General features: G+C 38.0%; 2 protein-coding genes across 11 annotated transcripts; one reads left to right on the top strand and one right to left on the bottom strand.

Moving 5' to 3' along the window:
• The first annotated feature begins 7319 nt into the window (after positions 1 to 7319).
• On the top strand, positions 7320 to 32763 carry OCIAD2 (OCIA domain containing 2). Of its 4 annotated transcripts, none has more exons than XM_008581767.1 (8): positions 7320 to 7411; positions 9076 to 9203; positions 13193 to 13289; positions 15315 to 15368; positions 17156 to 17203; positions 18591 to 18708; positions 19649 to 19695; positions 32591 to 32763. In XM_008581767.1, exons 2-8 carry the CDS (start codon positions 9138 to 9140, stop codon positions 32632 to 32634), a joined length of 474 nt encoding a protein of 157 aa, XP_008579989.1. In that variant the 5' UTR covers positions 7320 to 7411; positions 9076 to 9137; the 3' UTR covers positions 32635 to 32763. The 4 variants fall into 4 exon arrangements, with proteins under 4 accessions (XP_008579989.1, XP_008579993.1, XP_008579992.1 ...); XM_008581771.1 differs by lacking the exon at positions 32591 to 32763 and adding an exon at positions 22002 to 23107 and having other exon boundaries at positions 7321 to 7411; XM_008581770.1 differs by lacking the exon at positions 32591 to 32763 and adding an exon at positions 21613 to 21995 and having other exon boundaries at positions 7321 to 7411.
• Positions 24531 to 48603, bottom strand: OCIAD1 (OCIA domain containing 1). 7 transcript variants are annotated; one of them, XM_008581772.1, is made up of 9 exons: positions 48422 to 48603; positions 46990 to 47052; positions 46490 to 46570; positions 39679 to 39732; positions 35442 to 35489; positions 33962 to 34097; positions 32816 to 32991; positions 27627 to 27779; positions 24531 to 25046 (listed from the first exon to the last, which is right to left on the bottom strand). In XM_008581772.1, the coding sequence occupies exons 2-9, from the start codon at positions 47045 to 47047 to the stop codon at positions 25009 to 25011; spliced, it is 744 nt and encodes a 247-aa protein (XP_008579994.1). In that variant the 5' UTR covers positions 47048 to 47052; positions 48422 to 48603; the 3' UTR covers positions 24531 to 25008. The 7 variants fall into 7 exon arrangements, with proteins under 7 accessions (XP_008579994.1, XP_008579996.1, XP_008579995.1 ...); XM_008581774.1 differs by lacking the exon at positions 48422 to 48603 and adding an exon at positions 48340 to 48400; XM_008581773.1 differs by lacking the exon at positions 48422 to 48603 and adding an exon at positions 48296 to 48376.
• Between the last annotated feature and the right edge of the window lie 7399 nt (positions 48604 to 56002).

The raw sequence follows: 56002 nt of genomic DNA, 5'->3' as shown, positions 1-56002 counted from the left end.
GTTTATGATTGTTATGTCTTCTTGATGCATCAGTTTATGATTGTTATGTCTTCTTGATGCATCAGTCCTTTTATCATTATGTAGTGACCCTCATTGCCTCTTTTTTTGGATTTTAGTTTAAAGTCTATTTTGTCTGATATGAGTATAGCTACTCCAGCTCGTTTTTCTTTTCTGTTTGCCTGGAAGATCTTTTTCTATCCTTTCACTCTTAATCTATGTGAGTCTTTATGGGTGAGGTGGGTCTCTTGTAGGCAGCATATAGTTGGGTCCATCTTTCTTATCCAGTCAGCCAATCTGTGTCTTTTGATTGGTGAATTTAAACCCTTGACATTAAGGGTTGTTATTGAGAGGTGTTGCTTTATTCCTAGCATTTAATTATTTTTTTGATTTTCTTGAGTGATGTTTGTTCCTTGCTTTCTGTTTTGCTATTTGTTTTCTGTGTTTGTTGGTTCCTGAGGTTGCCTCTAGTGATTTTGTTCGTTTGTTTTCTTTTCATGGTTGTCATTTTTATTATAGTAGTGGGTTTTTATTTTACTTGGATTGTTATGGGAGTGGTGATTATCTTCCGGGATCCAATCCCAGTACTCCCTTGAGAATTGCTTGTAAGGGTGGTCGTGTGGTGATGGACTCCTGCAGTTTTTGTTTGTCTGAGAAATATACTATTTGCCCTTCATTTTGGAAGGACAGCCTTGCAGGGTAGAGTATTCTTGGTTGGCAATCTTTGTCTTTTAGTATTTTGAATATATCATCCCATTCCCTTCTAGCCTTTAGGGTTTGTGTTGAGAGGTCTGATGTTAACCTGATTGGAGCTCCTTTATAGGTGATTTGACGTTTCTCTCTTGCAGCTTTCAAGATTCTCTCTTTGTCCTTGAGTTTTGTCATTTTGACTATAATATGCCTTGGTGAAGCCCTTTTTGGGTTGAATACGTTTGGGGATCGTTGAGCTTCTTGGATCTGTAGATCTGTGGTTTTTCTTATGTCTGGGAAGTTTTCTGCCACTATTTTGTTGAATATGTTTTCAATACATTCGCCTTTTTCCTGACATGGAGGAACTTTAAATACTAAGTGAAAAAAGCTAATCTGAAAAGGCTACATATTGTATGATCCCAACTATATGACATTCTGGAAAAGACAAAACCATGACGACAGTAAAAATGTTAGTAGTTGCCAGCGGGGAGCAGGGAGAGAGATAAATAGGTGGAACACAGAGGAATTTTAGGGCAGTGGAAGTACTCTGCAATACTATAATGATGGACACATGCCAATACACATTTGTCCAAATCCATAGAATGTACAATTCCAAGAGTGAACACTAATGTGAACTATGGACTCTGGGTGATAATGAGGTGTCCATATAAGGTTATCAATTGTAATAAATGTACCACTCTGGTGGGAGATGTTGATAACAGGGGAGGCTATGCATGTGTGGGGGCAGGGCTATATGGGATATCTATGTACCGTCCACTCGGTTTTTCTGTGAACCTAAAACACTTCTAAAAAATGGTCCATTAAAAGTAAAAAATAAAAACAAAAAATTAAAAAATGACGTAGATAAAAGAGTATTGAAAAAAGTCAAGAGTGAATGCTTGGGATTCTGCGGGGGAAGAAGATGAATCTTCAGGCTGGTACAGCAGCCTAGAAACAAGTCTCTGAAGACTTGGGAGGGGAATGAGCAGAAACTAATGACTAAAGGAACATTTTTCAATTATCTCTAGATTTTATTCATTTGAGTAATCCTTGTATGAATAACCACAACTAATTGAGACTAGAAAAAAATAACAGCCTAAATTTAAAATTCTTAAAAAATAACAGCCTAAATCTCATTCAGACCAAGGACTAGGTATTGTAGGTACAAAGCAGCTTTGTGAAATGGGCACCAATATGCAAAGGAAGACTGTGGCTTTTTGTCTTCTACGCTTTATCATATTAGGTGGGGCTTTGAGATACAAGTTCTGACTGGAGACTCCGATCTACCATAGTCAAAGTATAAAGCAGCAAGGCTTAGCTGCTTCTATAACCAACAACGGAGGGCTGGTGAGTTATAAATTCAACTTGTTGCTAATGAAAGCCTTTTTAATCTTTGCTCAAAGACGACTCATGTTAATGTGCTTTAAATGCTCAGGAACAGCCCTGGAAATCCTTTATTCAAGGTAGGTCAATAAAAAATGTTTCTATGGTGTTATTAAAATAGACTGGGTAAATTTCAAGGTACTTCCAAAATTCATCTGCTCACTGAATATTCTATGTACCTACCTTTGCCAGGACCATGGACATGTTGAATGTGAATTTTAGTTCACTCGACTAGGGTTTAAGAAAGGCCATGGTCTTTTGTGACTCTAAATAAAGTTACATTTGTTCACAGCCCCCATTTGCTCGGGAAACTCAATCTCAAGAATTTGGTGGGGGCAAGAAGAGGGTGGTAACTCTTCTCCCTAGGGTCATGTGAGGAGATCTGGCACAGTCTAGAACATTCTAGAAGGCCCTCTATCCCTTCTGGTCACTGTTGAGGATGTTCAGGGTCAAAATCTCCTTGGTCTCTTGAAAGCAGTGGCCCCAACCCCAGATCTTTCCAAGGCTGGGAGACTAAAGGCTTAGTGAACCTCCTCCCACAGGGGACCATGCAGCTTTTCTGCCACGAGGTCCTGCCACAGACCAGCTGTGGGAGGGAGTGAAGGCTGGTCCTCACTAGTCCTGGACCTGCATACCTCTGCCCCCTTCCCAGTCTCTCAAAAAGCTTTCCAAACCTTCCCTTCAGAGTTGGCTCACTTCTTCCTCTCTGAGCTGGGGCTTTTTTTCTACAACAAAATTCTCCATAGGGGCGATATTCCCTGTGCCTGTTTCATGCTTTATTTCTGAACTCTCCCTTTTGCTCCTACAGTGCCAAACTCATTAACAATCCTGAAGGTAAGGACACCCTTTGCGACTGTCTTAGAATGGGGAAAGAAGAATACTTACCACTCAATCAGGCTTCCGAAACAGCAGAAAACTGAAATCAATATCTCGATGTGGTTTTCTGTCCACAGAGGCAAAGGTGAGAAAGACAATCCCTGCCTTCAGGTATCTCATATCCTAGAATAGAGGCAAACGAAGAGATCATTAAAATATAGCACACAGAAGGGACCCATGCCCCAGAGGCTAGGGAGGGAGGGTTTCCCGGGAGGAACTCCTACCTATGCGACCGGCACTGTTCCAAGCAGTTATTTACATATGCATGTAGGGTGGGCTATGATTGGTGCACAGGCAGTCTGGCTCCTGAGTCCACACCCTAAATACCTAGGGTCTGTGGGTACCTTCAATGAGACCTGAAGAGTAGGGAAGAGCAGAGTAGAGTGTGAAGGTGCCCTGGGAAGGGATGTGAAGAGGGAGGCTGGAGTTGAACGACCTGGATCAGTTACACCTGGGGCCCCAGCCACCTTTCCCGAGTGGATTGCCAGGAGACTAATACCTGTTTCCCTAATGCTTAGGAAGGTGAATCCGACACAGGGCTGACTAGGGCAACAGAGGGATTCTAGAAAATTCCTCTCTAAAAACAAATCTTCCAACCTTCTATCAATTAATAAGAGATTTTGATTTATAAGCATCTCTTCTGAAATGGAATTATGCCCCACAAGGAACTAAATCTGTGGTTTGCACTTTCACTCTGTTGTGAGTAATTTTCACCAGAAACTCAAATTGCTTTTCTCCTACCCTCACCCTAGCCAGGTGGGGAGGCTACTCTGGATGAAAGCTTGGGACAGATACTGGGACATGAAAATGACAACGCCCACTTGCGATGAGGTCAAAAAATCAACCACCAGATATTACTGGCCTCTGCTTGACCACATATTGTCTCTGCTACACCAGGAGCATTTTGTTTTTTGCATTCATAGGCTTTGCATATCGTAGGCTATGAAAAGCAGTGCTGGAATATTAAAGTAGTAAATTTACTTTCGGGGTGTCTATTATCAGCATTTGTGAGTGAAATAAAGACTAGGCATGTCTAAAGGAAGACTGGAGACACAAGCAAATCAACATACACTCATCTTCATATTTCAGACTTTCCCTATTTGGACAAAAATTATGATCTTCAGGGACTGCTTTGCCTCTTGCTGAGTCTGGCAGTCTGAACATCAAATCCAGATGAAACTAAAGCAGTCAGAACTCTGCACTGATGATCCAAAAACTGAAGCTGACAGCTGGCAACATGCCTTGCCTGAGAGCCATGCCAGTTCACAAGGGGAAGCAGAACCTGCACTCAGTCTTTGTGTGACACCTCATTTAAACCCGACTGCTCTGCTTTTGTAAGACTTGACATTATTTATTCCTCAGAGAGGGAATGAGTGACTCATGAGATCCTGTGATTCACAGAGCCTCTCACAAAGCTAGGCAGAGCTGGGACAAGAAAAAGGATGGCAGGAGGGTGAGGACTGCTCTTGCCACTCCGAGGACATCCAAGACTCCCCCCACCATATACACACAAAATCTCCCCTGACCGGGAAACCATCTAGAGCCCCTTTTACAGAGCAGGGAAGAGGTGGTTATGGGTGAGTCCCGAGCTCCCAGTGCATCTTGGTTTTAATCCATCCCCATCTTAGACTCCCACCTGCATCTTGGTTTTAATCCATCCCCATCCCTTCCACACTAGGGCCTGCTCTTCAGCCAGCCACACTGCATAGCCCTCTCTTCTACCTCTTCCCAGCTGCTCTTCTAGGTCCCTTCCCTCCCTTGCTGCCCAGGCAGCTGTACCTATCTCTTGTTATATATCAGCCTATGTATCTCCTCTGCCCATTGAGGCTACTGGAGGCATAACATACAGTAGAGGTTAAGAGCATGAGCTCTGGAGCCAGGCCACTATGGTCTGGATCCTGGTGCCACTTCCCAGGACTATGGACTTGGCCATGTTACTTAACTCTTCTGTGCCTCGTTTTTCTTACTGTAATGTTGGGATAATAGTACGTATTTCTAGGGTTGTTTAAAAGGCCCTGCAACTATTTTATTAGGAAAGGATGGGAGGGAAGAAGGAAGGAAGGAGAAAGATTGTGAGCCTCTTGAAATAAAGGACCATGTATTATTCGTTTTTTGTTCTGGGTCTCACTAAATTTGTTCATCATTATTATCATTTATGAGTTTATACAATGTACCAGTTACTGAAAAAGGTCAGTCCCTACCCTCAAGGAGCTCACAATCAAGAGGGAATGACAATTAATGACATCAGTGGTTGTAACACAGTGAGATAACAGCTGAGGGACAGCAGGGTGGCATCTCTCTAAAGCTTGTGAGTCTGGAGTTCAGGTTCAATTTCTAGTTCTGTCACTTCCTGGCTGTGTGACTGAGAAGTTACTAGTACCTCCCTCATGGGACTGCTATAGAGATGGAGTTAGAAGGTAACAAGAGACCAGAAGAATGTCCAGCACTAGTGTTTAATATGTGTCATTATGAATATTACATATGCATGCATAATAGATACATATATATATATCCACACACATATGCATAACAGGTATCCACTGCAGAGTGCAATGGGAGCACAGAAGGCGGGAAACTAAACTTGTGTCTGGCAGGGCTTCCAAGAGGAGGTGACCCCAGGGCCAGTCTTTAAGAATGAGTAAACTAAGGATGGAGAAGCAGAGGAAGACTGATTTAGGCTGAAGCTACAGCACATGCAAAAGCATGAGAAGAGAGAACATTAGTCACTCTACCGGACCCTCGGAGAGCCTAAGATACTTGCATTGGAAAGAGTGGTAAGAGCTGAATCATGCAGGGCTCTGCTAATAAATGTGGGCCTTGCCTGAGGACAATGCAGGGCAACAGAAGGTTCAGGCTGAAGTCTGCCATGAACAGCTTGACACTTTCTAAATCAGCCATATTTTCTAAAGCATTAGCCAGTGATAATTAGTTTTGTGGTCATGATGCTGAAGCCCTGTAGGATGCTGAAGCAAACAAAGCCTAAAGAAGGCTCTGCTCAGTGTAACAGACATCTAGGACCAACTCTATGTTATTTTATTCTAATTCTTTGGGAAGTGATAAATTCTTTGTGGGAAAGACCCATATCTTTTCTCTTTTATCCTTGGAAGTGCCTAGAACAATACACAGACACATCGGATTTACCCAACAAATACCAACTGATCATAATCCATGACATTACATATGGTAACTTCTAGCTACTTCAGGTAATTAACTAGAACATTCTCGTGGAAAGTAGACATAAGGGACTGTACTGTGGCAAGGTGTTGAAGGACAAACACGACTTAGGGTTGCTGCTAGAGGTGAGACTTCAGTGTAATGGAGGGCTGTTCATTTATATCACAAAACCAATGAGAAAACCATTCCTTTCAGACCACAGAATGGCGGAGGCTTATTTCTGACTTCTGGTAACACAATTTGAAGTGAGCAATAAAACTATATCACCTTGAATTCCGAAGAAAACATATGTGGGGGGTGGGGGGTGAAGAAACTGGTGGACCACATGGAGGAATGTAGCCTGAGGGTCTCCAGGGAAACATGAATCCTCCAAAACAACAGTATCTTGATAGTCTTTGAACCCAGGCTCACTTATTCATTCATTGGTTGGACAAATATTTACTGAGTCCCTCCTATGTCTGAGATGCTAAGTACACAGCGGTGAGCAACACAGACACCATCTTGTTCTGTACCTCCTGAAGGTGACACTGAAATAGGCTTTAAACAAATAGCATTCTAATAAGGGCATAATAACAGCTTGTGACAAGAGCTATGAAAGGAAACAATAGCATCCTGAGCCATGAAAAAGAAGGGAGGCCCACTTTAGGCTGGGGCGGGGATCCTGGGAGGTCCTCCTAAGGAATAGTCAAGAAACATGAGCAGGAAAGAGACACGATAGAGCTGAGGGGAGAGGAGGCCAGGCAGGGCGAGCGCCCCCAGTCAGGCCACAGCGGGGAAAGGGCCGAGGAGACATGAAGGGGGGAGGCCAGTGCGGATGGGGGAGGCGGAGGGAGGGTGAGCTGTGTGGAGGGGCCGCGGCCGGGGGGGTGAGACCCCTTAGGACGGTAGGAGACGTGAGGCACGATGACGGCCGTCAACTGCGCTCCACAGTCTCTCCACCCCAACACACTCCATGAGTCCCGGCAGTTCGGCCCAGGGAAGGTTCTCAGCCGACGTGGGGGTGGGTGATTTAGGCTCAAGGGCACAAGTCAGAGGCTGGGAGTGGCAGGAGGGGCGGATGGACGAAGCGCCACGGGAGGAGAAGGCCCGGGAGCCGGGCGCCGAGCTGAGCCGGCCTTGATCCGACTCCCCGCGTGGCCTTGCACGACTCAGCTGAGCGGCCTGCAAACCCAGGAGGAGAGAACTCGCTCTACAGACAGGGTCGTAGCACGGACCGCGGACAAGTGCCAGTAACTGGTTGTGGCTGCTGTCACTGTTGGGAAGAAGGCAGTCGTTGCAAGACATCCAGGAGGTGGGACCTACCAGGTGTCAGGACATTAAGGTCATCTCTTTAGATTAAGAAAACGTGTACATTTAAGAAATTTTATATCTTAAAGTTTGAAGGTTTCTTTATAAACTTAAGTGTTAACATAATGAACTAACATATTTATATGTTACTCTTTAGGTTATTTAGCAGCTAATCCAAGATTTGGATCATTGCCTAAAGTTGCACGTAAGTCATAGAATTTTTTAAAAAGCAGACTCATTTTGAAAAAAAGATGTGCATAGCAATCAGGGATAGGAATATCCAGCTTAGCCAATTGCCTGTCTTGATGCTCCAAAAACTCAGTCTCAATTTTCTCCTGCTTTGCATTTCTTAGTTTGTTCAACACTTTCTGACATAACAGCTTAGCAGTAGGATTTCTCTTTAAACAATCCTCTTTAAAGCATGGACAAGGAGGGGCAGGTAGGATGTAACACAAGATTATCGCGTAATAACTTCGTATAGCATACATTATACGAAGTTATACGAAGCCCGCGCTCGGGGGGCGGGGGGCGAGGCGCGGTGGCGTTTCTGCCGGGCGTCCGCGGGGACGGCGTCACGGCCAGGGCGGCCCTTTGGAGGCTGCGCGGCGCGGCACTGGCCTCCTCTGACCCGTCCCCTGCTGGCTCTGGCTCCCGCCGCGACGGACCCGCGTCCTCGGGCCGGGGTAGCGGCTTCTGGCTGGGGGTGGCGGAGGATCCCAGCAGGCTGATCCCCGGCTCCTCCCCCACCCATCAGAGAGTGCAGTGACCCCTCCTGCTGTCCGTCCTACCGTGTCCCCCACATCCCCCCACCCACGCGCCCCCCTCCTTGTCCATCCTACCAAGCACCCCCACCCCATCCTGCTGCTCACCTCTCAGCACCCCGTCCCCTCCCCCACCACTGAAGAAGCAGAGGGACCCCAGACCGGACCCGGGGCCTCCTGCACATCCTCTTGAAAGCTCAGGAGTCCTAATGCCTTTGGTGACCTGACTAGACGGAATAGACTTTCTTCCCCTCCTTCCTTAGCACCCTGTACATAACTCTGGGGGAAACCTTTTCATGTTGTGTAACTGTTGACTTGTCTGTCTTAAGACTGGGAGACTTAAGACTTAAGTCCGCAAGGGTTCTGTCTTATCCTTCTTTGTACCCCTTGGCCTGGCATGTGATAGACACTCAGTAAGCATTTGTGCAGTTAATGACCTTGTAATGAATTGAGACTTTCGTTAGGACACAGTTTACACGTAGTAAAACATTCCACTGTGCACAGCATGACATGTCACTCTGCTGTAAATCGTGTCACTATTATTGAGTTCGTGTGTGTGTGTTGATGAGGGACAAGCACTAGAAATTGAGTTTGCAAATTAAGACTAATAACAAAATGATGGGGCCGGCCTGTGGCTCACTCGGTAGAGTGCGGTGCTGGTAACACCAAGGCCACGGGTTCGGATCCCATATAGGGATGGCCGGTCCGCTCCCTGGTTGAGCGTGGTGCTGACAACACCAAGTCAAGGGTTGAGATCCCCTTACCGGTCATCTTTAAAAAAAAAAAAAAAGACTAATAACAAAATGAAAATAAGTTTTCCAGATAAGCGCAGTTGACAGTAAGGGTGTTTTTAAGCGTGATCTAAACTTTCAGTCATGGCATAGTGATTCTTTTCTACTTTCCTTAGACATTGGGTCAAGGAGTAAGCAGAGTACCCTCAACTAGAAGAGGAGCAAGGACAAAGTCGCCATGGCTTCAGTGTCTACTCATGGAAACCAAGATAAAGGTCCCCATTTGCCACCACTAAGCAAGCAGGTATATTTTTGCTTTGGGTGTCTGCCATCTGAAGAGCAATATAATGCAGGACTTTTGGACTTTTGGTTAAACTTTGTTTCAGTCTGGTGCTTTGTTGGATGTGTTCAAGGAAAATGGAATGTGGAAGGAAAGTATGTTTTTGGCTTCTTTGAAAAGAAGCCTTTTAAAAATTTATTTACAAAATCCTTTTTTTTACTCTTCCCTGTTTAGAGTCAAGCTTAACTGACTCTTAACTAGGATGTCAGTGACTGAAGAGGTTTCCTGCAGCAGAGCAAAACTCTTAATTGAATGTAGCAGAATGATACATTTTGCTTATTTTTACATTTTTGTTACTAAGGGTAATCGTATTAAGCATATGCTGCTGGCAGGTGTTCTGTTAAGGATAGCAGAGTCCTTAATTGCTAATTAAGGACTTTAATTTTTTAGCCATCAGATCAATAACCCAAGTGTTAACATGGACACAGCTTTTCAATCTATTGGGAATAAATTTTATGTTTCAGGAACACATACATGAAAAAAAGAGAAAGTATTTGATGGGTAGATGGAGTTCATGTTCTCTGGGAGTCAACTACAAATAGTTTATGGAGGAGATAATATTTAAGAAGCAAAGTTCAGGAGAGTCAAGCAGACAAATAATATCAAGTCACGGGGAGAAGAATGTGGATACCTGAGTTGCCTCTGTGAAATGGAGAGCCATCAAACATTTATGGCTATACAGAAAAGGATCATCAGAGCTCCTTTTGGCAGACTCTGCAGAAACTTGAATCTTGACGGCAGGACTCAGAGCAATTGTGATAGTCGGGGTGTATATATATGTGTGTGTATTTGGGAGAGGTGTTCCTTGTTTCTGCCACAGCCACAGCCAGGAGCAAGAACAGATATTTACACTGGGTATAAGGAGGAGTGCTTGCTGAGGAGTAGTGCTTGTGCTAAGGAACTAAGGTAAGTGGAGGGTGAGAACACCTGCATCTCCTTGTGGTTGTGACTCATCCTGATCACTGCTTCTTTGTACTGTGCTGAGGGGAGCTGTAGAGAATGAAGAGGGAGGTTGCCAGCTTGCCTTGCTTGTAGAGCTCTGAAGGCATAAGGTGCCAGAGTCCTTCCCACCTGTTAATATGACATCATGCATGTAAAGTGCTTGGCCAAGTTCCTGGCCCATGCAAAAGTGCTTAAGACTGGTGACCATCATCCACATTGATATCTAATACAAACAAAGAGTCTAAAAAGAACCATGACAGAAATCAGCAAGCTAAATTTCAAAAGCCCAGGAGCTGCACATCAACAAGGAAAACAAACCGCAGGAGATAAATGACCAAAAAATCTACATAAATAATTCACACAGAAGGAAATACAAGTATGACTTTTGTAGTAAGGAACAAATTAAATAACATTTATTTTTTTAAAAAATAAATGAACCACCCACAGAATTGGAGAAATTATTTACAAAGCATATATCTAATAAGGGTACCCAGGTATATAAAGACTCATAAGTCAACAACAAAAAGACAAACAACCTAATTTAAAAATGGGCAAAGGACTTGAATAGGTACTTCTCCAGTAAAGATACACAGATGGCCAACAAGCAAATGGAATATTCCATGTTATTAGTCATTAGTGAAATGTAAATCAAATCCATAATGAGATAACACTTCATACCCACTAGGAAGGTCATAATTAAAAACAAAAACAAAATAGAAAGTAGCAAGTGTTGGCAAGAATGTGGAGAAATTGGAAGGAACTCTCATGCATTGTTGGTGGAACTGTAAAATGATGCAACCACTGTGGAAATCAGTTTGGCAATTGTTCAATAAGTTAAACATAGAATTATCACATAGACCAGCAGAATAGAAAGCAGGTGTTCAAACAGAAATTTGTATAGGAATGTTCATTAATAGCAGCTCTATTCACAATATCCAAAAGGTAAAAACAACCTAAATATCTATCAGTGGATGAATGGATAAACAAAATGTGGTATATCCATGCAGTGGAACACTACTGAGCCATAGAAAGGAATGAAATATTAATACATGCTACAACATGGATGAACCTTGAAAACATTATGCAAAGGGAAAGAAGCCAGCCACAAAAATGTCAAACATTGTATGATTCCATTTATGTAAAATAGCCAGAATACACAAATCCATAGAAACAGAAAGCAGATTAGTGGTTGTCAGGGGCTAGAAGGAGGAGGGAATGAGGAGAGACTGCTTAATGAGTATGGCCTTTCCTTCTTGGGTAATGAAAATGTTCTGGAACTAGATAGTGGTGATGGTTGCACAACATTGTAGATGTACTTAATGCCTCTGAATTGTATACTTCAAAATGGTCAAAATGGTAAATATTATGTGTATTTTACCAAAAAAAAAGTTAATGAGCCAACATATAACAAAAGATTACAACCCAGGTCCAGTTGCAGGGATTCCTCTAACATTAGAGGAGAGGACAGTCTGGCTGTAGGGTATGCAGAGATCCTCAAACACAACAGTTACCAACAAAATGCAAATAGGACAATAGAATATTACTTCATACCTATTAGCTTGGAAAACAGGATAATGAGAAATGTTACAAAAATCCTTTATTTATTCTAACTTGCTTGGAGTCTTCTTTATTCGTAACTATCTCTTATGGAGGCTTCATAGCCCTGAAGGAACATGCAGGCGCTGCTGGTAGGAGTGAAGACTGGGAGAGCGGTCTAGCAAGGCTGCAACACAATGAGAATACACATGTGCTGTAGTTCACTTCTGGATATATATCTGAAAAGTGTTCTCACAAGGGTCTGTAGGGGGACATGTGGCGGTGGGGACTGGCATGCATTGTGGAGAATTATGTAGCAGTCGGAAGTAGATGAGATGTATGGTAGCAATATGGATGGATCTTAAAAGCATAGAGCTGAGTTGCAAATATTTTAAAAATAAAATAAATATAAAAAACAATGCTACTTACATTTTAAAAAAAGATGCATGCAACCCAAACAATGAACATTTTGCAAGAATGCATACAATTGAAAAGTCCACATTAAAGACTCAGAATGGTTGTGGTTGGCACAGGGGAATGAGAGTAGAGAATGGAAAATGAGTGAATAATACACACCTACAGAGGGTGATCATAAAAGATGGGAGTTGTGCAGATTATAGCATGTCAACATGATAAACAATAGTGTAGACTAGTAAAAATAATTATGTCGGGCCGGTCCATGGCTCACTCGGGAGAGTGTGGTGCTGATAACACCAAAGCCACAGGTTCGGATCCTATATAGGGATGGCCGGTTGGCTGAGCTTGGTGCTGACAACACCAAGCCAAGGGTTGAGATCCCCTTACCGGTCATCTTTAAAAAAAAAAATAATAGTTATGTCAACTACGTCAATAGCTGCACCAGAAATTATGTGCAGACACTCATAAGTGTGTAAAAACACTGTCAAGATTAAAAGTAAACTGTGTAGAAAGATAAAAAGCAGACTGTTGATAAGCTCACAGTCTAAAAATACACACCCAAATATAAATAGATAAATTGGAGGACAGACATATAAATAGATAACTTGTAATACAAGTGTGATTACAAGTGTGATCCCCAATGTCTGAATATTGCGCCATAGGGGAAATCTCTGTCTTCTCTCAGGAAGCAACATTGAGCTGGGTGTCAAGGGGTGAAGGGGGTGAGTAGCATGCTAGGGATTGTGAATCACATGGACAGAGGATGGAGGTAAGAAAGAACACGTGGCCTCGGCAGAAATTCAGCCTGGGCAGACATCTGCCAAATGCACTGTGGTCTCAGTCTGAATCACTCTGACTCTCCAGCTGGGATTCTTTCCTTACCAAAGTCCATCCAGCATTCCTAGCTGAAAAGCACTTGCAGAAACTGGTCACCGTTCTGTGCCAACTTCAAAGATGCGCCGTGTAACAAGTGAAGAGATCTCCCTGTCCTCCAGAGAAATCAAAGTGGAGACTTTTCTGATGACCTCAGTTAACTCACTGTATAACTTTCCTTACAGAGCTTATTGTTTTGTCCAAAATCAAAACTGCACATCCACAGAGGAGAGATTTCAAAGATCATTCGAGAATGTCAAGAAGAAAGTTTCTGGAAGAGAGGTAATTGCACCCCTCTATTCTTAGTTAACACTGTATTTGCTGCAATAAACTGCCTAAAGATCATATTAGGATTGTGGTCATGATTTATTTTTGAGCAGCAACTTTGCATAAATCCCTGAAGAATTTTGAGACTTGAGGATGTTCAGAGTTTAAATCCATGGTGAGGCGCTTTTTAGGGCAGAGGTACTATCTGATTAAGGAGCACTTTACCTCACTTAGCAAAAAGTAGTGCACACAGAACTCTTCCCTTCATGTGACCAAGAACATGGACCAAGAGTATTATTTAGAATTTCTTAACTCCCAAAGAGTAGATCTTCCTAAATTCCCACTAGACTCTAAGCTTCATAGAGTTCAGAAATAATGTCAGGTTCATCTGGGTCTTCATCCCAGAGCTTGGCACAATGCCTCACTAATAGAAAATACCTAATAAATATTTGTTGAATGAATAAAAAATGGCAGCAGCATTCCATTAACACTTACATTGTCTCTGAAACAACCTTTTCTGCTGAGTTGCTTTGTCTTTCTGGGCCTGCCTTGTGTAAGACAAGGGTGTGAATTCAGGCTATGCATTAAGGTCCTTTCCAGCTTGAAAAATGTGTGATTCCTCATTTGAAAATGACGTGATAGGACTTATAGATATATTCCTAATATTTTGCAACATTGCTGACATAGGAATAATTTATACTTGGAATACTCATTTTGATTTCTTAAATTGTTCAAATTCGGTATCACTTGTTTTGGAACTAACAACTTCTAGACGTTGATATTCATTACGCATTGCTATGATTACTGATCGGAATTCTATGCATTTGATTATTGCAATTCATTATGCATTACTATGATTACTTTTAGAAATTCATGTGTTTTCTGACAACCTATGAGTAAGTAATTTAATTGGGCCCTAGCAGATTAAAACTTCAGTGTGACCCATTTGCCTACCATCAGGTAGCTATGAGGGAAAAAAGTGGTTGCTATTTGATTTGTCTTTGTTCCCAGGAAAAACTAGATGTTTATTACTGCTCTCTGCTTTTGGAAAAAGTTATATGACACATTTTGATAGAACTAGAAACTGCCTTTGCCACACTAAATTGCCTGTTTTAAAAATCATAGCTAATCATTGCACATGCTTAAAATGAATGTAGTCATCTTGTAATTTTCAATTTGGGTCTTCAGGCAAATCTAAATTGTGGGACAAAATGTTATGAAGATAAAAAATAAGGCAGGGAATTGTCCTAGATTAAAGCAGATTAGAGAGAAAATGTACTACACAATCCTTGATTTTCTAGATTGGAAAAACCCACAGCTATGAAGGACATTATTGGACCAAGTGGGGAGATTTGAATACAGATAGTGTATTAGTTAATGTAATTTTTCTTAAGTATGAGTATTAAAGAAATATAAATTTCTTGAGTATGCTAATGGTATTGTGATTATGTGGGGGAGTGTTCTTGTTCTTAGAGGATACCCTCTGAAGTATTTAGTGATGAAGAGTTACGATGTTTGCAAATTTTAAAGTGGCTCAGAAAAAAAAAAGAGAAAAGAGGGAGAGAGAGAAAGCAAATTTGGCAATGTGTCCATAATGAATGAATCTAGGTAAAGGGTATGCAGGAGTTATTGTACTGTGTTTTAACATTTATGTAGGACTGAAATTTTCAAAATATACAGCTAAAGGCAGTTCTCAAATTCAACAGCCAAGTACATGTACTCAGTAAGATGGCTGGGCTGGGTGAAATGATTAGAATTTGGTGCTTGTTGACATTGAGTACAGGTGGATGTCAGAGATGGAGAAGCAAGGGGTGTAAATTTGGATTAATATTGTGCGTCAGCTTGAGTGACTGGGGCGAATCCCGAGAAAATTCTCCATGCAGCACTTAATAAATATTTGTTGAATAAGTAAAATAACAAATGAATAAAAACTCACTGCCAAGGAAGCTAAGAGAACATGCTCAGAGTAATTCTCCCTGATTTCTAGGTGAGGTGCCAAGATTTCAAATATCAATATTAAAGGGTGTTTTTGTTTTACAGCTCTGCCTTTTTCTCTTGTAAGCATGCTTGTTACCCAGGGACTAGTCTACCAAGGTAAGATTCAATATTTGCTAAATCATTTAACTTCAGAGAACCCATTTTCTGTGACCCTCCTGGCAGCTTTTTGATACTCAGCTTTTATTTTTTGGCAAAGAATTTATTTATGCAGGCTTTGCCTATTTTCAGACAAAGTCCCCACCTCCCTAGAAGAGGTCCTAATCCCCAGAATAAGTGAATATGTTAGATTACAAGGCAAAGGGAAATTAAAGTTGCAGATGGAATTAAGGTTGCTAATCAGCTGACTTTAAAATAGGGAGCTCTATGCATTTCTTAGCCCTCAGGTAACAAGAAGGCATCTGACCCTGTTTAAGCCCATTTTATTGAATATTGCTCATCACCAGGTTTTTAAAAGGAATATTTATATTTAGTAAACATGAGGAAAGGTGTGCTAGTTCTTTTCTGGATCTTAGAGATCACATTTGTCATATATCTAGGAGAAACCCACCTGAGTCAATATTATTCTTGTCCATAAGATCATGTATAAAATACAATTTCATCTTTATAACTTGAAGATAGTCTTTTGGTAGAAATATATTTATCAATCAGTAACAAGTCTTTGTGAGACCATTTTTACACAGAAAAAAATATTGAGATTATGTTTTATAAATATTAAACTACTCTGAATCTACTGCTATGGTTTGAATGTCCCCTCCTTCTTTCCCTCTCTGTCTTGCATACTCACTCACTTTATTAAGCCTTCCTCCGTGAGATAACCCTTTTGAGATATCAGCGCCATGCTCTTGGATTTCCCAACCATAAGCCAAATAAACTTCTGTTCTTTATAAATTACCCAGTCTGTGGTATTCTGTTCTAGCAGCAGAAAACAAACTAAGGCAATCTAACATCTCTTGAACCTGTGCAAATATATTTTGGACAGGTTCAAGAGAGGGCTGTGTATCAGTTTTCTACAGCTACTGTAACAAATTACCATAAACATACTGGCTTAAAGCAATACAAATTTATTATCTAACAATTTTGCAGGCCAGAAGTCCAAAATGAGTCTAAGTTAAAATCAGGGTGTCAACCCAGGTGCGTTCCTCTGGAGGCTCTCGGGCTTCTTTTCCTTTCCCAATTTTTAGAGGCCACCCACTTTCCTTGGCTGGTGGCCCCTTCCTGTGTTTTCACAGTCAGCAACATTGAGCCAACTCCTTCGCAAGCTGCCTATTCTCTAGTTCTGTTTCCAAGTCCTTCCTCCACATTCAAGGTTCATCGTGATTACATGGGGCACACCTGAGTCATCCAGAACAATCTCCCTATTTTAAAGTTATCTGATTAGCAACCTTAATTCCATTTTCTACCCTAACTCCCTTTTATGTAATGTAACACATTCACAGTTTCCAGGGATTAGGATGTGGATCTTCAGGAGGCTATTATTCTGCCTATCACAAATTCTAATGTTTTCATTTAAAAATTATGATATATGTACTATGAATCTCTAAACTGAAACTTTCTATGTTGAGTTTCTTAAGAAGAGAGGATGATGACTAATTTCTTTGAACTCAGTAGTTAGCTCCACCTTTGCTTGATATCTTGAAATCAGTCTTGAATTGTCTGTTTCATATTCTTTTTCTATATGTTAAAGCTCATCTTTGCTATTTACCTAAAATGGCTGTTTGGGAGTTAAATTCAATCAAGAATTGAATCATGACTCTTTTAAGGTCATCTCTTTAGATTAAGAAAACGTGTACATTTAAGAAATTTTATATCTTAAAGTTTGAAGGTTTCTTTATAAACTTAAGTGTTAACATAATGAACTAACATATTTATATGTTACTCTTTAGGTTATTTAGCAGCTAATCCAAGATTTGGATCATTGCCTAAAGTTGCACGTAAGTCATAGAATTTTTTAAAAAGCAGACTCATTTTGAAAAAAAGATGTGCATAGCAATCAGGGATAGGAATATCCAGCTTAGCCAATTGCCTGTCTTGATGCTCCAAAAACTCAGTCTCAATTTTCTCCTGCTTTGCATTTCTTAGTTTGTTCAACACTTTCTGACATAACAGCTTAGCAGTAGGATTTCTCTTTAAACAATCCTCTTTAAAGCATGGACAAGGAGGGGCAGGTAGGATGTAACACAAGATTATCGATAGCAGAGCCTCTGAATGATTGATCCATTAGAGATTTTTATTTTCTTCTTTTGGCCTGGTGAGTATTTCAAAATACTTTTTACAATGGACACAAAAAGTGAGTAATTTTTTTAAATCAGGGACTTTCTAATAATAAATTTACTACAAACTTGGGCTTTTGTCTTCTTCCACTTGGTATCCATAGACCTTTCATGTACAAAGAGGATGCATTCCAGTTTACATTCTGAAACCTCATTGCCAGCAGGAAGAACAGGTTTGAGATTTCTTCCACGGGAGGTTTCCTCTCCCTTGGGACCTGTCCTACAGGCAAGATGGACTTCAGCTCTCCACTACTCCAAGTCCATAAAGAAAATTAAGGCACTCTCCTACCGAGTGATTTGGAGGCTACCTAGAGCCACAACCCACAACCCACCTTCTCCTCCCCTGGTGGCCTTAGCCATTTGTTGACAGCTGGGTCACACTCTGGCTGCCTGTCTCTGAGACAGCACCCTTGCTTGCTCTTTCTTGGTGCTTCTACCACCAGTTCAAAGCTAAGGAGATCAGAAAGTCTCCAGTTCCCAATCTAGCTCTTTATTTATTTTTTTTTTTATTTTTTATTTTTTTAAAGATGACCGGTAAGGGGATCTTAACCCTTGGCTTGGTGTTGTCAGCACCACGCTCAGCCAGTGAGCGAACCGGCCATCCCTATATGGGATCCGAACCCGTGGCCTTGGTGTTATCAGCACCGCACTCTCCCGAGTGAGCCACAGGCCGGCCCCCAATCTAGCTCTTTATCTATTTTTTTTTTTATTTTTTATTTTTTTAAAGATGACCGGTAAGGGGATCTTAACCCTTGGCTTGGTGTTGTCAGCACCACGCTCAGCCAGTGAGCGAACCGGCCATCCCTATATGGGATCCGAACCCGTGGCCTTGGTGTTATCAGCACCGCACTCTCCCGAGTGAGCCACAGGCCGGCCCCCAATCTAGCTCTTTAATAGAGGCTTCATTCTCAGAGTTTGGGGTCTTTGATTTATCATGGTACTTTTAATATAAAAATTACTAGTGTTAATAAAGAAAGTTCTAGAAAATAATTAATGGAGAGGATTCTGAACTTTTAAATTATCTATCTTTCCTAACCTGCTTTTACAGTTGCTGGTATCCTGGGATTTGGCCTTGGAAAGGCATCATACATAGGAGCTTGCCAGAGTAAATTCCATTCCTTTGAAGATCAGCTCCGTGGGGCTGGTTTTGGTCCAGGGCATAACAGGTTTGCAGTCTGTTTGATTGAGGGATTGTAATGAAGATAATTATAAGAAATTAAATGAAAGATCACTCATTATTATGATATTAAACACATTTTCAAAATTCATCTTAAAAAAACTTTAACCCTCATGATTTGAGTTGTTGCTATCCAACTTCAATAATAATTATTTATTATTTAACTTAATCACTTGTTTGATTTGGTCAACAAATATTTAATGAGTACTTTTAATGCTGGGAAGGGCCTCAAGGCCATGGGCGTGGATATCATCCAGAACAAAGCTGTGCATTTTCCTTGGTATTATGTTAGATCTGAAGGAAACAGATACAAGTTAGGCAAACTACAAACCAAGAATTCTGGAAATGTCATTAAAAATTTATTTTAATTTTAAAAATTATGTGTGTACAAGTATATGTGTGCACGTGTGTCCAAACCTAAATCCATAAGGCATATAGTTAAATCCTGGGTAAATGCACTCTGTATTTTATGATTTATTTTATGCTATTGGTAGAAATTACTCAAATTCAAAAAGTCAAGATCAACTCCTATATGACCCTGACCACAAATATAACCAACTGTTTGAACACAAAGATCATTATTACTTTTTTCTGGATGAAATTCTGGAAGTCTTAAACCAAGAAACAATTTTTTTTTTTTTTGTCCTTTTTGAGACCGGCCACACCGCGCTCAGCCAGTGAGCACTGTGAGCGCACCCGTCATCCCTATATAGGATCCGAACCCACGGCGGGAGCGCTGTGGTGCTCCCAGTGCCGCACTCTCCCAAGTGCGCCACGGGCTCGACCCAAACCAAGAAACAATTTTGACTATTCCTGAAAAAATTTAGGCTGGTGAATGTTGGCATAGAAAACATTTCTAAATAATACTGTGTTAAGACTTGAGCTTCCAGTGTCAAGTACAATCCACTCTATTTTTGCTTCTCTTCTAGGCACTGCCTGCTTACCTGTGAGGAATGCAAAATAAAGCACGCGTTAGGTGAGAAGGAAGGTTCACAGCCTTCTGCTTCCTAAACTCTGTATCTGTGGCTTTTGACGTTTTTTAAACCTCTGAATTTGTATAAATTTAAAATTTCAAGTGTACTTTAAAATAATATACTTCTGGGCCGGCCCGTGGCTCACTCGGTAGAGTGCGGTGCTGATAACACCAAGGCCCCAGGTTCGGATCCCACATAGGGATGGCCGGTTTGCTCACTGGCTGAGCGTGGTGCTGACAACACCAAGTCAAGGGTTAAGATCCCCTTACCGGTCATCTTTTTTAAAAAATAAAATAATAAAATAAAATAAAATAATATACTTCTAATGGAACAAAAATATTGTGATTCATTCTATTAAAATGTTTTCTGTGGGGGCTGGCTGGTTAGAGCAGTGTTGGTAACACCAAGGTCAAGAGTGGAAGGCTCCCAATTGAATTGAGCATTGCATGTTTTTCTGCTCTTTAAGAACATTAGGAGCCCTCACGTACCAAAAAGAAATGATGCTGCATCCTGCACTGCTTACAGCTAGCTAAGAGAATCAAGAGTCTTCTCTGATTAGCCCCCATCCATTCTTGAGCTCTGCTTTTTTTTTTTTTCAGTGTTTTAAGTTCTCTGATAGCAATGAATGCTGAGGAAGTTGAGAAGTCATGACCCAAAGAAAATTAATGTGTATGGATAGAAATATGAGGGTACTTCAAAAAGTTCATAGAAAAATAGAATATTTTAACTAATTTTTCCACGTACTTTTTGAAGTGCCCTCCTACAGGGCAAGACCATGTCTTATAGGTAAAAGAAGTGCTTCCTAAAATGTAGGGGCGAAGGTTTTTAAGTTAATTAAAAATGTGTCATTTGAAAGGGTCACAATATGAATCAATTCTGTCCTTTTGGTGCTCTAAGTGACTGTGTGGCTCATCAGTATGGTGGAGTTTTGGAAATTCCCAATGTCTTTAGGTTACCTAGCTAACGGGTACAGGCTCATTGTCAGCACCCAAGAACAGGGTTCTTTTATATACTACTGGTGGTCGAACAGAGTAAACACAACTTGCCAAACTGTCTCTCCTCCCAAGGTACAGCTTATTTATGTGAGGAATCACCGGAAGAATTAATTCAGAGAATGATAAACTCTTAAAACTTTAGGGAGCTCTGAGGCAGCCAGTGCAACTCTGAGTCAGACTCCTAGGCTCCTGCCAAGTTTGTTGCATGAAAAAAAAAATCCTTCCATTTGGGAACCTTTTGTTTTCTGGCAGGCTGTCTGAGCCCTACACAAAAACTTCTCTTACATCTTTGTAACTTCTCAGGAAAATATATGTGTCACCATTTATATATAGGGTATGTATGTGTGTACATGTTTGTGTTTTACATAATACCTCTTGAAGCTTGTACCGTGGAGGTAAGAAGGGAAACAACTTCAAAAGTTAATACTTATAGGCTGGCCAGTTAGCTCAGCGTGGTACTGATAACACCATACTGGCCAGCAGCAAAAGAAACAACCTTTGGACTGGCTGATTAACTCAGTTGGTTAGAACCCAGTGTTACTTTAAAAAAAGGGGGGGGGGGGGTCAAGGGTTCAGATCCCCATAGTGGCCAGCGACCAAGAAAAAGTTAATACTTATAGGCTGGCCAGTTAGCTCAGCGTGGGACTGATAACACCATACTGGCCAGCAGCAAAAGAAACAACATTTGGACTGGCTGATTAACTCAGTTGGTTAGAACCCAGTGTTACTTTAAAAAAAGGGGGGGGGGGGTCAAGGGTTCAGATCCCCATAGTGGCCAGCGACCAATAAAAAGTTAATACTTGACATGAAATACTTTAAGCGTCAAAAATATTTGGAAGTTCTTACTTTTAGATGAACATTAAATGTATGAAATGGAGTTATTTTGGCTAAGTTCTTTTTATATTATGTATCCTGTTTTTTCAGTCAAAGTTCTATTTCTGTAAATCAATGAAGAGCCAATATCCTAGCTTCTTGGATGCAGTTTAACTCTTGGCTCTGACAACTATCAATTGGTGACTCTGTCATCTCGGCTATTGCAAAAATTCAGAATTGGGTACATTTATATCCTGCATCCTAGAAAATGTTTTCCCAGAGATCAGAACATTCCCACTTTGCTAAGCACAGCAAGTCAAAGTTAAAATGTCTCGGGGCACTGGAAGAAGATGCCTTTATTACTGTTGAAAAGAAACACTGCTTTTACTGCTGACATCTTCATAGTTCTCAATCAAATTGGGTTTATTGCTTGGGCTTTCCGCTTTTCCTAAGTAGATAAGTTATTCACTGAAGCAGTTTATCATGGTGATCTATCTTAGTGTGAAAGGAAATCAGTGAAGAAAAAACTGGAAGGTCGTCCAAGAAGTCCTGAATATTCTGCTGCATATCTATTGTGCATATTAGGAAGCACTCATGCAGGGGAGAATGTTTCTTGTGTTAAAGGAGCCACATCTGTCTTTTAGCGTTTAGCAATTACCAGCACTCATCACCAAGCTTGGCATAAGCTTATGAAAGCAATATCTTCATGATGAACAAAAAGAAAAAAAAAAAAACCATGGCAAAAAGCAGGATAAAATTATAGATACACTTGCATGAAAGAAAGAACAGGAGACTACATGGTAAAAGTCGGATGTCTAAACAACTTTAATGGGAAACTTTCCCTATTATAATACGAACTGATATTCTAAAGTGAAGAAAATGGAAAATGTCCCATTGTTTTAAATTTGATTTATGGGATTTAAAATGTAATATTAATAATCTACTTTATCCATGAATGTACTTATCAGAAGTGACAAACTTGGTATCTGAAATCAACAAACCTTGTCTAACACATTTGTAGATTATGTAGTCAACAAAGTTAGTTCACAGAGAATGATACTAATGAGAATAAGGAAGATCCTTATCCAACCTGAAAACATCAAAATGATCTTTAAACCCCATGCATCCTCACAGCACTCCAGTGATGCCTAGAAGTGTTTCTGTCTTGGCTTACATGAGTACATTATTAAAAAGGATCCTTTCAAGATACTTTTAATTTCTGAGGAATTGATCAAACTTTTCACCCACTGTTGGCTGAGGTGATCATTTCTTTCTTAATTTTGCCTGTTTGAGTGATCCTGGAGTTCAGGTTACTGCTGGAGTTAAACTATTCCACATGAAATGTATGTTTTACAATTTAAAAAACAGTGGAATAATCCTTTTGTGTTTCTTATCAAAATATACTAGAATTTCCAGGAAGATTTATATATTGTACATTACATATACATAATATAGCATATGATGTACTGTATATAATGCTTATATTTAAAATTCTCATTTAAACAAAGATTTTCTCTTGCTGTCAGAATAATTTCTCTTAACATTATGAAAGTAGTAAAATTTTATCTTGTATGACTTAATAAAATGTAATACAAATGTCATGTAATTTTGATATTCAAATAGTGTAATCTGTTAATCAACAGAAAATATTTTTGCTTTGGAACTCTGCCCCCAAATTTCAACTATAAATTTCAATTTTGTAGCCATTTAGAGTTGGCAGAGATTTCAGTGATTAACCCAGAGGCTGCAAAGTCCAGGGCCCAGACAGATAATGTAATTGAGTGAAGCTAGACTAATGGCATATGAAAAACACAGGCATATTCTTCACTTCCACACACACAAACATGTGGGCCCACTGTTTTTAAGTTTTCCAACTTTTCAATACAAACAATTGTAGGTTTTAATGTGAAATCTCCTTGTTTTAAAATGTTCATTCTTTCACATATTCAAATACTAATCACCCACTCTGTGCCAGACACTGTTCTAGGCCCTGAAAATACAGCAGTGAAAACAATAAAAAAAAAATCCGTCCTCCCAAAGCTTATGTTCATATTACCAATTCTTGGCTTGAGATCCAATCCAACATCCCACCACTCCCTGTGGAAGCCCCCTCTGCAGTGTACAAGCAGATGAGATTCCAGGACCTACATATGTATTTCCAGGGGAAAGACACCTGCTGCTGCCCCACCGTGCAACCCAGTACACTGACCAGGTGTTAAATTCTTTAGGGAAGTCTTATGGGGAGCCCAGGTTTGCCTCCCTCTAGACTGGAAACTCCTCCAGAACGAGAAGTGTATTTTTTTTTTTCTTATCTCTTAATTCCCAAGCAGAGTTCTTGCAGATATGGGAACTTTGTAAATGTTTGTCAGACTAAATCAGTAATTTCCCTGTGGCTACAAAATATAATTCTTACTCCTCTTTCATGTAATAGCCTTTACTTAAATACTGAAAAGCATGTTTATCTCTTAGAATTCTGGCTAAAGGGCCCCAGTGTTTTCAACTATTGGAGTAGGTTTTCAATCCTGTCACAACTTGGTCTTGGGACACCTTTTTGTTTGATCTGTGGTATCCTCAGACATGAAGACTCCAGAAATGAAGTGACCCATTCAGAAAAGAGCAGGATTATCATATTTTCTGTTTTAGGCACCAGAACTAACAGATAACAAGAGTGGTTCTGCAACAGGCCCTGTGCTATTTACTGTGTATTGATTTGTCTACATGAATCTCATTCATCATTTCATTATTAAATATTTAGAGATGACTTTATTTCCTATCCCTACAAAACACCACTTACTTATAACTGTACTTAAAAATTAAATTGTGGGCCAGCCCCGTGGCTCACTCGGGAGAGTACAGCGCTGGTAGTGCCAAGGCCGCGGGTTTGGATCCTATATAGGGATGGCCAGTGCACTCACTGGCTGAGCGTGGTGCAGACAACACCGTGCCGAGGGCTGTGATCCCCTTACCGGTCAAAAAAAAAAAAAAATTAACAAATTGCAAATAATAAAAACACAAATCAATGAACAAAAGCTGTTGCACATTCCTTTATATTTTATTTCCAATACAGATTAAGATAATACATCAAATGCCTGAGAAAGACTTTTTAATAATTTTTGATGTAAAGCTTAACACTAAAAATTATGCTCGCTCCCCCCACCCACCCCAATGCAACATGCAGTTATTTATTTTCATATATGATGATTCTAGAGCATTACAATCTCTTGATAGTTTTGAAATAGTATCTTTGCCCTATAACTTAAAACAATTTCATAAACTACATATGACCGTGGTATAATACCTTCATATAGTTCCCCAAGATGAGCACATTTACACATTAACACCAAATCTGTTTTTTTTTAAACATCATAAGTCAAACCACAAAAATCCAAAATCTAGTTATAAATGTTTATGAAGACTGCTGCTGAGCTCAAAGCATGCAGGTATTCATGACCACCTAGTCGAAGCTGGATATTGAAACTCCTTCAGTAGGTCCAATGATGTAATTTTTCACTCATCCCAAGTATCTCCATATTTGTTTACTTTGACTAGGAAAAAAGCACAAATAATTGATGATTCCAAATAGTAATAAGTTAAGGACACTATTTTAAGTTTGTTGTTGTTAGGATGAAAAGTTATGTTTCTCCCTCATTTGAATAAAAACGCGGGTCAAATTATAATTATAAAAAGGGACTGGCTAGACTTTTGTGAACTGGGGATAGGACATAACTATGAATGCTTGATCCTTATAACAATCTTATAAAGTAAACACAATCCCCGTTTTAAGGGTAGGAAAACAGATTAGTAACTTGCCCAAGGTACAAGCCTTAACAAGTAGAACTGAGATGTGAACAAAGGTCTGTTTAGGTTCACAGCCTGGGTGCCTTTACAATTTTACCATACCACCTAACAACTGTGGTATATAACATACACACAAAAAAATACTGGGAAATAAAAATAATAGAACAAACATTTAAATTTTGTTTTTCACAAAAAATATGGTAATGGAAATGGTCAAGTCTTCAGGTTATGGTTAACTCAATCTTCTCTCCCAGGAGCTGTAATACTAGTATGAGAAGGAAATGGTTTCCAATATTCCTGCATTTTACATGAAATTAAATTTTGAAACATGCTGTCTTTCCTACTCTTACTTTTTAGCTTCTCTTCTACACTGGCTCCATCTGTGTATTATAATTCTTCAGAAGACTCAACTAATCATAACAACTTAAAGAAGCAGTTATCTCTGTCAGCCCTTTCAGGGAATCCATGAAGACAAAACTATTTCATTATTATACTAAGACATTATATACCCTCTCCCCTCACATTTTTGCCTTTCCCTCTTGCTCTCATTGTCTCATGAGCATATAGTAAAGTTTTCTAGAAGCTACAAGAGGTGTGGTAACATTGCTCTGACAGCTAAAGAAATATGTGCTTGTGTTTTAAAATTTCAGTCTTAATATCTAATTAGATAAATATCAAGAAATATAATCTGCATAAACTAAAGGTGAACACTTTAAGTGACACTTTCTGACCCTGTGAATCTACATTGTACTAAAGTCAAATTTTCTGTCTAGATTGAAGAACATTCTAGAAAAATCACTGAAACTATTTCATAACAGGTCTTTTCTTCAAATTATAAAAAGCACAAAAAATCAGCTTTCTTTTACAAAGGAAAAAAGTTTATCCTTTCACATTACTGTCTCATATAACAGAAATTCAAGACTGTTCACAGTCTAAACCACAAATGTCAAAATCCAGCAAATGCTATAGGTCTACCATATCTCCTTTTCTAATCTCTATTACTATAGAAATCCCAACTAAAATAATTACATTTCTGGTATCAGTGCAAGGTACTATGCCATGCAGACATGTAACAGAAAAGATTACAAAAATGAGAAAAATACTACTTCCTGCCCTCTTGGAGCTTACAGTCTAAGTCCTGAAATAAATTAGCAGAACAAAGTACAAAGTACCAATAAGTTTTTACATGTTACAAAGTAATGGCCACTGGATGCATAAAGTTTATGCTAAATGTTTTTTAATGCAAGCATTAACAAATATTGTAGATTACAAATCTATTTCAAAGGTAGATCTTTTTACATCAAAAATATGACATAGATTTATCTATAATTGTTATAAAAACAGAATTCTAAATGAAGCAACAACTAATTACCAATAACACTGGCTCTAAAAAATTATCATAGTAACAAATACTAAGGATTTTTATGCATTTTTGCATTCTTTCTGGCATATGACTCAAGAAGGTACCAAGGACCTATTCCTTCCTTTGAATTTTATAGTAGACAAACCTTGAAACAATGACATATTTTCTGAAATTCCTTAACAGAGAAATCATAAAATTTTACAGCTAAAAAACCCTATTCAAAATGCCCTCTTCCTTTAGAGGTGAACTTCTATATCAGAAAATTCACTTTGGGTAATGTATGGGTGTTCCAAAAGGACTTAAAAGAAACCATGATTTAAACATTTACAACTAATTATAAAGAAAAATATTGTTTTAAAAAATGCTCTAAAGGTCTGGAAGGCATATAACTTTCAATTTCACAAAGGAACCAGAAAATCAATCTCATTACTCAATCATGATTCTGTGGTTCTGCCAAAGTGGCATTATAGCTCAATTATCAACCTCAGCTCACCAGACCCAGTTACGCAATAGAGCATCATTAGCAAAAGGATATCAATTCCCAACGTGACTCCCAACATGACTTTTTATTTTTTTGGTGGCTGGCTGGCAACAGGGATCAAACCCTGGACCTTGGTGTTATCAACACCATGCTCAAACCAACTGAACTAACCAGCTATCTGTCAGCCCCCCAAAGGAGACTTCTTTTAAGTAAAAAATACTCAAATACATGTATAATTTCTATATTGTATTACAGAACTATTAGTCTTACTATTTGGACTTAATTATTTTCTAACACAAAATGGCCCTTGGAACACCTTAAAAATGAAAGAACTGGTATCTGTGAAATAACTCTTCTTTTTAAAAAAATTATTTTGGTTAATTGCTTGAAGAATTAAATCACATATTAATATAATTAACATTTTAAACTAATGCTTCAGTTTCCAATCCTAAAAGTGAAGTGATTCAGACTAAACTATCGTACCTTCTTTTTTTGCCACTCTTTCCTGCATAGGCCTGACTGAGGGGTCAGTCTTTTGTGTTAAAGTTACTTCATATGCCTCTCTGTTCTTATTCCTTAATTCCTCATAAGTAACATTTTTTCTTTTAGGACTTTCTTCAAGGTTGGGATCAGGTCCTAAAACAACAAACAGTTAATAAATGGTAATAAAAAAGGATTTGGATAAATCTAAAGCACCTATATTTTACAAATGCTCCTTATCTACAATCAGAATAGGATAAAATGAAATAAAGAATCAAATTATTAACACCATTACAAAGATACTATACTTTCCACAAGGTAATTATAAAACTAAAATCTACTTCCTCTTATACTTTCAAGCTTTTATTTCTAACACTTAAAATCAACACCAAAAATCTGAAAACTAAACCATGGCCAGAAGAATGACCATGTACAATTTAAACATATTAAATATAACAGTACAATTTAGATTTTATTAAAATGTTAATTTTTTTTTCCTTTTTTTTTTGTCTTTTTTACTGACCGGTAACGGGATCGCAACCCTCGGTGTCACGCCCGTACCGGGGACCGGCAACGGGATCGCAACCCTCGGTGTTGCGCCCGCACCGCACTCAGCCAGTGAGCGGGAACCGGTCTCCACATGGGATCCGACCCCTCGGCGGGAGCGCCGCTGCGCTCCCAAGCGGCGCACTCTCCAGTGCGCCACAGGGCCAGCCCAAAATGTTAATATTTTAAACTGAAAAGTTATTCATATAACTTTGTATATGGAATTAAAGAGAAATATATTCTACTGTGACAACTGAACAAAACTTGACATAGTGCAGATTTAATAACATTTCCATAGTTAAAAGTTCCTATAACCACAGACTTACATGCAAACAACTGCAGCTATTTAAAAAATTATTTTACCATCTTTATGGTATTTAAACAAAAATATTTGAAAATAACTACTGAAAAGTATAAAACATAGCCTTTTATCAGAGTGTGCATCATTTTTACTCTGGATGCCATACTAAGGCAAAAGAAAGTGCCAACTATACTTTTGGCCTGGGAACCAACATTTATTCATCTTTCCCAAACAGAGTCAGGGTGTGAACAATATGTATTATCAAAGAGGTAAATACTGGGCCGGCCCGGTGGCGCACTCAGTAGAGTGTGGCGGCGCTCCTGCTGAGGGTTCGGATCCCATATAGAGACCGGTCCACTCACTGGTTGAGCGTGGTGCGGGCACAACACCGAGGGTTGCGATCCCGTTACCGGTCATGAAAAAAGACAAAAAGGAAAAAAAAAAAAAAAAGAGGTAAATACTGATGTAAAATTAATGAAGTGGTTTCTCTTAAATTGGTTGACAGGATCAAATACTGAACATTTTATAAAACGTATAAGTAGCAAAAAAGGCCATATGAACATTTTTAAAGAAAGTAACTGATGCTAACAAAACATTCAGTGAATAACTACTTATCTTACAAAGTCTACACATCACACCAAAAAATATTTTTCAAAGAGATTTTCAATGGAATATATAAATTGAGCATTTCATTTTGATAATACAGTCATGTAATTAAAATAACTTCTTAAAGACAATTTTTGAAAGTGGTACTTCTTTGGAATTCAATGGTAAGATCCCAGTGAACAAGCAATTTTCCAACCTATACATTAAAAAATATTTTCAACCTTAATGTTTTATTTTATTAAAGGTATACTGCACTGATACAAAGAGGATTTAAATGTCTCCTAATTAGTTCTATTATTATACCATGGCTGAAAACTAAATTTTTCTTGCTAAAAAAAGAAGTATGCAAAGAAAAATATTATAACCTTACATTGAATTTAAAACATTGCACTTCATTAGTAATAAGTAATTGAACTCATTTCCCTTCACCATAAATGATATCTTTAAAATTCTGAACGAGTTAACATGTAGTACTTCAGGAACCCTGGGTTCTTATCCCCACTCTGCCAACAACCAGTGAATGTCCTTGGGCAAATCACTAAGCTTTTGAATCTTGGTTTTTCTCAAGTGTGAAATATAGGGTCTTATTAGATGATCTTAAAGTTCCTTCCAGGTCTAATAGTTTTTCTTAACCAAAAGAAAAATATTTATTTTGAAATTCAGTGACAAATAATGAAAACATAAATCAGATAGAAGATTGGTAAGAATTTTTTCAACTTATAAAAGCCAAATGTAAATATCCTGCATTGTGAAGAGAATACAATTTACTACCTTGGGAAGGTTATAAAGAGCTGGAAGGAATGACAAATGTAAAACAGCACTGATTTAAATCTAATAACTATGTAATAAACTATCTATGATAAGTCTCGTAACAGCTATGAAGGAGTGCTTTCTACTTTGAAAGATTAAAAACTTTGAATTCCTGGTAAAAGAAAACAGAGCTGAAGAGGGCAAAAAGGACTTAAGCAAAAAAAGAGGGTGCGCTGGTAAGGGAGGACAGCATCTGGGGCAAAGCAAGGAAGGCCACTGCTGGCCCATGTGGAGGGCAGCAAAAAAGTGGCAAGTTTGATTAAGAGAAGGGGGTCAAAAAGGACACTAGATGGATGGGTGACTGCTGTCAAGGGCATAAACTAATACTAAAACATGGACCTTGCTGTAGCCTGTGGGTAGATACCAAGGGGCTTTTCGTTTGCTTTTATGTGCAAAACAAAATATGTAACATGGAATTTTCTAATGCAAATAGTAAGAGAGATGCAAGTCATTACAACAGAAAAGCTGGGGGCATGTCTACAATACAGTGGTCCCCCCTTATCCACAGTTTCACTTTCTGCGGTTTTAGTTACCTGTGGTTAACCGCAATCTGAAAACATTAAACAGAAAATTCCAGACATTAACAATTTATAAGGTTTAAGTTGCACACCATTCTACATAGCATGATGAAATCTCATTCCGTCCAGCCCAGGACATGAATCATCCCTTTATCCAATGTATCCATGCTATATATGCTACCCATCTGTCAGTCACTTAGTAACCATCTCAGATATCAGAAAAAAAATTATATATGTATGGTTCGGTACTATTCATAGTTTCAGGCATATCTCCTTCCGATAAGCGGGGACTACTGCACAAAAAGAATGGATTTGAACTTAAAACTGAGAAAATGAGACACATAAGCTTAGGTCAAGGACAGCTGCCTTTAGAGATGCGATAGTGCCTAACCACCTTCTCCTAATCTGCCCACCCTCTTCCCTTTCGGACTAATTTGATGTCTTTGCTTCCAACCATTCAGGAAAAAAAAAAAAGTTGAGGATTAAGAGACACTTAACTTTCACCTAAATTTGAGAGTCTCTTTAATCATCTAAACTTCTATTCTCTCCTGTCTCTTCTTTTCTGCAAAGTTAATACTCACCTCACACCCCTACTTCAGCTTTAAAATAGTACTGTCCAGTATATCTTTCTGCAATGATAAGAACGTATAATATTGGCACTGTCCAACATGATAGCCACTAGCACATGTGAACTGAGCAATCAAAATGCTACCAAAGCAACCAAGGAATTGGATTTTTAATTTCATTTACTTTTACTCAATCTATACAGCCATATATGGCTAGTGGCTACTTCATATTCTGACCTAACTAGAAGCCCTTCTGCATCCTCTAGAACCTTCCATGACTATAATCAATTTTCTCCCTTTCCACTGCATCCCCTCCCTCCCTTTAACCTCCACGTAGATTCAAATCTCTCTCATCTTAGAAAACAAACAAACAAAAAAACCCCACAAAAACCCAAACCTCCCTTTAACCTTGTTTATTCCCCACTTACTGGCTTATTAAATTTCCTTCAATGCAAGCATTTACAAAGAGTACTCTACGGAGGTCCACAATCCCTTACCCAAACCCTTGGGATCAAATGTTTCACAATTCAGAGTTTCTCAGATTTTAGAAAAATATTATAGTGTATATCCCTTATATTACTTGATATCCATCCATTCATAGGTTTGAGGCAGCAGTCAGTAAGCAAACACATTAATATTTCTATAAGGAAATAAAGGGGGAAATCACATTACGTAAGGTAAATAAAGGCTATATTTATATAATTTATGTCAGTTTAGGTCAGGGTTTGTTGCCAAATGAGTTCAGGTCAGATTTTATTACCAATTTAACTATTTTTAAAAAATAATATAAAACTTTTGGTTTTCAAAGCTTTTAGGATTTTATTTTTGTTGACTTTTGTTTTGGGTTTTTGTTTTTTTTTTTTTTTTGGCAGCTGGCAGGTACAGGGATTTAACCCTGGAACTTGGTGTTATCAGCACCACACTCTAACCAACAGAGCTAACCAGCCAGCCCAGATGTTAGGATTTTAGATAAGGAATTGTTGACTGGTACTTCCTGTTCTAATTCTTCACCATTCACTGCAGACAAGACTGAAGGAAACTAGCGTTTGTTGACAGTCCATACTTGCCAAGCGTTGCCTCATTATTTCATCTAATTCCAACAGTTATTAAAGAGAGGTATTATCATCCCTGTTCAAGAGATGAAGAAACTAAAGGGACTGTAAATTACAATTACTTGCCCAAGGTCACACTGCTAGCAAATGTCAATCTCGATTCAAATCCAGGCATTAATCCAAAGTTAATGTTGTTTCACTTACATGTACAATCTTCAAAGCTAGTATTTACACAAACTTCACAAAACATTTTCACATGGATTTTCTCGACAGTTTCTTGACAAGAGTTCTATAAGGCAGGTAAGTTTTATTTTTCTTACATTACAGACAAGGAAGCTGAAAGTCTTTAAGACTAGCCTATCAAACGTAACCTTTTAAAAGCCTTCTTGAAGACTCTACTCTCTGAGGCACAATTTATTACTTCTTCACTATTCCACTAAACTTGCATTAATATTTTCAATTACTAGGACATATTAGTAATTTATCCTTGTACTTCTGTATCTTCTAAAAGATAGTTTCTCAGGGACAAGAACAAAGTCTTATTCATCTTTACTTCCTCCATATCTAGCAAGAGTGCCTGACACCTATAGGTCCTCAAGAAATGTTGAATGAATGAAGAAAGAAACAAATGAACAAAATGAACAAACATGCTGAGTTTAGGCTGATGGATAAGTTTAGGTTGATGGCTGATGGTGAACATACAGGTGATATCCAGCAGAAAAGGTCATCAAATAAAGTTTATACATACGTTGGACCATAAAATGCTGAAATTCATTTCAAGAGAAGTTTCTACCTTGGGCAATATGATCAGTAATACCAGTGGGAGTAGATTCATTCATAGAAGCACTGAATGGAATTGGCTCATAATGAGGAAACACCTCTTTTTCTATGTTGTCTGCTGCTGGGGATGTCACAAAAGATGACTGACCACTCACATTTGAGTCATATTTTGACTTTTGAGAATAGTGCCTATAAAAGAAAATCATATTGCATAAGAAATATGAGTCATTGCCGATACCTTAAAGTTTTAAGACATGAAAACAAGTTATCTAATTTATAAAACAATCATAATTTGTAACATAGTTATTTTTAAGCAGTAAAATGAAGTCTGTTTCTTTCTGCTACAAAAACATTTTAAAAATGTCCTGACCCACCTGTACAATTTAAAAATTGTCACTCTTAAAATAGAGAAATAGAAAATATATCTGATTTTCAAAACATTAGGCTTTAAAAATAATTTTACTGTGTTTTAAAGTTCTTGGAAAGAAAAAGTACTTCAGATAAGGTCTAATTTCAATAAACATGTCCATTTCCCACATTAATTGGGAAGTTATACAGATTTAGAAGTCTATATAAGCACTAATTTACTAAAAAAGATACAAGTAAATACTTTCTCTCATGGGGTTTACATTGCTTGCCATTTATGATATCATTTACCTACCAATCTACTGAATTACCTTGCTTATCTACCTATCCAGACAGCTTCATTTACCTGTTCTTACACAGCACAAAAACCAAACCACAGTCTGAAGAAAACCAATTAACATGTTAAGCTTTGCTTTATGTACTAATTTAGAAGTTTGAAATTTTTAACACTGAAAAGTTTTTAAATACTCATTTTATTTTAATTACAAATTATGTGACATTACAGAAAGTTTGTAAAAAGGGGGGGGAGGGACCCATAAATCACAACCATTTCATTATCTACTTCCAATATTTAGAGATATGATTTCCCAATAGGATGCAACTCTATATTTAAAACAATGGTAGCCAAGTCTTACTCCACTTTTAAAAACAAATTACCTTTAGCCTACAGCAAATGGCAAATTTCCAATGGTCCTTCAGTCAGGCAATGTTTCATACCCTGAATTATGGCAATATGTAATTGCCTCTTTCCTTAAAACTTAAAACCTTAAGTAAAGATCAAAATCTGACCCACCCGTGTGGTGAAGATCGTCGTGCTTCTCCTGATCGTAAAGCTTCTCCAAGAGGGGAATTTTCAAGATTCTTGAACTTTTCTTGGCAAGTTTTCACATAAGAAAGCTTTCCAGCAAAATATCCCATGATACAAGCAACTTATTTGTGAAATCAAACAAAAAATGTGACTGAACATGACTTTTTAGACAGAATCTTTTCTAAAAGAACATTTTTTAAAAAAGTAATATGTCTTTGGTTTAGAAAGACTGAGATTTCCTGCAATAATGGTTAAAGTCCCACATTAAATCAGACTCGGAGTTCAAAGAAAGATTCTATGGATATAATGCATGTTTTTTGGCAGCTAGCCACTACAGGGATCTGAATCCTTGACCTTGGTGTTACAACACTGCACTCTAACCAACTGAGCTAACAGGCCAGCCTCAGGTTTAATTCACTTTCCCAAAATAAAATAAGCCAAAATAAAGTTGCTATAAGTCAACTGTATGATAATAATTACTTTATTAATATAGACAGGAAAGATGTGGTAAAGGTAATAATGGAAAGAGGAATGAAACAGGAATTAAAACATCAACGTTCTAATCTAGTAACAGAAATTTAGGCCATTTATTTTTCTGTAAAATGGGAATCATTTGCCCAGCCAATTTTACAAGATTATTTTAAAAATAAAATTAGGTGCAACAAATCCCTTAAGATAGTAAATCACATGGGCTGACGTATAGAGCATGGTGTTATAACACCAAGGTCAAGGGTTCAGATCTTCATACCAGCCAGCTGCCAAAAAAAAGAAAGGTTAAAATAAATTACAAAGGATAACCTAAATGTAGCAATTATTGCATCATTTCAATATAAAAGAAAGGCTAACCTGAAAAGATTCATGAAAAGCCTTTTAGGTACTTTTATAAAGAGTGATTTAGCTTTTTTTTAATTAACCATATTACAAAATGTAAATGAGTTATCCCTGTCTGCATTCTAAAATGTAAATTAAAGAGATTTCTTTTTTTAAATTACACTTAATTTTAAATATACTTTATTTTAGGCTGGCCAGTTAGCTCAGTTGGTTAGAGCATCGTGCTGATAACACCAGGGTCCAGGGTTCAATCCCTGTACTGACCAGTCGCCTAAATAAACAAACAAACAAACAAACTATATTTTGACTAATCAGACTATCTCCACAACTTTCTTTCCCCATGAACAGACCAAGAATTTATTTTCAAATATTATATCTTTACAGAATAATTTCAAATTAATAGTTCTACTACTTTATAAAAAGAGGAAAAATGCTTCACTACTCGTGATTTTTGATGCTAACAATGAAATACCCACCCAAGTAGTCCATTTTAATGAAATTCATAATCAAACTGATTTGTCAGAGCATATTAACCACATAACTAACATGAGTAAGACATGACAAAACATTTGATAACAATATTAGGTAAAAAAAAAAAAAAATCTAAGAAAACTATAGCGTTGTTCATACTTACATATAAGTTTAGGAATGGAACCATATTTGGGATGACTTGAAAGAATTCCTAAAGAAAAAAGAGTTAAGTATTTCTGAGTAAAATTATTAGAAAAGGAAAAAATCAGTAAGACTACCTTCAAATACTGCCTGTCAATATTAGCTCTTTCCATGACCATAGTGAACTCTAAGCTATCTAAAAGAGAGAACCAAGTGAATTAAATATCAACATAAATATGGAGAAAATCCAAAAAAGGTTCTACAAACTATTAGAATAGGTAAATTAAGAAAGACCACTTGATGCAAGGGCAACAGACAAAAAAAAATTAAAAACTGCTTACATATGACAATAACAAACAAAAAGCCAAACTTACAAAAAATTTTATCAATATACAGTGTAGCTGGTTTGTGTCCCTTTACCAATTCCTCCTTCCCCCCCTCCTTTTCCCCCTCCCTGAACCCAACATTTTTTAAAAGATACAATTTATCACAGCACCAAAATCATCCAAGACCCAAGAACAAATCTAATAAAAGATATGAAAGATCTTTACACTGAAAGCTGCAAAACTTACTGAGAGAACTGAAAGCTAAATAAATGAAGAAATACACTACACTCATTAATTGAAAGACTAAATATTGTAAAGATGGCAATTCTCCATAAATTCAATGCAATCCCAATTAAAATCAAAGCAAGGTTTTGCAAAAATTGAAAAGCTTATTCTAAAAATCATGTGGAAACACCAAGGGCCAAGGCAACACTGGAGAACAATAAAATTGAACAGTAACATTGAATTTGCTGAAGAACAACAAAACTGGAGAACTAACTACCACCAGATATCAAGACCTATGATAAAGCAACAGTAACTAAGAAAGTGTGGTTTAATAGCAAGAAGAGGTAAACTGACCAAAACTAGAAGACAGTCCAGACCCACACACATATGAAGGTCCTTCAAAAAGTTCATGGAAAGATTCATATTAACTTTTAATTCTATTTTTCCACGAACTTTTTGAAGTACCCTCATATAGTCACAATTTATGACAAAGCAAACACTGCAGTACAGTGAACAAAAATAGTCCTTTCAAAATATGATGCTGGGTCAATTACATATCCATAATGGGGGAAAATGTACCTTGATCCTATATCATACAATATTCAAAAAATTCCAGATGGCTTGAAAATTTTAATATGAATGATAAAAAAGAGATTATAGAAAAAAACATAAGAGACCATCTTTGTGTCCCTGGAGTAGACAAAGATATTAAAGAGACCACAAAAAGCACTCATCATAAAGGAGAAATCTAATAAATTGGATTCTATAAACATTAAGAATGATAGTTAAACAGCGTAGAGAACTCTCACAAAATCAGTAGGAAAAAGACAATCCATGTTCTCCAAATGTGGAGAACATACTTGAACACAGTCCCCCGAAAAGGATATATTCAAATGGGGTATAATCAAAAGAAAAGATCCTCAATCTCATGAGTCAGGGAGATGCAAATTAAAACCACAATACAATCAATATCACTGTTCACTTACCACAACAGCTAAAATACAAAAAACAAAAATAGCCAGTGTTGGTGAGAACGTAGGAGTGTAAATTAGTCAAAATTATTTGGCAGTATCTACTAAAGCTGAATAAATATATATATATAATCTATGACCCAGCAAAATTTTTTCCAGGAGACACTGTATTCACGGCAGAACTAAGTAACAGACAAAACTGGAACCTACCCAATTGCCAATGTACAATAAGATGGCTGGCTATACCATGATATATTCACACAGCAGAAAAATATATGGAAATAAGAATACATAATCCACAAGCACATACAACAATGTGGATGAATCCAGTGATATGCTGGTAAGCCAGCTCTTCATATAAAAAGCCCTAATTTTAATGTCTGTCAATTTCCATGGTGTAAAGCTACCAATGGTTTAAAAACTGGCTTGCCAAGTTCCTGAAAATTTAACAATTCATTCTCAGGAGCCAGTACAAGCTGATTCCAGCATACCACTGGATGAATCTCACAAACAGTGTTGAAAGAACCTACACAAAAGAATACTTAAGTGTATGATTTTTTTTTTTTTAATAAAAGTTTATTTAGGACAAATTTCAGGACTGCAACCCAGGAAAACACAAATTTCAAGTTGCCTTGAAAATGTGCTCCTTTAAAGCGTATGATTTTGTGTAATTAAAGTATAAAACAGAACTAATCTATACTGTTAGCCTCAAAAAAACATGAAAAGGTGGAGGAGTTGCCTGAGATAGGCCAAAAACCATAAGAGTGTTCCATCACAGAAGCCAAGAGAAAAGAATGTTTCAAGAAGAACTGGTTAAAGTTGTATGATGTTGGTCAAGAACAGAAACTGTCCACCAAATTAAGCAACAAGGAGGCTGTTGGTAACCTTTAAAAGTTTTGATAAACGGTAGAATATACAGATAATCAGTGAGATAATCTATGACACAGACTGCAATGGGTTAAAAAATTAAAAAGTGAAGTGCTCATTCATCAACTCTGGATTCAAATGCAAGGCAGATGGGAGCAATTGGAAAGGCATATGAGGGAGGATTTTGGTTTTTTTAATGTTCTCAAGTTAGAACAGACCTGAGCATATTTAAATGTTTCTGATAGATCAGGAACAGAGAGAGAGCAGCTAAAACCATGTTGAATGCATACGACACATACTGGATGTCATATATACCAAATGTCAGGCATTTTGATTAATGCAAAATGTCTTGGTGGATTCTGAATTCTTTTCCTAAAGCCTCTCCCAACTTTTACCACTTCTACCTTATCCTCAAGTTGTCCAAAGTCTCCAACTCCACCTAAGTCCCAAATTTCTGAAACTTTCCCTTCTTCATAATCAGTTCCAAATTATAATTTCTCTTGGTTCTACTAAGTTATTTAATGGAGTTTTCACTCCTCCCTGTATGATTCTGCCTCTAGCCATGTCAGGTCTCCTGACTGCCCCCCTCAACAGTCATGCTTATAAGGCATATTGTTCTGATCACCAGGTCCCTCCTTCTTGAGATATTCTTCTCTTTTAATCTAAATCCTGCCCATACTTCAAACTCCACTTTCAAGAAACTTTCTTTGATTATAGCAGCCTTACAAAGATCCTTCTCCTTTGAACACCTACAACCCTTGGAGTCTCTACTATGCAATTTAGTAGCTTATTAAGTATTTAATTAAATTTTCTATTTGCTTCAACATGTATTCACATTGCTGTTTCCCCAAATGAACTACTAGCAGCTCTTAAATTTCTTTTCTATAACCACCCCATGCCTAGCTCCAATCATTATTAAACGACACACTGAATTAAAATAAAACAGGCAGAACAATAATAGACACTATAATTTCTCTATTCATAACTCACTGTGCCAGTATTTTGTACAAAGTATTGTGATTTAAAGTGGTTTTTTTCATAATACAGAAACAATCTCAGTATATAAAACTTAGTCTTAAAGGACATATAAGTGCATACTATATATCTTGACTTGTTTCCAAGTTTAAGATTCCTGTCACAGTAGCAAATTGTAATTAGGTTCTCTGGAAGTTCTTTAAATAAACAAATTTTTATTCAAAAATCTTTCCAATTTCCCTCTAAAACTACACTTATCAACTAGTTGTGTCAAGACTACTGTCAAAGTACTTCATATTGCTAATATGAAATAGCTAAAACTTCCTACATAGTCACATTTTTGGAGGAGCCAGTTAACTAAAAGAAAAGGTTTTTAGGATATGTATAAGCCATCCTAAGGCCACCACCCTTTTCAGGGACACCTTCCCATTACCAGGCAGACAATTCACGAAGTAAATGTAATGAGCAACTCTACTGCTTATGCCACCAAATTTTAAGATGCAGAGACTGAAACATTTAATATACTTCATTTGCAGTTCTAATAAGCTCCTAAGTGATAGTGATGCTGCTGGCCCACGCCACAAGGTTTGCCTCTTTTACCTCCCGGTGAACCATTTTTAGTAACCATTTTTAGTTACTTTCTTGCTCTTACAAATTGTTAATAATGCTATAGTGCAAAAGGGTATCAAATTCTCAAATCATGTTATTTGAGTCAGTGGATCCATGGATACAAAACACTTTCAATATTTTAACAAATGATTTTGGTAGTAAAAATTCATCAGTGATGTTTAATATGATACATTATTGTCTTTTGCTTTACCTAAAAATTAGGGAAATAACATAAAACAAACATGATAACCAAAATGCTAAATAAATTCAAAGTTTAAATATTTACCTTTACTAATTAATCCTTGCGTAATCAACATACTTGTTGCAGCCAAAGGCACAGCTATAAAAGGAAAAAGAACTTATCAACATCAATAAAAGGAAAAGATTTGTCTTGAGTTCATCAGTAGATACATGAGTATCAGTAAAACAATCTAGGAAGTATATTGCACAAGATCTTTAAAAGAAATTGTTCCATTTTTAAAAGCTATACTGTATGCACAGTCAGTGGAAAAATTAATGTTTTATATTTAAGAAAACATTACACAATATTAAAGAAAATATTAAACAATATAATTCAAGATTTAGGTTCCAAAATAGCCAGCCATTCATTAATTTCATCAACTAAGACAACATACTAAAAGTGACCAGAAGGTACTTCTGAAGTTAGAGAAAGGGGAAAAAAATTAATGATGAGAGGAGAAGCAAATTACAAATAAGAGCCACTACAGTAACGACTAAATTCCATGTCCATGCTAAATGCTTTATGTGCGTTATCTCATTTACTTTTTATCACACCTCTTTAAAATAGCTAATGTTATTACCACCCTTTTAAAGATAAGGAGACTGAAGCTTAGAGATGTTAAACAATTTTTCAAGGCCATACAGCTACTTCAATGGCAGATCCCAGATTCTAATGAAATCTATTTGATATCAGATCTCAAGCTTTTAAGCCTCTGTTTTACACTGCCTGAACCAGAATACAAAATTTATTTGACCATAATCATACGGTGGCTGGGGCAAGAACAAATGAAAACATCTATTTTATACACTAATGTTTTCTTACAAACCAGTGAACTTCTTAAAACTATATAAAAATATTACATCTATATATATGCCTATTAACCCAGACTGAAAAATCCAAAGCTCTCATCATAATCTCAAAACGGCTTATAACTTAAAGACAACTATGAATCACTGTTTACCACACCAGCACTAAGAGAATTTTCTGTGATGATGGGAGTTGGCCCTTGGTTGACCAACCTTGCAAGCAACTTGGTCTGGGAAACTGACTGGTAAATAGTCGTCTACACTGATATAAAACTTTACTTAAATGAGTAAGTAGTTCACTGTGACTAAACTGTGCAAATACAGTTCATGCTAAATACCTGCTTTCCTTCTCCAAGTCTGGAATTTTGGTATCTGCTATTTTGGTAGCTGAGGGTGGCTACGTAACCGCCCCTAATATAAACCAATGGCTCTGAGTCTCTAATGAGCTTCCCTGGTAGATAACACTTCACACATGTTGTTACAACTAGCTGTTGGAGAAATTAAAAACATGCCCTTTGTGTGTGACTCCACTGGGAGAGGAGCCTGGTTTCCCCTGGACCTCACCCCATGCTCCTCATACTTTTGCTGATTTTGTTTTGTATCCTTTTGCTATAAATTACTTTAAATTTAAATAGCTACATGTGGCTGCTGGCAGCCACACTAGACAGTGCTGTTCCAGGCCAAGGACTGGCAAACATGTTCTATACAGAAGCCAGATGGTAAATATTTTGGCTCTTGTGGTAGGTACACTCAGTCTTTGTTCCAACTAGTCAACTGCAGTTTTAAAGCAAAAGCAGGGCTGGCCCATGGCTCACTTGGGAGAGTGTGGTGCTGATACCACCAAGGCCAAGGGTTCAGATCCCTATATAGGGATGGCCGGTTGGCTCACTTGGGACAGCCTGGTGCTGACAACCCCAAGTTAAGGCTTAAGATCCCCTTACTGGTCATCTTTAAAAAAAGAAAAAAACAAATTAAAGCAAAAGCACCCAGAGACAATACATAATAATGAACATAACTGTGTTCCAATAAAACTTTATGGACACAAAAATATGAATTTCATGTAATTTCATATGTAATGAAATATTCTTCCTTTTTTTTTCAACATTTAAAAATGTAAAAACAATTCTTAGTCCTACACACAAAAACAGATTTTGGTCCACGGGTTGCAGTTTACTGAACTGGTCTAAACTATACAGGGGATATTTAAGAACCAAAGTAATTAAGACATTTGAACTATTAGAGATTTCATGATTAAAATCCATAATTTCGGAGTTATGCATTAGCTTTGCCATGAGACACAATTTACAGAAACCCTAAGCTTTGAATCCTTGCTATTCCACTTACTAACAAATATTACCTTTGCTGGAAAGTAGTTTCTTTAATGTTGGTTGGTTAGAATACTTCATGTATTATCATTTAAGATTTTTCAAAGGACAAATCCCTTTTAATTACAGCATCAATACAATTTGCAATCATTTTTCTCCTTCTGCTTGGTTCAAGGATTGCAACATCAAGCACTGAAGAATCATATAAGGGTAAAAGGCGATGAGTTAGTAGGCCATCTCTACAATGGACAACACTTTCTCCATTTAATGCAAATAGTCTGGAAAAGGAGATTCTAGCACTAGTTTTGCCATTCACCACTATGTCTTTGCATAAATCTCTTAACAACTTCTCATACTATATATAAAAAATTAGACTTATGGTCTCTTTCCAACACATGTGCTCTATTTTATGTCACAGAAAAAGACAATGGTAAAATTGAAAGAGACTTCAGGGATTATCTAGTTCTCATCCTAACCAGAGTAAACTGATATCCAGAAAGGACGAGTCATTTGCTCAAAGCAATACAGCTGGTTAGTTTGTGGTAGTGCTGGGATCACAACCTGGCTTCTGACTCCCAGGACAGTGGCCTTTTCAACTGCACTGTGTGACTCCTATTTCAGAGTCTGTTAAATAATGTTTCTTTAGGCAAATCAACAATACTGCTGACCAAAACCTATTTTGCATAATGACCATGATCCGAACCATATCCAATACCCCTACAATTCCTTGAACTCTTCTCCCCTCACATAACAAAATGCTATGCTAAATTTTTGTTTTCAATAAAAACTTTCATTTCATTAATCATAATAACACTAATAGCCATTTAATAGTCAACACATAATTGAGTTAATTTAATTAATCCCAATAACAATTCCATGAGAGGTAGTTATCATCCCCATTTCACAGATAAAGAAACCAAAGCTCACAAACGTCAAGGACTTGCCCCAAATCTCACAGCTAATATGGGTGGAACTCGAATCCAGACTGTTGGGCCCAGAGTCTATGTTTTTATCTCTCATTATATTATACTGTCTCATTCAAAAACCAGTAGTACACATGTATGAAATACTATTCTCAGAATCTATAACTGATGCAAATATGAATTCATACATCTTGTCAGTAATTCCAGAGGTTGTGAAACTACTGTAACATGTAATACACAATAAACTGAACCCTTTATGTGAGGATTCTTTCCCTACCTGTGTGTCTGAGTCCAGACACACAGGATTTTGGTAATTGCAGAGGGCCACAATTTTAAGCACCTGGAAATAAGAAGCTTCATAGTTATACTTTAAAATTAACAGAAAGCAGATTAGAGTAGAAACAAAATCACCTGAAAGAAAGAGAACAGGAGATAAACAAGTCTAATTTTAAACCACGGTGAAGATATTTAACAGACCTAAAAAATGTGTCAAAATTACCTTAGTAAGTACTTTTTCTACATAGTCCTAAATGCTTTCATCTCAATCTTTTTCTAATCAAGTCACAAGTTGATACTCTCCAAAGTAACACGGATTCCATTATTCGTTCAAATATGTATATGTTACATACTGCATAGAATACATTATTTGAAGATACAAATGTTAAAGTACAAAATTTCCTAAAGCATGACTGTCAATCCCTCTCCTGATAATTTTATGTTGAATTTCCTGTGTCTGGTTACAGCTATATATTTCTATATATTTCCAGTGTCTGATATTATAATATGCAACACCTAGGTTATCTGTTTTAAGAGTCAACTGCTACTTATTAATACATTAATTTTGGGGCAACTCTAATTTCTCAATAATCCAGATATGGAATACAAATAAGCTGTTTTTCAGCCTCTCTCCTTATTACATGCTTTTTCTCTATTCAACTTATGATTAATCTGTTTGTTTGTTTGTTTTCTCCGTGACCGGCAAGGGGATCGCAACCCTTGGTGTGATGTTGCCCACACCACGCTCAGCCAGTGAACGCACTGGCCATTCCTATATAGGATCCGAACCAGCGGCGGGAGCGTCACTGCGCTCCCAGCGCCGCACTCTCCCGAGTGTGCCACGGGCTCAGCTTGATTAATCTGTTTTAATACACAGAAATTACTTGGCCTTCTATTGTTCATATACTATATATCCGACTATTTTTTTTTTTTTTAAAGATGACCGGTAAGGGGATCTTAACCCTTGACTTGGTGTTGTCAGCACCACGCTCGCCCAGTGAGCAACTGGCCATCCTTATATGGGATCCGAACCTGTGGCCTTGGTGTTATCAGCACCACACTCTCCCAAGTGAGCCACGGGCCGGCCCCTATATCCTACTATTAACAGTCAGGCATAGACGGGTATCCTACCCACTGTTCACTGCCCTTTAACGTACTTTTAACATAATGCTGTTACAGCTATTTAGAATGTTAAACACATACAATAGCATAAACTTATCAACCAGAAATAAATCTGGATACCAAAATATCTATAAAACCATCAGCCTAACATTACAATAATCCCAAACCCTATCTACCAGACTTGTCTATTTCTTAACACTGTCATCAAGATTTGAATTATCCTATCTACTTTATGCTGTCTTCAAAGATTAAAAAAAAATCTGTTGATGGAGTACAGCTGAGTTCTCTTGAGAAATTATTCCCATTCTATGAGCTATGCAAATTTTTTAGAAGTACTTGATTCATGATGACTATGCATCTAAAACAATTCTCCACTAAAGATGCGCATCACCACCTAATTCTTACTCAGGTTCTTCCTAACTTGAAACATCTTGAAAGTCTCTGATATCAGACTCAATATAATGGAGATATTAGCAGAGCTCCTATTATCTTCTTAACTGCTCTTTCTTGGTCTTTGTTGATTCTTTTACCAACACTTGTTCCCTTATCCACGGGTACTACCCAAACTTTGTCATTTATTTGGGCTGGCCAGTTAGCTCAGTTAGTTATAGCACAGCCTTGTAACACCAAGGTCAAGGGTTCAGTTCCCCATACCGGCCAGCTGGAAAAAAAAAAAAAAAAAAAAAAACTACAGGCAAACTTTGTCATTTATCCCATCATTCCTAAATATTGACCACATGACAGATACTACTATCAATTTTATGCTTTTATCTCTACACTTAATTCTTAGGTGAATTCACCAACACACTATACAATAAAAGTTTTCATGTATATCTTTGTTTCTATCTCTAGTTGCTTACAGATCTTCTGCAATAAAATGTTGCACCATGAACTCAAAATGTCCAAACTAGTTTTCTGCTTCAAACAAGAACTCCTTCTAACTGTACCTTTTAACCAGTAATGTCATCATTATTCGGTCTCCTAAGCTGGAAATCTTGAAGTTATTACTTGACTTTTACCTTTCCTTCATCTCCTTTAGTCAGTCTTTTTAAAAATCCTGTTACATGTCCCTTAAAAAATCTTTCACTGTCAGGCTATCTTTTCCAGTCTCAATGACTCTATCAATCAATACATCTCCTCAATGACTATATGCCTGAGTTATTGCCAAAAGCTATTAACAGATTTCACTAAGTACACCTCCTCATCCTTCTAACCACCTGCACAATGTGAACTAATCTTCTTTTAAAAGGCTTACATATCACGCCCCCTGCCCAAGAACCTAAAATATATAAAGAATCAAATCTTTAACTCACTATTATGTTTTATTTTCTACCCTCAATGAAAGACCTGTGCTCCAATCAGTTCAGCCCCAAGGCTCTGACAGAGATCAAGTTATTACAGACTCTGCCTTGGTTCTCTACTCCTTTCATCTAAATGTTCCTCCACCTTTCTTCTTCATTTACTGACAGTCCTATAGGCTGTTAATTCTCATTTATTTAACAAAGCCTTTTGGAGCTAAGTTAATCCCAATTAATTTTTTTAAATCTCATTGAAGTTATGCACTTAATCTTTCTCTAAGTGTTTCATGTATAGCTTTGTCTCAACTACATCATAAAAATACTTCAGAACAAAGACTGTCTCTGATAAAACTTATTTTCTAAGCATACCTCACACATCGTAAGCATACATACCAGGCTGACTGATGAAAATGTACACCTTCCTTAATTGCTTAAGTTGCCCTTTTTAAAAAAATTCCATCCTTCTGTTAGAATTACCTTACCTGAAAGAACTACAGTTTCCAGGTAAATCAATACCAGGGTTTTGTTCAAAAGTAAGATTATATTTTATCTATTGCTTCCACATTCTCTGCATTTTAAATAAAATCTTGACATATATAAGGTCTCCAGTCAGAAATCAAGAGCTAATAGTGTAATAACAAAATGGCAACTAACCAGTTATTATCATATAATAGTTAATAGTGTAAGAGTTAAAACAGTTAAAATCATGAGCTTCTATTTCAGCCAGATCTGGCTTCAAGTCCAGACATCATGTGTAGCACTAGATAACTCATATAACATCTCTAAACCTCAATTCATTTACCTGTGAAGTAAGGATAATAGTTATCAACCTTATTGGGTTGTTTGTTTTTAACTAAGTCAATCCCAATTAATCCAAGTAAATTCAGTAATTGCTAACGATTACTATTTTCGACAAAAATGGTTTTGAAAAAAATCTGGAAATAATTACTTTAAAATGGGCACAATTCCTCTATCTCTTTAATCAGCCTCTTTTAGCAACAACCAAACTATGCCAAAAAAGTGTGCCAATTTGTTCTATATGGAGTCATCATAATTTCAAGTACAAATTTTGGATCAAATTTTGTTGATTAGAAAGTTGAACTCACATCTGAACCAGAAGCTTTCATCACTGCATTCTGCAAAGACTCTTCTTTCTTCCTCTGTTGGAATGTAATCAGCCCCTATGTCTTTTTAACAAGAAAAATCGGAAAACATTAAAATACCCATCATAAAACTAAAGTCTGAAAAATTAGCTTATTCTAAATATTAACAAAAGATTCCCAGTATTTTTTAAATCAATGAAACGACTGGCTTGTAAACTTTTAACAAATTTTGACTTCAAACAGAATTTAGTGCTACTATCTGCTAGACAGGACTGGCTACATAATATGCTTGGCCCAGTATAGTGAAAATGTGGAACCCCTTGTTCAAATTATTAATAATTTCAAGATGGCAAAAGCAGAGTATTATACCAAATGTGGTGCCCTGTATGACTGCACAGGTGACATGCCCATGAAGCCAGGCCAGTTGCTACTGTTACTCAAGGCAGTGAAATTTTCTTTACATAGAAAGTGCTTCTAATTATAAATACTTAATAGATAGTTACGGGGAATTGGTCTTGGAACTTCGGCATTCGACTCTCGAAAATCGGCCCTCCCATTCATCTTTCCTGTTATCAAAAACATCTGCATTAAGTATTAAAAACTAACATGAGATAGGTCAAAGTAAATCAAGAAAATGTATGTACGGTAAAATTACTAGTCTATGTGGCAATCAATCAACAAATACTAAGCACTACTACATATAAGTACTTAACATAATAAAAATAGCTAAACAAAAACGTCACAGACCCACTAATTAACTTGGAACTGACTATTCATGTTCGATCTCTTAACTGAAAAAGCATAGATGCTTTATAAGTATTTATCGGCTGATTAGTATCAATATACAAAAAGATATCAGTAAAACAATAGATATGTCTTTCCTCCTGAAACTGATTTATTTCACAGTATCATATGTTTTGGTGCTTTCAGAAATCTATGCCCAAGGATTAGGATAATTCCCCAAAACAGAAGAGGAAAAATCTCAAGTCATTTCTGGGCTTCCATTTTAAAACATAAAATAATCATCAGGAAACATGCAACCTCTCCCACAAAGTACTCCAAAAAATGGAATAACAAATACGTCATATCCTTCTCTCTGTGGTGCAAAGCTAACAGCAAATTGTGTATCCTCCAAACGTTCCTCCTCGCCCCCCTAAATAATCTTCAAATAACTTAGAGGAATGTATGGGATAAAAAGTGTGCAGCATTCCAAAAATATACGTTTTTATTTTTTTCATTTAGTATTTTTGGTTTTTTTTTAACCTATACCTCGGGGCTTAAGAGACCAGATGATCAGATAATTATTTTACAGAATGTTTACATGGGATCAAGATTATTCTCATTTTAAAAACAATTTGCATGAATACAGAAAATGGCATACACAATGAGTACAGCAACAGGGCCCTTCCACAATTCACTTAAGTCAATAAGCCATCACGGAGGGCCTACTTCATGCCAATCCCTTAGATAAAGAAATGGGAAGGTTAAGCTGAATTCATGCATGGATGGAGGCTGCAGAATAAGCTTATATCCTGAAACAGTATTAGAAGAATGAAACTCTCTTATCTCCCCCAACAGCATCCTTCCTAGAAAGAGACTGTCAGGACTGACAAGGCCCCTTTACACAATACCACTTTAATCTCCTAATTCCAAAGAAAAGGCTGAACTGGACCCTCGTCCGCCTATGACCGTCGATTCCGCACTCCATTCTCCACCTGCCATTACTGACTGAGCAACCCCCTCACACACATCCATCACCACCAATTTCTCCCATCCACACCCCCCAGAAACCCTCGCCTCCCCGGTCACCGGCACTCAAGAGCCCGAGACCCAAGCGCGATCGATCCACCCACTGAGGCAGGAAAATGGCGGAAAGCGCAAAGTAGCGGGTGGCCAGCGGGGGTGGCAAAAACGGGGCTTTCTGCGTCACCTCACCCGCCTCCCGACGACAGCGGCGCAGCGAGTCCGGCAGCTCAGGGGCAGAAGCCCGGAACGGACTCGAGAGGATAAAGAAGGAGAAAAGCGCGCGGGACCGCAGCGGGGGGAGGGGACGGACGGCGACCCAGCCGCCAAGATACCAGCTCAAAATGACCGCGACCCGGAGGCACTGCCGGCATACGGCGGGAAATGACGTCAAGGCCTCCCTGCGGAGTCTGAAAGGCAGCCCCTCGGAACAGACTCCTGCGCCTGCGTCTGTCTGCCCCGCCCTCCCCTGGCTGTCCCTCCTCCTCATCCGGGCCGGGGCGCTCACGAGCTGCACTGCGGCTGCGCTGGCGGCCGCCGCCCCACCCCCTCCTGGGTCTTCCGGTGAGGCTTGGCTTAGGGGCTGTTGTGACGCTTCTCTCCGATCTTCCTGCGACTGGCTACCGGGAACATTCTTGCACCCCCTTATCTCCCCTTCTTCAGAGTTACCGATTTTTCTTGGATTTCTCTGTTTTTAGGCTTTACAAAATCAATTCATTTCATTCTTTGAGCCTCTAGACCGAGTAGTATAAAGTAATTTTTAAGCATGCGTACTGGGTAAATCTGTCAGACCCTCTTGAGTCTGGTTTCTGGCCAACTCTAGAACGATGGGCAGGGTACATTACCTCCCTGAGCCTCAGTTTTTCTTATCTGAAAAGTGGAAATAATACCTGCTTTGTAAGGTTGTTAGGACTAAAACAGACCGTCTAAAAAGGGGCTAAAGCGCCCCATCTCTATTAAAGGGAGAGTACTGTACATTTGAATGCAAGACTGGGGGTTTATGCTCGTCAGATATCATGCTGCCACACCAGCCAATCACCATTCTTTCATTCATTCATTCCACAGATATTTACTGAGTGCCTACTGTGAAATTTATTGGTGGTTCAGCAGTGAACAGTCCCAGTCCTACCTGTTTCATCAACTTCTAAAAACCCCTCAGATTTCTCATCTTTCTAAGCCTCTTTGCCACTATTCTCCTTTCATCTTTTTCACTGTCTCTAGAGCTGCCCCAAATTTATTCTCTCCCAGACATATTCAGGAGAGACAGCCAACTGAAGGACAAACCCAACTCTGTGGTTCTTTCCTAGAGCCTTGTGATAGCTCCCACCATGCACAGAACATAAGGCCCGTCGTGGCTTGACCTCCGTGCCTCTTGAGCCTGTTTTTTCTATTGCAGTGTACTAATAATACAGCATGTAGGCCTTTGCACTCACTGTTCCCTGTGTTCCCCGCACATGACTCTATTAGTTGCCTTGTCAACTCTATTAACATTCAAAATCCTGCTTTTACATCACCTCCTTCGTGAAGCATTCCCTGAAACACATCCAGAGAATTAATCACTCCTTAGTCTTTACTTTGTACATACTTCTGTCACCGCAATGTAGTTCTACACTGTACTTTGTCTTTTTTTTTTTTTTTTTTTAAAGATGACTGGTAAGGGGATCTTAACCCTTGACTTGGTGTTGTCAGCACCACGCTCAGCCAGTGAGCGAACCGGCCATCCCTATATAGGATCCGAACCCGGGGTCTTGGTGTTATCAGCACCGCACTCTCCCGAGTGAGCCACGGGCCGGCCCTATTTATTTATTTTTAAAGATGACTGGTAAGGGGATCTTAACCCTTGACTTGGTGTTGTCAGCACCACGCTCAGCCAGTGAGCGAACCGGCCATCCCTATATAGGATCCGAACCCGGGGCCTTGGTGTTATAAGCACCACACTCTACCGAGTGAGCCACGGGCCGGCCCATACACTGTACTTTGATGTTTTTGCTTATGTCTGTCTCTTGCAGAGCCCCTTTCAGACAGAAACCTTGGCTGTTAAATCTTCATACTCCTAAATATATCCCTAAGATAATCAGTATTAGTAACTAATATTCAGTTTGTTCCTAGGACATGCTAAGTTCATTCTGGGCCCAGGCCCTTTGCAATTGTTGTCCTCTTTTTCTAGAAAACTGTTCTTCCAGGTGTTCATATGGCGTCTTGTCTCAGATTTCTGTTGATGTCCACATCAGAGAGGTCTTCCTTGACCACTCAATTAAAATGGAACCCCAGTCACTCCCCACGTTACCTCGTTTATTGTTTTCATAGCATTTGTCATGACCAAAAATAACTTTTTTGTGTGTATATCCTTTCTCTCATTCTCTCCTCACTAAAATCAAAGGTCTATGAGAGCAGGAAGTGTATTTGTCTAGCATCAAAGTCATTGGCTCAGAGTATGAAATCAATAAATATTTCTTAAGTGAATTTGTTGAACATATTTTTATAACAAAAGAAAAATAAGAAAATTAGAAGACATTCTGGGTGAGCTTTATGCTAAAGCAAAATGTGCTCTTTCTTTGCTTTCTGAATAGATTGTAAGATTCCAGAATCCAGTTTTACATATTCTTTTTATTTGCTGAGCCAGGCACATGGCAGATGGTTGAGAAGTATATTTTCTGTTGCTCACCAATTTCTCAGTCATTAGCCAATCAATAAATTGGGTTTCAGTTGATAAAAGAGTCTGAAGCTCTTTCTGTGGGAACAAATAAGATTCTAAAACATTCAAGGTAAGCTGTCAGTTTTGCCTTTATTTTTCAAAATAAAATTTTACTTCAAGGTAAACTGTCATTTTGCATTTCTGCTGGCATTTAGAGGTTATTGAGTCCTTTAGTAATTTGGGCAATGCAACAATCAAAAAATTCAAGCATAAATTGAGTAAGATCCAAAGTCTTACTGGTAGTTGATTCATATTCAAAAGGGATAGGCTGCAGGATTTATTAGCCAACTCAGACCCTTGGTTCTCCGATCTTGAACGGTGAGATCACCGGAAATCAATCTACCTGATTAAATCGAATTGACACTACTTGAAATACCTCCAGTAAGTTAAGATCTAATGAAATATCATCATAAGAAATTACTACTTGTTAGACATTACTTTTTAAAAAATTAATTAAAAAGAAAGTTTAGGGTACCTATTAATTCATAAAAATGAAAATAATATGATAAATTCCTTCTTCATTTCAGGATCAAGAAAATTTGTCTTCAGTTGGGTAGAGTGTAGTGTTATAACACCAAGGTTAAGGGTTCAGATACCTGTACCAGCTGGCTACCAAAAAAAGAGAAAAGAAAAAGTTTGCCTTTTCAGATAAACTCTCGAACTTCCATAATCAGAATTATTATTCAGCATATTTCCATTTATGTACCATTAGGGCAGAGATTGTGTCTTATTAGTTCACTGTAGACTATGCAGTGTTCAACAGATATTCATTGTTCAAAATGTCATGCATAGAAGCCAAGGGGTAGAGAATGTTCCAAGAAGAAAAAAATGGTCAATCATATCAAATGCTGATAAGGGCTGAGGACTATCCATTAGATACAGCAGTAAGAAGTTTATAACTTTTGAAAGTGTAGTTTCATTAAAATCTAGATTACAATGGGTTGAGAAAAAAGTGATTTGGGATAATGTGAAGAAAAGTGTTTTTTAATTCCATAGGGACTTGTTTGTAATTGGCAAAGGGAAAGAACCAGTAAAGAGAAGGGTTGAAAGCACATGAAAGAGAGGGGATAATTAATAGCACAAGCCAGATTTCTCAACGGGTGTTCTCATGAATGTGTTGTAGGTGTGCCACAAGCTATTGATCCACTCACTCAGCCTTTGGAAGAGGCTGTTGGCAGAGCCTATGGGCCAGTTGCCTGTATCTTGAGCAACCTTCTTTGGGGGTCTCTGAAAGTAGCTAGAAAGAAACAGAGTCTAATGGCATGCCCATGTACTCCACAGGTGATGAGGACAGTGGAAAACATTCAGCTCTTTCTTCTTCATCCTGAATCTTAGAAAATTCAGCCAAAGGGCACATTGCTGCCCTTTGTGGGCAAGGGGTCTAAGAGGCTGCTGGAGATGTTTGTGTTCTAGATGCTCTGAATGCATGGCAGGTATCCCAAAGAGCAGCTGGTAGGGCGGGAGCACAAAGAGCCAGGACATGGGCTCCCAACAAGTGCAGCTCCAGGGAGCAGCCCCAGGGAACAGCCCCAAGTCTCAGTCTTCACATTAATTGGATGTGTCTGCCTTTTGTAGTTGGTATGTCCCTTTGTGGTGTCCAGGCCGGCTGCAGGGGGACTCTTCTAACAATGCAAATTAGAGCTTCATCATTATTTTGACATACTTCAAATTAAAAAGCTCAATTTGGATTCAAAATTCTCCTGATTGTCATGACATTTCTGTTACATTTGTTAATAAAAGAAAAAACTAGTAGAGTCTTTATGGAATTTCAGTTGTAAATATTGAGTGGTTATTGCATTCAAAATTTCTCATTGAGAATTAAGAATTCAAAGAGATCATCATTAAAAAGCCTTGATCAGGAAATTTGTATAGCTATTTCAAATTTAAGCCTAATATTAAAAAATTATATTTTGAGAAGCAAGCCCAAGTTTAAAAATATATTATTTGGAAGTTTTATACAATTCAATATTTATTCAATAAAAGTCAATATTATCTTTTATTATCTTCCCTTGTATTTTGCTTTTTTAAACCACAATTATTATATATATATATTTATCAAGCCCTATATAGATGCCTCAATCTTCTCCAGTTTATTCTAGTAAACTGCACAAATATTGTAATCTATGTGTGCCATGATACAAAAAATGTTGGGATGTACTCTCATGGAATTGCTGAGCAGACAGAGATGGGATAGTGCACAGGTGGATAGATCAGCATAAATGGGAGACGGATTGACCTATCTGTAACAAGAAAGAAGAAGGTAATGAAAGGTACAGAATACAGGCCAATTAGTACATTTGCAATAGAAAGACAAGGCAATTGAGGATATTGGCAAGAGAATGGTTGAAATTATGGGCAATGGAATCAAAGTTGGATAGGGAAGAAATGAATACAATCAGGTAGGGATAATGGTAAGGGTATCAAAGACCTGATAGTCACTATAATGTCAAACATATGTATGTGGGATTATATATGTGGGAGAGCTGGAAGAACATGATGCAGACTAGATGGTGAAATGTAAATATTTCGTATTCAACGGATTTACACCACAGTTACAAAAGGCTTTGCCATCATTAAAACAGAGGTGATGAGAAGTGAAGGGGAAGATAATAATGTCAGGTTGCTGGGGGTTCTGAGCTGCAGGATAGTTCCACAGCCATGAGAGCAGGAATTTGAGAATTTTACAAGAGCTGAAGCAGGTGTACTTGAGAATGGAAGGAGGTAAACAACTGGGAATTTGCTGTCCACCTTGTCAGAAACTAGTTTAGTTCACAACCTCAGGAGTGAAGTTAAAATTCATTTACATGTAAGGTTCACCATAGTTTTCAGACTTTTATCGAAGTGTAGCACTTTTTGAAGACCCTCCAAAAAGCAGACTTCCCAAAGGATATGAAATCCCTGGCAGGATTTGCAGGTCACTCCACATAACCATAGTTTTATGCAGATGAAGTTTCAAGACACATACCCTCAGCTCTTCCTTGCAAACACATTGCCATTTCTGAGTCTCTTCAACAGAGAAATCTTACATCTGCCACTGTGTGAATGTCTTCTGCTGATGACTTAAGGGAACTTCATAAATCCTAGAATGCATCTGAACTTATGCTTGGATTATGGGGCCCGGGTCAGCCCTGTGGCTCATTTGGCAGAGTGCAGCGGCGGGAGCGCCGAGGCCACGGGTTCAGATCCTATACAGGGATGGCCTTTACGCTCACCAGCTGAGCGTGGTGCAGACAACACCGTGCCAAGGGTTGCAATCCCCTTACCAGTCAAAAAATAAATTAAAAAAATAAAATTATGGGGCCCATGTGTCAGTATTAATACGAACCTAAGAAGAAAGAGTTTATCATATCTCTGAGATCTCAAATCATTCAAACTTACAAGAAAGCACCTGGCACAGCGACCAACAGTCTGTATGCAGTAAATGTGAGTTCTATTTATATTTTTCTTGAAGATTTAAAGTCCTAGAAAGGAATTTGAAGGGAAAAAAGAGAGAGGGAAGTAAGCATACAAGTGATGTAACCTACACTAATTTAGAACAAATAGTTTGTCCAGCTTTCTAATCAAAATTTGAAACAAGAAGTTTCTTTTTAAGGGCAACATAGGGCTTCCAATGATGAAACATTCCAGTTCTAATCAATGCTGCTTGGTGGATTATATGATATTATTTCTTTGTTCTTTCCTTAATCTCAGGTCTATCTCCAGTATCCTAAGTATTATGTTCAAACACGAATCGGTCCACTTTGTTATAACTATGTAGAGTTAACTCTTTGTCCAAGGTTTTTAGAGAAGGAAAAAATTTTCTACATCTAGGTGACTCTCTATTGTGAAAAATCTTTTCACTACAACAAATATTTGAAAAGAAAGACTTTCTGAATAGCTGTACTCTGCTTTTCTTTCTTGTATGACAGTTTCATTTTCAGGCAGAAGCAGGGAGAAAAAAAAGCCCTGCACAGGAGGTGACCCTTACTGCAGTGCTCCTCATGCTGTCAATCAACCAGAGAACCATCTGTCCCACTTTAGATTTCAGGAGCCATCTTGCACATCTGCTGTGTCTTTTCTAATGTCACTTATAGAACTCACTAAAAGCTGTTAGATGAATTAGGAGAACCAGAGTGCAGCTGCATGTAGCTGATTTGAATTTTTGCAGCTGAGTCCTACACATCAATTTCAGTTTTGAAATTATTTTTTATGAGATTAGAACCATAAAGTGAATAATTCATTTTATAATAATAACTTCTAAGAGAGTGGGTCTTAAAATTTTGTTCTCTGAAAGTTTAAAAAATATAGATATTTTAACAGCCACCACCAAATGTTTAAAATTCAAGCCAATTGTAAATATTTGAATAATCATTCACGTGTTCCTCTTAAGAAAAAGTATTATGTGACAAAAATGTTCTAAAAATTTTGACTCAAGAGCCAAGTAGTTTTTGATATAGAAGCAAGTTTGATGTCTAATATAGAGATGCTAGAAATTTACAGACTAGAAATGTAAAATATTAACAGCTTCAGGCCAGTTTCTCTACATCAACCACAAATTGACCAAAAGAGAAATATGGTATTTACTTGTCTGTGAGGGAAATGAGGATTTTCACATTCTTATGATGTTATATCATAGGATTTGAAAAGCTTACTGACCCAGAATATTACACCATAAGAAATTAGTGTTGGCTGCATGCTATGTACTCCGAAAATTCCATTTTTCTTAGTATTAGCTCTTGCAGTATTTTCATATGACTTTCTGATAACACTTAATCACACCACATTTATTTGTTTTCTCACAACACTGATTTTTTTTTTTTTTAACCCAACAGAAAGTCAGGCACAATACTGATTCTTGCACGTAAAGGCACTTAGGTCTGGTTGATTAGCTCAGCTGGTTAGAGCACAGTGTTACAACACCAGGTTCAGGGGTTTGGATCCCCATACTGGCCAGCCACCCAAAATAAATAAATAAAGGGACGTTATTTCCCCATGTTTGTATCAACTGTATCCTGCATACCAGGCTCCTTTAAAAATGTTTAGTTAGGGCCGGCCCGTGGCTCACTCGGGAGAGTGCGGTGCTGATAACACCAAGGCCC

The sequence above is a fragment of the Galeopterus variegatus genome, unplaced genomic scaffold, assembly GCF_000696425.1.
Source record: "Galeopterus variegatus unplaced genomic scaffold, G_variegatus-3.0.2 Scaffold2456, whole genome shotgun sequence".
In the NCBI taxonomy this organism is placed as follows: domain Eukaryota; kingdom Metazoa; phylum Chordata; class Mammalia; order Dermoptera; family Cynocephalidae; genus Galeopterus; species Galeopterus variegatus.
This window is presented reverse-complemented; position numbering and strand designations above follow the sequence as displayed.

Coding starts and splice junctions, on each gene's coding strand:
- OCIAD2 (XM_008581767.1), top strand. CDS start 9,138: ATGGCTTCAGTGTCTACTCATGGAAACCAAGATAAAGGTCCCCATTTG. Junction 9,204..13,192: donor TGCCACCACTAAGCAAGCAG/GTATATTTTTGC, acceptor CTTTCCTTACAG/AGCTTATTGTTTTGTCCAAA. Junction 13,290..15,314: donor AGAAAGTTTCTGGAAGAGAG/GTAATTGCACCC, acceptor TTTGTTTTACAG/CTCTGCCTTTTTCTCTTGTA.
- OCIAD1 (XM_008581772.1), bottom strand. CDS start 47,047: ATGAATGGGAGGGCCGATTTTCGAGAGTCGAATGCCGAAGTTCCAAGA. Junction 34,098..35,441: donor TTCCATTCCTAAACTTATAT/GTAAGTATGAAC, acceptor TTCACAAATAAG/TTGCTTGTATCATGGGATAT. Junction 25,047..27,626: donor AAGAGTGGCAAAAAAAGAAG/GTACGATAGTTT, acceptor CTTTTTTCCTAG/TCAAAGTAAACAAATATGGA.